This window comes from Dama dama, chromosome 1 (assembly GCF_033118175.1).
Source record: "Dama dama isolate Ldn47 chromosome 1, ASM3311817v1, whole genome shotgun sequence".
NCBI classification, from domain to species: domain Eukaryota; kingdom Metazoa; phylum Chordata; class Mammalia; order Artiodactyla; family Cervidae; genus Dama; species Dama dama.
Window position 1 is genome coordinate 84,668,596 of NC_083681.1, and position 71,562 is coordinate 84,740,157.

The 71,562-nt window shown below is 47.0% G+C and overlaps 1 protein-coding gene and 1 pseudogene across 1 annotated transcript; both read right to left on the reverse strand.

Moving 5' to 3' along the window:
• Window positions 1–21,927: 21,927 nt before the first annotated feature.
• Window positions 21,928–39,287, reverse strand: LOC133042195 (histone-lysine N-methyltransferase PRDM9-like). The gene is made up of 11 exons (XM_061122768.1): window positions 39,134–39,287; window positions 38,200–38,301; window positions 37,716–37,987; window positions 36,142–36,209; window positions 34,879–35,072; window positions 32,747–33,200; window positions 31,270–32,338; window positions 29,245–29,324; window positions 28,391–28,569; window positions 26,713–26,789; window positions 21,928–22,434 (listed from the first exon to the last, which is right to left on the reverse strand). The coding sequence occupies exons 1-11, from the start codon at window positions 39,285–39,287 to the stop codon at window positions 21,928–21,930; spliced, it is 3,156 nt and encodes a 1,051-aa protein (XP_060978751.1).
• Window positions 39,288–57,481: 18,194 nt separating this feature from the next.
• LOC133042305 (histone-lysine N-methyltransferase PRDM9-like) overlaps window positions 57,482–71,562 on the reverse strand; it is a 22,665-nt pseudogene continuing 8,584 nt past the window's right edge.

A 71,562-nucleotide genomic window follows, 5' to 3' on the forward strand; every position in this document is an offset into this window, starting at 1 on the left:
ATGGGTGGAGGTTCATGCCATTGTAGAGGAGACAGAAGTCAAGACCATCCCCAAAAATACAGAAAAGAAAAAGTGATACAAAAAATCAAAATGGCTGCCTGAGGAGGCCTTACAAATAGCTGTGAAAAGAGGGAAGTGAAAAGCAAAGGAGAAAATGAAAGATATACCAATTTAAATGCAGAGTTCCAAAGAAGAGCAAGGAGAGAGAAGAAAGCCTTCCTCAGTGATCAGTGCAAAGAAATGGAGGCAAATAATAGAATGGGAAGGACTCGAGATCTCTTCAAGAAAATCAGAGATACCAAGGGAACACTTTATGCAAAGGTAGGCTCAATAAAGGACAGAAATGGTAGGAACCTAACAGAAGCAGAAGATATTAAGAAGAGGTGGCAAGAATACCCAGAAGAACTGTAAAAAAAAGATCTTCATGGCCCAGATAATCATGATATTGTGATCACTCACCTAGAGCCAGATATCCTGGAATGTGAAATCAAGTGGGCCTTAGGAAGCATCACTGTGAACAAAGCTAGTGGAGTTATGGAATTCTAGTTGAGCTATTTCAAATCCTAAAAGATGATGCTGTGAAAGTGCTGCACTCAATATGCCAGCAAATTTGAAAAACTCAGCAGTGGCCACAGGATTGGGAAGGTCAGTTTTCGTTCCAATCCCAAAGAAAGACAATGCCAAAGAAAGCTCAAACTACCCCACGATTGCACACATGTCACACGGCTAGTAAAGTGATGCTTAAAATTCTCTAAGCCAGGCTCAGGAAGACGTGAACCGTGAACTTTCAGGTGTTCAAACTGGATTTAAAAAGGCAGAGGAAGCAGAGATCAAATTGCCAACATCTGCTGGATCATCAAAAAAGCAAGAGAGTTCCAGAAATAGATCTATTCCTGTTTTATTGAGTATGCCAAAGCCTTTGACTGTGTGGGTCATAAACTGTGGAAAATTCTGAAAGAGATGGGAATACCAGGCCACCTGATCTGTCTCTTGAGAAACCCATATGCAGGTCAGGAAGGAAGAGTTAGAACTGGACATAGAACAGCAGACTGGCTCCAAATAGAAAAAGGAGTATGTCAAGGCTGTATATTGTCACCCTGCTTATTTAACTTATATGCGGAGTACATCATAAGAAATGCTGGGTTGGAGGAAGCACATGCTGGAATCAAGTTTGCTGGGAGCAATATCAATAACCTCAGATATGCAGATGACACCACCCTTATGGCAGAATGAGAAGAAGAACTAAAGAGCCTCCTGATGAAAGTGAAAGAGGAGAGTGAAAATATTGGCTTAAAGCTTAACATTCAGAAAACTAAGATCATGGCATCTGGTCCCATCACTTCATGTTAAATAGATGGGGAAACAATGGTTGACTTTATTTTTCTAGGCTCCAAAATCACTGCAGATGCTGATTGCAGCCATGAAATTAAAGGACACTTGCTCCTTGGAAGGAACGTTATGAGCAATCTAGACAGCATATTAAAAAGCAGAGACATTACTTTGTCAACAAAGGTCTGTCTAGTCAAGTGTATCCTTTTCCCAGTGGTCAAGCATGGATGTGAGTGTTGGGCTATAAAGCAAACTGAGCACAGAAGAATTGATGCTTTTGAACTGTGGTGTTGGAGAAAACTCTTGAGAGTCCCTTGGACTGCAAGGAGATCCATCCAGTCCATCCTAAAGGAGATCAGTCCTGGGTGTTCATTGGAAGGACTGATGCTGAAGCTGAAACTCCAATACTTTGGCCACCTCATGCAAAGAGCTGACTCATTTGAAAAAACTGTGATGCTGGGAGGGATTGAGGGTAGGAGGATAACGGGACGACAGAAGATGAGATGGTTGGATGGCATTACCGACTTGATGGGCACGGGTTTGGGTGGACTCCGGGAGTTGGTGATGGACTGGGAGGTGTGGTGTGCTGCAGTTCACGGGATTGCAAAGAGTCAGACATGACTGAGTAACTGAACTGAACTGAATTAGTGTTAGAAAAATTGTTTGGTATAGGTGCCCTGGGATCGCATCTGATTTTTGTCCTCGAGAAGTCACAGCTCATGAGCGTAGCACATCTTCTGTGGAAATTAACATTCATTTAACTATCGCTATAAGTAAAACAACCCAATCATCTACTTCCAAATACCCTGGCTTTAACTCTGATATTGGAATTATATAGGAGTCAAATTCAAGTCTTCATAAACTGTATATTCATAGCTTCAATGTCTTTGGTGACTGATAGTTTATACCATAAGGTATGGAGTGTTAATTTTGTCCATTATGTATAAAATTTATAGGGATAGAAAGGCAATTAAGATGAAAATAATAGCTTGTAATATTGTTCGGATAGTCTACTTCTTGTGTGTCTATAGTGCTAGTGTGTGTGAGTTTTGTTGTCAGAATAAGTGAGATAATGTAAACTACTAGTGAGCTGATTAAGAAAACAATTACTAATGTGTTATCATGAAGTGTAAGAATTCTTCGATGATGGCTGGTGTTGCATCTTGAAAGTCTAGTTGTAGAGGATATGCCATTGATATATACAGATTTTTCACCTATAACTTAACTTCAACAAAGTGATATAATATTTCACTAACATCTCCTAAATAGAGAAAGAAATCATGGTTATGATTTTGGCTTGAAATCAGTAGTTGGGGGTTCGATTTCTTCATTCTTTATTTTAAAATGATGTGCATAGGTTCTTTGAGTGTGTGATATGGTTGGTCTACTGTTAAGACCTCGTCTTGATGCAAATGCTTCTCAGGTAATAAGAATTATTGGTATTACTGTGGTTAAAGAAATGAATGGGCCTATAGATGAAATAGTATTTCCTACTGTGTATGCATCTGGGTAGCCAGAATATTGTTGTGGTATTCCAAACAGGCCTAGAAAGTGTTTTTGAAAAAGGTTATGTTAACGTCTACAAATCCATTTATGAAGTGCATTTTTGTTCATGTAAATTTGAGTATAGCCTGAGAATAATGAGATTCAGTGCAGAAAGCCCCCTATAATAGCAAATCTCCCACTGAAAGTTCATAATGCAACTATGTAACTACATAGTATATATCATGAAGAAAATATCTGAAGGTGAATTAGCCAGGAAAATTCCTGTTAACACTCTGACTGTGAAAAGAAATACAAAACCTAGCACTCACATTATAGCTGGGGGTCATTTAATGTTACTGTCATGAGGCATTGCTAATCAACTGAATATTTTTACTCTTGTTGGCCTGGTAATTATTATAGTGGCTGATGTAAAATAGGCTTGTGTGTCAACATACATCCCTACTGTGAATATCTGATGTTCTCATACAATAAATCCTAAGAATCCAGTTGACACTATAGCTCAGACCATTCCCATGCACCTGAAAGTTTCTTTTCCCCTAAGTAATAGGTTACAATATGTGAAATCATCATAAATCCTGGCAAAATCAAAAGATATACTTCAGAGTGTCTGAAAAATCAGATCAATGTTGATACAGTATTGGGTCCTCTCCTCCTTCAGGATCAAAGAAAGCTGTATTTACATTTCAGTCTGTTAATAGCATAGTAAAAATACCAGCTCCCAATACAGGTAGTGATAGTAATATGGCTGTGATTAGGACTAATCACATGAATAACAGTGTTTGGTATTGGGATATGGCAGGGGTTTATATTAATAGTTGTAGTAATAAAATTGATAACACCTAAGATAGAAGAAACACCTGCTAGGTGTAGAGAACAAATAGTAAAGTCTACTTAAGCTCCAGCATGAGCTAGATTTCTGGCTAAAGGTGTAGACAGCTCAGCCTGTGCCAGTGCCTGCTTCAGCTATTGGTGATGCAAGCAGTAAGAGGAAAGAGGGAGGGAGAGGTCAGAAGCTTATTTATTCAGGGAAAACTATGTCATTAGCTCCAGCTATCAGGGAAACTAATCAGTTACCAAAGCCTCCAATCATAATAGGGAGTACTATAATGAAAACTATTACAAATGCATGAGCTGTTACAATTACATTATAAAGTTGGTCATCTCCAAGTCGAGTTCTAGGTTGGCCCAACCCAGCACAGATTAAGAACCTTGGGGCTGTGCCTACTGTTGCCAGCCAAAATCTTGGCCTCTTTGCCCACTGACGCTGAACGAAAAATATGGAGACCGGGCTTGGAGGAAATAGAAAGGTGGCTTTTATTCTTAGCTGGCAGAGAGGAGAAACGCAGTAGGCTTATGCCTCGAGAGCTGTGCCCTGCCCCCCGAGATGAATCTAGGGGCTTATGGAAGGCAAGAGCTCACAGTCAGGAATCAGTGATGAAGAGCAAAGGGAATAGGATCTTGATTTCTTCCTTTTGCATTGTTTCAAAGACAGTGGGAGACTGATGTCAATAACCCAGTGATTGAGTCTGGCATTCGGTGACCCTGTGGCCTTCTTTCTCATACGTAACTACAAGGGAAGAGTGTTCTGAGGGTAAACAGAAGAGAGGGGATATATTTAGCACAGAGTCAAAGGAACATAGGTGCCAAGTGTAGATTCTGCAGGGTTTAGGGACAGAAAAGCAAACAGTCACAGACATTCAGCGTGAGGAGCATTTACAGGAAAAAGAAAAGTTAGGAATGTTCAGGCCTGCTCACTCTTCTCTTTGTCTTCTTTGTTGTCAGAAGAGAAAGGAGAAAAACTCATTCCTCCTTTTCCCTTTCACTGCAACACTGCCTTCCCGGCTCAAGCACCAAATACTAAGTATATAGTACCGATATCTTTATGGTTAGTTGAAAATAATAGGCAGTTAATGAACATAGGCAGAATGGCTGAGTAAGCTTTAGACTGTAAATTTAATGACAGGGATTTAATCCACTTTTTCTTTTTAGTAATCCTGTGATGAATATTTCAAGTTGAATTGCAAATTCAAAGAAGCCAGTTCAATTTGCAGGGACTTATACCGTTTTTTTTTTTTTTTTTTTTTTTTCTTTCTATTTTCCTTTTGCAATAGAAGTAGGTTGAAGTCAGTTGACCAGGGTATTTAGCTGTTAACTAAAAGTTCATGGGGTTATAGCCCACCAGTCTAGAGAGGGTTCAGCTTGAAGTGCCTGGTCTGCATGTAATTGATATAAGATATAATCTTGCAAACCTTATGAACAGGAATTAAGTAAATTATACTTGCTCAGGGCTTTGAAGTATAAGGAACAGGTAGTACAAGTATAAGTACAGGTAGTAAAATTCCTGTAGTACAGGAATTTTCCTGTATTTCATACAATAACAAATCTGCTTGCAATGCAGGAGACCTGGGTTCCATCCGTGGGTTGGGAAGATCCTCTGGAGAAGGGAATGGCAATACACTCCAGGATTCTTGCCTGGAGAATCCCATGGACAGAGGAGACTGGTGGACTACAGTCTATGGGATCTCAAAGAGTCAGTCATGACTGAGCGACTAAGCCCACAGCACACAGGGCATTGAAGGCTCTTGGTCTAGTTAACCTAAATTCCTATTCCCGCACTGAGAGAATTGGTGTTATGGGTAGAATTGTTGTGGCTATTGCAGTTATTGTGGATAGGAGTGTTATTTGTTTCATAGTGTAGAATCATCATGTTTTCTCTGTTATGTGCAGAGAGGAATAAGGTTAGTGCCGTGGAGGGTGTGAGTCATATGTTGAAGTACAGTAGTGCCATGATTGCTATTACTGTTGGTAAAACGATGCTCTTTATGGTTGTTGTTATTTTTTCAATAATTATTCACTTGGGTCTGAATCCTAATAGTGGTGTAAGTCTTCCTATTGATAATAGAATGATGAGGATAAGGGTTGTTATGATTGGTATTTTGTTGCATGTGATAGTGATAATGTGGTGGTGGTGGAGTTGGTTATGAACATTCTGAATATGGTGGAAGTTAAGATAATATAACCAGGTTTGGTGGAGAAGGCAATGGCAACCCACTCCAGTCCTCTTGCCTGGAAAATCCCATGGACGGGGGAGCCTGGTAGGCTGTGGTCTATGGGGTCGCGGAGAATCAGACACGATGGAGTGACTTCACTTTCACTCTTCACTTTCATGCATTGGAGAAGGAAATGGCAAGCCACTCCAGTGTTCTTGCCTGGAGAATCCCAGAGACGGCAGAGCCTGGTGGGCTGCCGCCTATGGGACTGCAGAGTCGGACACGACTGAAGCAACTTAGCAGCAGCAGCAGCCAGGTTTAGTGCTGTCAGAGTGGGATTACACAATAGGATGGCGTTTATACATCCTATGTGCTCCGTTGATGACTAGGCTGTGATCTTTCATACTGCATCTGATTTCACCATCCTCAGCCTCCAATTATAATGGATAATGTAGATATAGCTTGTATCAACGTGGGCTTTCCTGGTGTCTCAGATGATAGAGAATCTGCCTGCAATGTGGAAGACCTGGGCTTGATCCCTGGCTTGGGAAGATCCCCTGGAGGAGAGCATGGCAACCAACTCCAATATTCCTGCCTGGAGAATGCCCATAGCAGAAGAGCCTGGTGGGATACAGTCCCTGGGGTCAAAAAGAGTCAGACACGGCTGAGCGACTCCACACAGCACACAGTACACTGTTAAATTAATTGATGGTGAAGTTTGGTATAGCACAGACATGGGGGCAAGTTTTTGTCATGGTCATAGGATGAAGTCAGATGTTAGTAAAATGTCTTGTATACCTTCTGGTATTGCAATGTGAAATGCAGATATTTCCAGTTTTATTCATAAGGCTATTGTTATTAATATGGATGCTGTTGGATTAAATAGTTTTGAGGCAGTCCATTGGCCTGAGAATAATAGATAATGACAGTTATCATGAGTAATATTGATGTGGTGGATTGTGTCAAGTATTGAGTTGATGCTTCTGTTGCTCCTGGGTTGAATTTATTTATTATGATGGGGATCATGCCTAATATATTTATTTAAGAGCCAAATCAGATAAGTAATCAATGGAGATAATTATAATGACAATAAATCCTGAGAAAATAGTTGATAGGATAATGACAAAGATGATGGGACTTATTGGTACAGAAAGGGTATAAATGAACATTTTTGAGGTACAGGCCCAATAGTTTAATTAGCTGACCTTACTTATAGAATGTGGTGTAATTTGGTAGCACAAAGAACTTTGGATTCTTAGGGGTCTGTTCAATTCCTATAATTCTAGATATAAGAAGATTTAAATCTCTATTATTTACTCTCTCAAAGTAAGTCTAGTCAGACACATTTCTTATGCCTGTGGAAGAGTACTTGATAAGAATGGATAAGGATATGTGTCATATGCATAGGGCTTAGTATCAGGGATAGAAAATATTGGAAACTAAATGTATTCATTTGTCATATTGGAATCAGGGGTCTAATGCTCAAATTGATAGGAAGGAGACTGTTAATAACAGTGACTTGGTTCAGTTCAGTTGCTCAGTCCCGTCCAACTCTTGTGACCCCATGGACTGCAACATTCCAGGCCTCCTGTCTATCACCAACTCCTGGAGTCGACCCACACCCATGCCCATTGAGTCGGTGATGCCATCTCACCATCTCATCCTCTGTCATCCCCTTCTCCTCCCGCCTTCAATCTGTCCCAGCATCAGGGTCTTTTCAAATAAGTCAGCTCTTCGAATCAGGTGGCCAAAGTATTGGAGTTTCAGCTTTAGCATCAGTCCTTCCAATGAACATCCAGGGCTGATCTCCTTTAGGATGGACTGGTTGGATCTCCTTGCAGTCCAAGGGACTCATCAAGAGTCTTCTCCAACACCACAGTTCAAAAGCATCCATTCTTCGGGGCTGAGCTTTCTTTATAGTCCAACTCTCACATCCATACATGACTACCGGAAAAACCATAGATTTGACTAAACGGACCTTTGTTGACAAAGTAATGTCACTGCTTTTTAATACGCTGTCTAGGTGTGTCATATTTTTTTTTTCCAAATAGTAAGCATCTTTTAATTTCATGGCTGCAGTCTCTATCTGTAGTGATTTTGGAGCCCCCCAAAATAGTCTGTCACTGTTTCCAATGTTTCCCCATCTATTTGCCATGAAGTGATGGGACCAGATGCCATGATCTTAGTTTTCTGAATGTTGAGTTTTAAGCTAACTTTTTCACTCTCCTCTTTCACTTTCATCAAGAGGCTCTTTAGTTCTACTTCACTTTCTGCCATAAGGGTGATGTCATCTGCATATCTGTGGTTATTGTTATTGCTCCTGGCAATCTCCATTCCAGCTTGTGCTTCCTCCAGCCCAGGGTTTCTCATGATGTACTCTGCATATAAGTTAAATAGGCAGGGTGATAATATACAGCCCTGATGTACTCCATTTCATGTTTGGAACCAGTCCACTGTTCTATGTCCAGTTCTAACTGTTGCTTCCTGACCTGCATACAGGTTTCTCAGGAGGCAGGTCAAGTGGTCTGGTATTCCCATGTCTTTCAGAATTTTCCATAGTTTATTGTGATCCACACAGTTAAAGGCTTTGGCATAGTCAATAAAACAGAAATAGATGTTTTTCTGGAACTCTCTTGCTTTTTTGATAATCCAGCAGATGTTGGCAATTTGATCTCTGGTTCCTCTGTCTTTTCTAAAACCAGCTTGAGCATCTCGAAGTTCACAGTTCACGTATTGCTGAAGCCTGGCAGACCCCCACCCCCACCCCACAAATAAATTCTGTCACTGTTTCCATTGTTTTCCCATCTACTTGCCATGAAGTGATGGGACTAGATGCTACGACCTTAGTTTTCTGATTGTTGAGTTTTAAGTAGACTTTTTTCCTAAGAGGGTGTTTGCTTTTACGAGTGCATTCACTTGGCAGAACTCTATTAGCCTGTGCCTTGCTTCATTCTGTACTCCAAGGCCAAATTTGCCTGGTACTCCAGGTGTTTCTTGACTTCCTTCTTTTGCATTCCAGTCTTGCAGGTCTCCATAGAACTGTTCAACTTCAGCTTCTTCAGCAATACTGGTCAGGGCATAGCCTTGGATTACTGTGATATAGAATGGTTTGCCTTGGAAATGAACAGAAATCCTTCTGTCGTTTTTGAGACTGCATCCAAGTACTGCATTTCAGACTCTCTTGTTGACTATGATGGCTATTACATTTCTTCTAAGAGATTATTGCCCACAATAGTAGATATAATGGTTTCAATAATACATGAACTGTGAACATCGAGATGTCCAAGCTTGTTTTAGAAGAGGCAGAGGAACCAGAGATCAGATTTGGAACATCCACTCGATCATTGAAAAAGCAAGAGAGTTCCAAAAAATATCTATTTCTGCTGTATTGATTATGCCAAAGCCTTTGACTGTGGATCACAATAAATTGTGGCAATTTCTGAAAGAGATGGGAATGCCAGACCACCTGACCTGCCTCTTGAGAAACCTGTATGCAGGTCAGGAAGCAACTGTTAGAACTGGACATGGAACAACAGACTGGTTCTAAATTTGAAAGGAGCATGTCAAGGCTGTATATTGTCAGACTGCTTATTTAACTTGTATGCAGAGTACATCATGAGAAATGCTGGGCTGGAGGAAGCACAAGCTGGAATCGAGATTGCTGGCTGCATTATCAATAGCCCCAGAAATGCTGATGACACCACCCTTGTGGCAGACAGTAAATAAGAACTAAAGAGCCTCTTGATGAAACTGAAAGAGTAGAGTGAAAAAGTTTGCTTAAAGCTCAATATTTAGAGGAGAAGGCAATGGCACCCCACTCAAGTACTCTTGCTTGGAAAATCCCATGGTTGGAGGAGCCTGGTAGGCTGCAGTCCATGGGGTTGCGAAGAGTCGGACACGACTGAGTGACTCCATTTCAGTTTTCACTTTCATTGATTGGAGAAGGAAATGGCAACCCACTCCACTGTTCCTGCCTGGAGAATCCCAGGGGTGTGGGAGCCTGCTGGGCTTCCATCTATGGGATTGCACAGAGTTGGACACGACTGAAGTGACTTAGCAGCAGCAGCAGCAACATTCAGAAAACTAAGATCATGGCATCTGGTCCCATCACTTCATGGCAAATAGATGGAGAAACAGTGGAAACAGTGGCTCACTTTATTTTCTTGTGCTCCAAAATCACTGCAGATGGTGATTGCAGCCATGAAATAAAATGACACTTACTGCTTTTAAGAAAAGTTATGACCAACCTAGACAGCATGTAAAAAGCAGAGACGTTACTTTGCCAACAAAGATGTGTCTGGTCAAGGGTATTGTTTTACCAGTAATCCTGCATGGATGTGAGAGTTGGACTATAAAGAAAGCTGAGTACTGAAGAATTGATGCTTTTGAACCATGGTGTTGGAGAAGACTCTTGAGAGTCCCTTGGACTGAAGGGAGATCCAACCAGTCCATCCTAAACATAGTCAGTCCTGAATATTCATTGGATGGAGTGATGTTGAAGCTGAAACTCCAAAACTCTGGCCACCTGATGTGAAGAACTGACTCACTGGAAAAGACCCTGATGCTGGCAGAGACTGAAGGCAGGAGCAGAAGGGGACGACAGAGGATGAGATGGTTGAATGGCATCACTGACTAAATGGACATGGATTTGAGTAAACTCCGGGAGTTGGTGATGGACAGGGAGGCCTGGTGTGCTGCAGTCCATGGGGTCGCAAAGAGTCAGACACGACTGAGCGACTGAACTGACTGACTGATGTTTCTATCATATGCTTGAGCAGGAATTGCATCACACTCGAGTGACTCTGAGGAGATACCCCACGTCCAGGGGCAAAGGAGAAGCCCCAGAAAGATGGTACGAGGGGCACAGTCACATTCAGAATCAAACCCCACACCTGCCAGAGACACTCAGAGGGCTCAAACGCACCCTGTGCACACCAGGACCTCAGCCACACAGAGATTGAGACAGAACTGTGTCTGGGTGTGTCCTGAGGAGATACGGGTCAGCAGTGGGCTGCCGCAGGAACAGGGACTCTGGGTGCAGTAGACCTGGGTATGGCATAAGCCCTCTGGGAGAAGTTCACTGTTAACCCACCACATAGCCGCCAGAACGTCCAGAGGACTGGGGAAACAGACTCTTGGAGGGCACAACAGAACCTAGTGCACACCAGGACCCAGGAGAAAGGAGCAGTGACCCACAGGAGACTGACCAAGATGTGCCCGTGAGTGTCCAGGAGTCTCTGCTGGAGGCGTGGGTTGGTGGCGGCCTGCTGCAGGGTTGGGGGCCTGACTGTAGCAGGGCCCGCATGGCATCTTTTGAAGGAGGTCGCCGTTATCTTCATCACCTCCACCATAGTTTGGCCTCAGGTCAAAAAACAGAGAGGGAACACAGCCTCACCCTTCAACAGAAACTTGGATTTCCATCAGAGGGCAGACAGACTGAAAACCACAATCACAGAAAACTAACCAATATGATCACAAGGACCACAGCCTTGTCCAACTCAATGAAATTATGAACCATGCTGTGTAGAGCCAGCCAAGACGAACGGGTCATGGTGGAGTTTTCTGACAAAACATGGGCCACTGGAGAAGGGAATGGCAAACCACTTCAGTATTCTTACTTTGAGAACCCCATGAGGAGTATGAAAGCAAAAAGAGAGGACAATGAAAGATAAGCTCCTCAACTCGATAGGTGCCCAATATGCTTCTAGAGATCAGTGGAGAAATAACTCCAGAAAGAATGAAGAGACAGAGCCAAAGCAAAAGCAACCCCCAGTTGTGGATGTGACTGGTGATGGAAGTAAAGTCCGATGCTGTAAAGAGCAATATAGCATAGGAACCTGGAATGTTAGGTCCATGAATCAAGGCAAATTAGAAGTGGTCAAACAGGAGATGGCAAGAGTGAACATTGATATTTCAGGAATCAGCGAAATAAAATGGACTAGGATGGGTGAATATAATTCAGATGACTATTATGTCTTTTGGGCAAGAATTCCTTAGAAGAAATGGAGTAGCCTTGATAGTCAACAAAAGAGTCTGATGGAGTACTTGGATGCAGTCTCAACAATGACAGAATGATCTCTGTTCATTTCCAAGGCGAATCATTCAATATTCACAGTAATCCAAGTCTATGCCCCGACCAATAAGGCTGAAGAAGCTGAAATTGAATGGTTCTATGAAGACCTACAAGACCTTCAAGAACTAGCACCCAAAAAAGGTGTCCCTTTCATTAAAGTGGACTGGAATGCAAAAGTAAGAAATCAAGAAATACCTGGAGTAACGGGCAAATTTGGTCTTGGAGTACAGATTGAAGCAGGGCAAACGCTAATAGAGTTTTGCCAAAAGAATGCATTCATCATAGCAATCACCCTCTTCCAACAACACAAGAGAAGACTCTACACATGGACATCACCAGATGGTCAATACTGAAATCAGGTTGATTATATTCTTTGGAGCCAAAGATGGAGAAACTCTATACAGTCAGCGAAAAGAAGACTGGGAGATGACTGTGGCTCAGACCATGAACTCCTTATTGCCAAATTCAAACTTAAATAGAAGAAAATCGGAAAAACCACTAGACCATTCAGGTATGACCTAAATCAAAACCCTTATGACTATATAGTAGAAGTGACAAATAGATTCAAGGGATTATATCTGCTAGACAGAGTGCCTGAATAACTATGGATGGAGCTTTGTGACATTGAACAGGAGGCAGTGATCAAGACCATCCCCAAGAAAAAGAAATACAAAAAGGCAAAGTAGTTGTCTGAGGAGGCCTTATAAATAGCTCTGAAAAGAAGAGAAGTGAAAGGCAAAGGAGAAAACGAAAGAGATACCCATTTGAATGCAGAGTTCCAAAGAAGAGCCAGGAGAGATAAGAAAGCCTTTCTCAGTGATCAGTGCAAAGAAATAGAGGAAAACAATAGAATGGGAAAGCCTAGAGGTCTCTTCAAGAAAATTAGAGATACCAAGGGAATATTTCATGTAAATATTGTCACAGTAAAGGACAGGAATGGTAGGGACCTACGAGAAGCAGAAGATATTAAGAAGAGATGGCAAGAATACACAGAGGAACTGTACAAAAAAGATCTTGCCGACCCAGATAATCACGATGGTGTGATCACTCATCTAGAGCCAGACATCCTGGAATGTGAAATCAAGTGGGCCTTAGGAAGCATCACTATGAACAAAGCTAGTGGAGGTGATGAAATTCCAGTTGAGCTATTTCAAGTCTTAAAAGATGATGCTGTGAAAGTGCTGCACTCAATATTCCAGCCAACTTATAAAACGTAGGAGTGGCCACAGGACTGGAAAGGTCAGTTTTCATTCCAATCCCAAAGAAAGACAATGCCAAAGAATGCTCAAACTACAGTACAACTGCACTCATCCACATGCTGGCAATGTAATGCCCCAAATTCTCCAAGTCAGGCTTCAACAGAGCATGAACCATGAACTTACAGATGTTCAAGCTGGATTTAGAGAAGGCAGAGGAACCAGAGATGAAATTGCCAACACCATTGGATCATCGAAAAAGCAAGAGAATTTCAGGAAAACATTTACTTCTGCTTTATTGACTGTGCCAAAACTTTTGACTGTGTGGATTACAACAAAGTGTGGCAAATTCTTCAAGAGATGGGAATGCCAGACCACCTGACCTGCCTCCTTATAAATCTGTATGCAGGTCAGAAAGCGACAGTTATAACTGGACATGGAATAACGGACTGGTTTCAAATAGGAAAAGGAGTATGTCAAGGCTGTATATTATCACCCTGCTTATTTAACTTATATGCAGAGTACATCATGAGAAATGCTGGACTGGATGAAGCACAAGCTGGAATCAAGATTGCTGGGAGAAATTTCAGTAACCTCAGATATGCAGATGACACCACACTTATGGCCAAAAGTGAAGAAGAACTAAAGAACCTCTTGATGAAAGTGAAAGAGGAGAGAGAAAAAGTTGGCTTTAAACTCAACATTCAGAAAACTAGCATCATGGCATCTGGTCCCATCACTTCATGGCAAGTAGATGGGGAAACAGTGGCTGACTTTACATTTTTGGGCTCCTAAATCACTGTAGATGGTGAATGCAGCCATGAAATTCAGAGACGCTTGCTCCTTGGAAGAAAAGAAAGTAAAGAAAAGAAAAAAGAATCCCTAGATGGCATATTAAAAAGCAGAGAAATTACTTTGCTAACAAAGGTCCGTCTAGTCAAAACTATGGTTTTTCATGTATGTATGGGTGTGCAAATTGGACTATAGAGTAGTCATGTATGGATGTAAGAATTGGACTGTAAAGAAAGCTGAGAGCTGAAGAATTGATGTTTTTGAACTGTGGTGTTAGAGAAGGCTCTTGAGAGTCCCTCGGACAGCAGAGAGATCCAACCAGTCCATCCTAAAGGAAATCAGTCCTGAATATTCATTGGAAGGATGGATGCTAAAGTTGAAACTCCAATACTTTGGCCACCTGATGTGAGGAAGTGACTCATTGGAAAAGACCCTGATGCTGGGAATGATTGAAGGCGGGAGGAGAAAGGGGCGACAGAGGATGAGAGGATTAGACAGCATCACTGACTCCATGGACATGAGTTTGAGCAAACTCCAGGAGTTGGTGGTGGACAGGGAGGCCTGGTGTGCTGCAGCCCATGGGGTCACAAAGAGTCAGACATGACTGAAGGACTTAACTGATGGTTTGGGTAGAGGAATTCATATGGTTAAAGCTAGGCTCAAGGCAAAGATAGGTTCAAGGATAAGTACAGAAACTGAGGATGTGGCTGGTCATAGGGCTTCTTTAATAAATAGTTTGAGTGCATCGCCAATAGTTTGGGTAGGCTGTATGACCCTACAACATTTGGGCCTTTTCAGAATTGTGTATAGCCTAGAACTTTTCATTCTACTAATGTTAAGAATGCTATAGCTAGGAGGATGGGCATAATAACTCTTAGAATATTATGAACAGTTTGTTAAGGATAGGATTTAAATCTCTGATCATACAGGTTCAAGTTTTATGCAGTTATCAGGTTCTGCCACCTTAAATAAGGCCTGTTTTTGGGTGGAAATATTCACTTATCAATTAAGATAAAATTATTCATTATTTTAAGGCATTTATTTGAAGTTGTCCTTATTTCTCTTGTCCTTTCCTACTGGGAAAATTGTATAATAGATGGAAACCGACCTGAATGACTCTGGTCTGAACTCAGATCATGTAGAACTTTAATTGTTGAACAAAACAAACCTTTCATACTGGTCACACCATTCAGGTGTCCTGATCCAACATCAAGGTTGTAAACACTGTTGTTAATTTGAACTCTAAAATAGGACTGTGCTATTATCCCTAGGATTCCTTGTTCCATTAATCAATTTCTTGGATCAATAAGTGATAATTTGATTTGACTGGGAGGTCTTGGTTTAACAGTCACTTGGAGGATCTTTTGCTCTCCAATGTCACCCCAATCAAAATCATTATTAGCTCATTAAAAGTTCTGTTATCCCTTAATGGTTTAATTTTATTTGAGGGGCTAATTAATTGAACTCCCATAGGCTATTCTCGTCTCATTGGTTTTCTCGCCTGACTTCATGGGAAGGTCAGTTCCACTGATGAGAAGTAAGAGTAAAAGCCTTGTGCGGCCATTTATACAAGTCCTTACTTAGAGAACCAATGATTAGGCTACATTTGCACGGTCAGGACACCACAGCTGTTTAACGATTGTCACTGGGCACACAGTGCCTCTAGTACTAGTGATGCTAGAGATGATGATTTTGGTAAACAGGCAGGGTTTATGTTTGCTGAGTTCTTTTTCCTCTTTTCATCTTTGCTTGAGTGAATGCCTCGTTGGGTTAACAGTGCAATTAATAATTAGATTATTTTTATTTACTGTTCACCATCAAGGAGTAATACTAGTTGCTGACACAAACTTGTGCAAGGAGTCTTAGGGAGTTTTATTGTTTTCTTTTTCAGGTTTACAAGACCAGAAGCATGGATATACTACAAAGACTTTGCTTCATTTTAGATTATTTTAGGTAATGCTAGTTACTGGCATTGATAGTAGGATAAGGAAAAACATATAATAGATACTAGTTGACCAGTGATGATAAAGGGATGTTCTACTGGTTGCCCTCCAATTCATGCGAGTGTTAAGAGGTTCACTACTAGAATTCAGAATAAGCACTGGCTGAATGGTCAGAATGTCATGCTTTGTTGTTTGGATGTATGAAGTAATGGCATTAATACTTAGATTAGGATAGAAAAGATTTGGGCTAAAATTCTGCCTAGTTTGCTAGGGCTTGATCGTAGGACTGCATATGTGAATAAAAGTATCATTCTGGCTTGATGTGTGGAGGTGTGTTGAGAGGTTTGCCGGGGTGTAGCTATCTGGGTCTCCTAGTAGGTCAGGTGAAAATAGGACTAGTATTTTTAACCCCAGAACTAGTAGCAAGGCACCCAAGATGTCTTTAAATGTATAATATAGATGAAATGGGATCTTGTCTATATCAGATGAAATTCCTACTGAGTTATTTGATACTGCTTCATGGAGAGATAGTAAGTGGACTATAGTAAGTGCTGCCATAAATGAGCTTGTAGAGAAGGGGAACCAACCATGTTACTAGTTGGTCATAATTAATTGTTATTAGAGAAATTACTTGTGCAAATTTAAATTATGCTGATGAGTAAGATGATAAGGAAAGAGGCGATACAGTGTGATTAGTCCCTTTAGATCTGATACTAATATAGACATTTTTATTTGAATAAGGGAGGTCCTTTTTGGCAAAATACCCCCTCATCAGATTCAGTCTAGAAGGGCGATGCTGACTTTTGGCTGGTTAAGTTTAAATAAGGGGTCAGGCAGTGTATGATAGTGGAAAAGTATCCTTGAATACATTTGAATAGTTGTACTTAAGGTTTTGTGTTACTGCTAGTTTTGAGTGCCAAGATGAAGCCTAGAAAATTCAGGGCCAGGGCAGTTATTTTGAGGTAGTAAGGTATGGTTATTTGTGGAACTGCTGTTGGGGGAATATTGTTGGAGATAATAAAGCCAGCAAGAATACTTCTAACTAGTAGGCATTTTATTGATTAGGAGGGGGGTGTTCTTGTTAATGATAATCAGAGTAGAAAATTGAGGACGTCCTAGTAGCATGAAGAAGAGAGTGAGGATGCTGGAGACGGCTGTGAGTGAGGTGGCAGTTTGTGGAGGGGACCAGGCATTGGTATAAGGCATATTCACAGTTTCAATATTTAGGTCTTTAGAGTAGAATCCAGTGAGGAAAGGCATTCCTGTCAATGCTAAGCTGCCAATGATAAGGGCGGTTGTAGTAAAAGGCATAGCTTTAAACAGACCTCCTATTTTTTTAATATAGTGTTCATCATTTAGGTTGTGAATCATCTGGATTATATAAATAGAATGGCCTTGAAAAAGCCAAGAGGATTTTTTGGAGAAAGAGGAATGCTGGTTAGAGTTGGTTGATGCCAATTGTTACTATCATGAGGCCTCATTGGCTGGACGTGGAGAAAGCAATGATTTTTTTTTTTTTTTTATATCGTTCTGGGTAATGGCACATATTGCTATAAATGTTGTGATAGCCCCTAGGCATAATGTAACTGATGGGGTACATTTATAGCTTTCTGTCAGAGGCTAGACGTGGATGGGTAGGAACATATCTGCTACTACTATTGTGCTTGAGTGGATTAGGGCCCTCTATTGCTGAGGGTAACTATGGGTGTAGCCCAAATTGGCAAATTTTCCCATTGCAGCTAATACTAAACCTAATATAGGTAAACCTGAATTCAGTTGAGCAAGAGGGTTCCAGAGAAACATCTATTTCTGCTTTATTGACTGTACCAAAGCCTTTGACTATGTGGATCACAATAAACTGTGAAAAATTCTGAAAGACATGGGAATACCAGACCACCTGACCTGCCTCTTGAGAAACCTGTATGCAGGTCAGGAAGCAACTGTTAGAACTGGATATGGAACAACAGACTGGTTCCAAGTAGGAAAAGAAGTATGTCAAGGCTGTATATTGTCACCCTGCTTATTTTTCTTATATGCAGAGTACATCATGAGAAATGCTGGGCTGGAGGAAGTACAAACTGGAATCAAGATTACTGGGAGAAATATCAATAACCTCAGATATGCAGATGACACCACCCTTATGGCAGGAAGTGAAGTAGAACTAAAGAGCCTCTTGATGAAAGTGAAAGAGGAGAGGGAAAAAGTTGGCTTAAAACTCAACATTCAGGAGACTAAGATCATGGCATCTGGTCCTATGACTTCATGGCAAATAGTTGGGGAAACAGTAGAAGCAGGGCTCCAAAATCACTGCAGATGGTGATTGCAGCCATGAAATTAAGAGATGCTTGCTCCTTGGAAGGAAAGTCATGTGCACCGAAGAGAGCATATTAAAAAGCAGAGACATGACTTTACCAACAAAGGTCCGTCTAGTCAAAGCTATGGTTTTTCCGGTAGTCATGTATGGATGTGAGAGTTGGACTATAAAGAAAGCTGAGCACCGAAGAATGGATGCTTTTGAACTGTGGTGTTGGAGAAGACCTTTAAGAGTCCCTTGGACTGCAAGGAGATCCAATCAGTCCGTCCTAAAGGAGATCAGCCCTGGGTATGCATTGGAAGGACTGATGTTGAAGCTGAAACTCCAATACTTTGGCCACCTGATGCAAAGAGCTGACTCATTGGAAAAGACCCTGTTGCTGGGAGGGATTGGGGGCAGGAGGAGAAGAGGACCGCAAAGGATGAGATGGTTGGATGGCATCACCAACTCAATGGACATGAGTTTGGGTAAACTCCGGGAGTTGGTGATGGACGAGGAGGCCTGGCTTGCTGAGGTTCATGGGGTCGCAAAAAGTTGGACACGACTGAGCAACTGAAATGAACTGAGGATAAAAACTTGTTGTAAGTGTCATGCATTGAAGTTAAGTAAGAATCATGCTGTTGTTTTAATAAAACCTGTATCAGCATAGGGTTTGGAGAAGGCAATGGCACCCACTCTACGACTCTTGACTTGAAAATCCCATGAATGGAGGAGCCTGGTAGGCTGTGGTCCATGGGGTCGCAAAGAATCAGACACGACGGAGTAACTTCACTTTCACTTTTCACTTTCATGCACTGGAGAAGGAAATAGCAACCCACTCGTGTGTTGTTGCCTGAGGAATCCCAGGGACGGAGGAGCCTGGTGGGCTTCCGTCTATGGGGTTGCACAGAGTCGGACACGACGGAAGCGACTTAGCAGCAGCAGCAGCAGAACAGGGTCATACAAAACAGGTCCACACCGCCCGGCCCCGCTTTCTCACATCCACGCCCCCGTGCCCTGCATCCCCACATCCATGCAGCGCAAGCCAGGAGTCTGCCTCCTCTTTCCAGTCAGTTTTTGGGCTTGCTGAGGTGATTTGGCCCTGGAGAAGGAAATGGCAACCCACTCCAGTGTTCTTGACTGGAACATCCCGTGGACTGAGGGGCCTGGTGGGCTACAGTCCATGGGGTCGCAAAGAGTCGGACACAGCTGAGCGACTGAGGTGTTATACAAAATTGCCTGTACTGCTGCCGTGTTTGCATCTGCCATCCACACAATCATCCAATGAGCAGGAAGGACATAATCCCGACTCCTTCTCAGCCAGTAAGTAATTGGAAGAGATTATTAGTGGTAACAAGAATTAGTATTGTAACAAGGAAAAGGAGTGTTTGAAGAATCAGTAAATGTTGGGGTCCGAGTGAATGGATCATATTGAGAAGTCTATAGTTGATCATATGACAAATAGGGCCACCAGCACAGATTATTGAGAAATAATCTATTTTAGAACTGAATGATAGCTTAAGGGTTTGTAGTGTGATTCAGTGCCAGCCTGAGATAATTATCTCTTGGCCTGTATACGTGAATATTATTGTTGGAACTAAGCTAATGGTGAAGGCATATGAGATAATCTTACATATAGAGGGTATGTGATGGTTTTATAAATGTTAGTGCTTGTTATTATGATCAATGATATAAATAGTGAGGCTAGAGTGAAAGAGGAAATTTAATTTATTACTTTTATTTGGAGTTGCACCAATTATTTGGTTCCTAACACCAATGGATAAAAGTTTGAAAAAGCCATGCTGTTAGTCATGGGAGTATAGAATCAGCAATTCTTATCTACTTCTGTGGTACATAAGAAGGTATTGTCTTCTCTTCCTAGATTCACAATGAAGTGTTTTTTTCTAAAGTCTATATACAGTATAAGGGGCCTAGAATGATTTTTGGGTTCAAGGATAAGAGTAGAAGAGGTAGGATGGGTAATGATATGAGAGCATTTTCTCCTGTAAAAGATGGAGAGATACTGTTTATGTGGTGTGTGTATTTGCCTCACTGTGTTGTAATGAGTATATATAAAGAGTATAGGGCAGCAATTACTATACGAATTCCTATTAAAATAATTGCAATGTTTGATCACGAGAAGGATATTACTACAAATAGTTCTCCAATCAAGTTAATAGTTGTTGGTAGAGCTAGGTTTGTTTAACTTGCTGGTAATCATCAGGTTGCTGTTAGTAGGAGGAACATTTGTAGGCTTTAGGCTAGGATTATTGTTTGGCAATGGACCTGGTAATTTGAATTTGCCAGGTAGAACAATACAGAGGATATAAGACTATGGGCAAGTATTAGGGCTGTGGCTCCTATAGAACTTCAAGGTGTTCGGTTAAGGATAGCAAAGTACTATGTGGCTGACAGAAGAGTATGCAGTGAGGGATTTTAGGTCTGTCTGGCATAAGCAAATTGAGCTCGTTATAATTATGCCTTGTAAGGACAATAGAATGCGTGTATACCCTATGAAGTCTGTTAGTAGGTTTCAAATTATTGTAATTTGTATTTCATAGTATACCATAGCATCCAAAGGTTAGTAGTGCTGGCAGCATAGCCAGAACTCTGAAGCCTGCAATAGGGGCCTCTTCATGTGCGTTAAGTAGTCAAAGGTGGAGGCAATAAAATGGTAGTTTTACTATAAAGGCAATTATGCATACTAACCATATGAACCCATTGGATCAAGAACTGGATACTGATTGGGCTCAGCATTAGAATATTGAAAGGTCCTACTGTATTTTGAATGTAGTCCAGTATTCCTAAGAGGGGGAGAGAACTTACTAGGGTATAAAACAAATAGAGACCTGCATTAAGGTGTTCTGTTTGATTTCCTCTTTGGGTAATGATAATGAGTGTTGAAACTAGTGTTGCTCCAAATAGAATATATAAAAGAATTAATTTTATGGCAGTAAATGTTATAATTAAAGTAATTATAGTATGACTAGCATTGATAATATTATTTTTCTGGTAGAGGTTCTTTTAATACGTGGTGTTGAAGGTTAGTATAAGGGGTCATAACCATGTAGTTAAAATCAGTAGTGGGGTCCATAGGGAGTGGGAGAAAACTAATGAGAAATTGAGGCTGTTATCATTGATTAAGGAGGAGTAGGCTTGTGAGTCTAATTAGTAGGCTATGCGTGGTGGTATTAATCCAGATTAACCTGATGATCAGGTTAGTGGTATTGTTGCTGACCACAATCTTGGCCTTCTCTGCCCACTGAAGCTGAATAAAAGAACATGGAGACTGAGTCTGGAGGAAATAGAAAGCTGGCTTCAATTCTCAGCTGGCAGAGAGGGGAACCCAGCAGGCTGATGCCTTAAGACCTGTGCCTGCCCCCCTTGAGGAGTCTAGGGGCTCATAGAAGGAAGCGTTCACATTCAGGAGGCAGTGTGATAAACAAAGGGGATAGGACTTTGATTTCTTCCTCTTGTTTTATTCACAGTCGCATCAGTTCAGTTCAGTTGCTCAGTCATGTCTGACTGACGATGGGAAAGACTGAAGGCGGGAGGAGAAGGGGATGACAGAGGATGAGATGGTTGGATGACATCACCGACTCAATGGACATGGGTTTGAGTAAACTCCGGGAGTTGGTGATGGACAGGGAGGCCTGGTGTGCTGCAATCCATGGGGTCGCGAAGAGTCAGACATGACTGAGCAACTGAACTGAACTGAAACCACTCCAGTAGATTCTTCCAAGTGTGTAGCCCAGAGCGTTCTGCCTGATGGAGTTGAGATCACACAGGTAAATCGTGTAATAACTCACAGGGTGTTCAGGACTGTGAAACTGGCAGCCCATCCTGGGCAGCCAGGACCCTGAGCAGTGATGAGAGCCTCGCCCTCTCGTGGTCCCAGGAAGAAGGAAGCTGATCGGCCTGCCGGCTGGTCCGAGCCACTGCTGGGAGGTTCCTGTCTACCCTGACCACTGGAGCGGCCCAGGGGGCCCACTCTCTCCGGCCCCACTGAGCCCTGCTCCACACCCATGTGGAGAGTCCTTCCCGGCTGCCGTGACGGCAATCTGTGGTGGGAACTCAGCTGAAAGCCATGAGGGCGGCCAGGACCTTCCTTCACCAAGGACGTGAGATCGCCAGGTACACTGAGGTCACGCAGGTGGCGGGGAGGCCGTTTCAGATGGTGGTCTGTGCTGAGAAGGACACAGGACTCGGGGAGGCAGGGGCTGACGGGCGGCGAGTCCAGAGACGCGCCTTCTTGGAGGAGGGGGATGCTCAGACAGAACTGCATCTGGGCTCGGAGCTCCAGCGGCCCGGCCTGTGGGTGAGGAGGGCAAGGCCGGGGCTCGGCCACATGAGCGGCGCATCTGGCCTCTGGTAGAGTTTCTGCTCCCCACGGACTGGGGTTATTGTCTGTCTCCTCATGGCTGTCCTGTGCCTGGAACACGACCTGGCCAGAGGCAGGTTCTAAGCAAATATCTGTGAATGAGTGGACGGTCCGAGTGTGTAGATGCGCAGGACAGGCGGCGTCAGGCTGCAGAGTGGGGGTTAAGTAGATTAAGAGGCCGAGCCGGGAGAGAGGCCTACAGCGTTTCTGAGTCCGGACTCCCAGCCCCTTTGGGCTCAGCTCCACCCATGCCCGTCTGTTCCCCAGACACTCTGTTTTCTATGGTACATTCCCTCTGGCCTTCACTCACCTGCGTGTCCTGCCCTGCATGACTTAAAAGCAGCTCCAAGTCTGTTCCTACCCCCTGTGCCTGAAGCCTCTTTATGCTTAAGCTGGGGGATCCCAAGGGCGCCCCCAGAGATGGGGCCCCTTCCCTGCCCGTGGACGGGTGCACCTTGTCTGTGCCATGGACTCTGCTCTCTGCAGTTGTCTGCCTGTTCGGGTCTCTGCCTGACCCAGGGCCGGGAGTGTTCATGGGTCGGTGTGTCCCCGCTGAGTCTAGCAATCCGCCAGGCTGAGTCCTGCTGGCCTGCATCATAACACTGCCATTTACTGGTGACACGGGGCCCACCCTGGAGCACCGCTGACCACGTGCCCGCTGGTCTCAGCTGGACCTCGCTGTTGGGCCGGGAGCCAGATGGTCAGAGCTGCTGGTGCCTGTGGGCATGGCTGCCATCACAAGCTTTCTCCTTGGGGCTCAGCGGCTGAGCCATCAGGGCGTGTGCAGAACGCGCTGCAGACCGGCCCAGAGGGCCAGCGCTGGGCCTCAGCCAGAGAGCGGAGGCACGGACGTGGGTCCTGCCCTCCATGAGGACACTTTCTGGCCTCCTGGGCTCTGTTTTGTCCGACCTTCGAGGAACGGGCGGAGCTGCTGCGCTCATCATGGCCCACCCGCTCCAGAGCTGCCCTCACAGACCTCCCCTGCACTGGGGTCTGACCAGTACATTCCTGGTCCCAGCACCAAGCGAGGGCGTCCCGGGGCCCCTCAGTCAAGGGGTCAGGGGAAGCAGAGCCGCTTTGTTTTGAGCTGGAGGGGGAGTCGTGTGGGTAGAGTTCTCATTTCCTCCAGCGACACTTGTGGCTTATGGCGCCCAGGGCTCCCAGCTAGCCTGTGGGCCCCCGTGGGACCCCGTCTCCTGTCGGCCCCTCTTCTGACTGGTTGGTCCATGTTCTGACTGCTCGGGACTTGGTGCTCCTGGGTTGAGTGTCTCTTGTAATTGGCTAGGGTCTGTTCTTTTTTTTTTTTTTTTTTTGAAGTATAGCTGGTTTACAATGTGTTAATTTCTGCTGCATAGCTCAGGGAAACACTTATACACACATATACATTCTTTTTGGAAATATTCTTTTATAGTTTATCATTGAACACTGAACATTGTTCTCTGCTATGCAGCAGGGCCTTCTTTATCCATTCTACTTACAAAAGGTACATCTGCTGACCCCAGCCTCCCACTCTGGCCCTCCACCGCCTCCTCCTCCTTGGAGAGCACCAGTCTGTTCCCTCTGTCCCTGAGTCCATTTCTGTTTCATGTGTGTGTGCTCAGGTGTTCAGTTGTGTCTGACTCTTTGCGACCCCATGGACTGTAGCCCACCAGGCTCTTCTGTCCATGGGATTCTCCAGGCAAGAATTCACCGCTGGGTGAGTGCAGGCTCGTGGTCACTCTGGTCTGTCACAGACCTCTCAGAGGCTGTCTACTGGGTGAGTGCAGGCTCGTGGTTGCTTTAGTCTGTCACGGACCTCTCAGAAGCCATCTGCTGGGTGAATGTGGGCTCCTGGTCACTCTGGTGCACAGTTTCCACAGGGCTGTTGAGAGGCACCGTGTGGCTGCCCCACCTGGGGTCCACTTATTGCACTCTTGCTGCCCCCAAGCTACGTCTGGAGAAGGCTAATCCCAAGGAGAAGCTACTTTCAGACTTCAGCTCACATCCCAGGAACTAGTCTTCCAGCCTAACCAGGTCACTTGGGGTTTCCTCTGTTAGTGTTCACAGCTCACATTTCTTAGAGGGTGTGCCGGATCTGGGGACACATGTCCTCTGCTGCTAAAAGTGACATTAGACTGTATTCCCACGGATGGACCACAAGGGGTGATGGGAGAAGGTCTGCCCTACCTGCTTGAAGGCACTGTGCCCCCAGCCCCTGCCTTCTCCCCACTCAGGTACGGAATGTGGGAGAGCAGGAGGGGAACCTGGGTCCCAGTGAGACCCTCTCAGCAGAGCTGGGCCTGGGTCAGGCTTGGAGGGTGTAACCGAGAGTTTGCTGGACAGGACGCCACATTTAGAGGGCCTCCTGAAGTGCAGGTTTCAGGGCTAAATAGCAGCTAAGTGCAGAGCATGTTGGCTGAGCTGACGGCTGTGGATCCTGCAGGCTGAACGCTGAGCCCTGAACGTTGGAAGGTTGCCTGGAGTCACAGGACGTGCTTGCTCTCTCTGCTGAGATGGTCTCAATTGGGACCCAGGTTCCCCCTCCTACTGTGTAGAAGGTATCAAACTGAAGCCACTTCTCATGGTGAACTCTGAGGAAACTCAGGAAAGGAAAGAATACCTGCTTTCCAGCAGCCATCAGACTGCAGCCACTCCCCACTGTGATCCCCGAGGAAACTCAGGAAGGAGAAGTCAGGATGCTGGTCCCAGGTGGTAAGGTGTGTATCAAAGGGGATGATTTCAGTGAGATGGCTGGTGCATCTTCCCACACACAGACAAGTGCTAAGTTCCTTAACTTTAGATGCTGCCCCCTGGTTTTGAAGTCCTAAAAGATTTGTACTGAATAAAACTCTCAACACCTGTATTATAATATTATTATGTCTTTCCATATGAAGTAGAGACTTTCCAAAGGACAACAAAGACAAATCTCAACAATCAGCACAATGGCACCAGTGGTGAGCACTCCCCAAAAGATGCAACTAGTGGAGCAATTAGAACACTCATCACCCCTTTTCCCATAAGTTTGTGGAATGGATGCTGACACTGGGAATTGTTACGGGGAAGAACAAAATCTGACTCCATGTTGAAGGTTTTCCTTTTACCTTTGCTTCCTGTTGGTCTGTTTGCTACAGGGATGCTGTCCATACATAATGGCCTGCCTCAGGAAACCCCGCCCCTCTCCCTCTGTCCAGGACCTGTCCACCTGTGGATGGCTACAGGAGGGAGAAAGTAACACATCTCCTCCCGAGACTGGCCATTCCAGGAGATGTTTGCCAGATAAATGGCCTTTTTACTTTATTTCCTCACCTCCCAACTCTGTATTCTATAAAAGACACTGGCATCCAGAAGCTGACAAGATGGTTGCTTCAAGATATTAGTCTGCTATCTTCTCAGTCTTCTGGCTTTCCAAGTAAAGTCATATTCCTTTCCTCAGCACCTCGCCTCTGATTTATCGCCCTGTTGTGAGGCGTGCAGAGCGAGCTTGGACTTGGTAACAAACCCACATACCTTGCAGTCAAAAAATCAAAACATAGAATGGAAGCAATATTGCAAGAGATTCAGTAAAGATTCTGAAAATGGACCATATAAAAAGATCTGAAACCAAAAACCAAAAGGAACTCAGTGGTTGTCTGAAATATTTAGAAAGGATTTAGTACCCCTCTTGCCCATATCCCCTGAAGCCACAGTAGACAGTTAGGCCCTGTCCATTCAGGACACCCTCTCCAGACCCCAGCTGGAGGTGCTCTGCCCCCAGTGCCCACCTGGGTCTCAGGAGTAGAAGAAACACAAACTAGGGGGTCTCCTCTCTGGTCCAGGGGAGCATCACACCAGCCACCCTGTCTCCCTGCCCATAATAAATAAGGAGGTTTGTCAGCACCGGGTGAGTGATGCTGTCGGCACCTGGAATGCCTTGTCCTTGTGAGATTTGGTATGAAGACAATACAGAAGGGGAAGCAGCAAAGAAGGTTCCAGGGAGCAGTGAACCCCTCTTCACAGGGACCCTGTGAGATCCAAGACTCACTCTGCCCACCCTGTTCTGACTTTTGGGAACTGGCCTTTGTCATTCTCTGGACAGGAGGTGGGAAGGACAACCTGGTCTCTCTTCCACCTCCTGAGACCCAGGTGAGCCCTGGGGGCACCAGCACCTCCACCCGGGGTCCAGAGAGGGTGCCCTGAACGCACAGGGCCTAAGCGCTCAGTGAGGCCGGCCCTCGTCCACAGTGCACTGACCTGCTGCAGGGTCTCGGGTTCCCAGGCATCCAGCTCCCCCATCGCCAACCCCAGCTTGGTGTCTTGGGAGCCCCTCACTTGCGGGCACCCAGCAGGTGAAAGCTGCATGCCCAGCGAGAAGGAAGAGAAGCTGGTGGGGCAGGGGTCCAACTTGGAGTGCCCAAGGCCCCTCTGCTCCCCCAGGAACACCCAGCCCGCCTGCCGTGGGCTTTCTCCTCTTCAGTATGTGTCTTTGTGGCTGATGTTGCCAAACACCTTCCTCTGGAAGAGAAGGCTCCATGACCGTGGAAGCGGTGAAGATGAGGAGGTGCTGTATCCCTAAACCCAGAGAGCTTCAGAACTAACTTCCCTGAGCCCTGAATGTACTGCCTGTTACATCTGTACCAACCGAGGCCAAGATCCAGGCAGATTCTCTGTGGAAACACTTTTCTGTCCAACAAGAGAGGACTTGTTAACGCACAGCTGAACCCGGAGACGTGGGACGTGCTATAACTGTGGAGACGCAGGGAAGGTGTTTGAGAGGCTTCTTCCCGGGCAGCTCCCCGAGGCCGCTGGAGTTACTGGACCCAGAGGCAGGGCACTCACGCTTCTTTCCTCACTGCAGGCTTAACGGTGCCCCCAACCACACAGCCCTGCTCCTCCACCTCCCTGAGTTCAACAGAAACCCCCCGGTCACGAGTCCAAAGTGCAGTCTTCTTGGTGAGCAGAGCACAGGCCGGTGGGAAGGGGGGTGGACGCTGAAAACATCTTTGTAGAATAAAACACGGACGTGTTTTCCCGTGTGTGGTGGCTGGATGCTGCAGTAATTGATGTTCCCCACACATTTATGGGTGGATTTTAGTTTCTGTATTTTCTAAATTTCTTTTTTTTTTTAACAACTGCATATTATGAGAAAATTTTTGCAATCAACTATGAGCACTTGCAAAATAAGCTCTTATTTTTTTTTTCCTTTTCCTAAAATGTCGCAGTTTTTATGGTGACAGATGAACAGCCTCCTACTTTTAAGTATTCATTTAATTGGCTGCGCTGGGTCTTAGCTGTGGCATGCAGGGCCTTCAGTTGCAGCATGTGGGAAATAGTGCCCTGACCAGGGATTGAACATGGCCCCCTGTGTTGGGAGGTCAGAGTCCTAGGCTCTGGATCAGCAGAGAATGCTGCGATCTCCTACTTAAAGCAAGGTTATTTATTTATTTTCGGCTTGCTGGGTCTTCGCTGCTGTGCGGGCTTGTCTCTGGCTGTCGGGCGTGGGGGCTGCTCTCTCGTTTCTGCACTGAACTTCTCCCTGTGGTGGCTGCTCTGTTTGGGAAGCAGAGAATCTAGGCTCTTGGGCTGCAGTCGTTGTGAACGGACTTAGTTCCTCCACGGCACGTGGGATCTTCCCAGATCAGGGACTGAACCCGTGTCTCCTGCATTGGCAGGTGGATTCTTAACCACAGCACCACCGAGGGAGTCATTCCCCTCCCCGCTTCCTGCCAACATCCCCCTTTAAAAAAAGACTAAACATAATCAGCTTATTAAGTTTTCAGGAGTCTGAGCTCTGAGGTCAGCGTCTGTGGAGTCATTGTCCCAAAGGCATCTTGGCTTCAGATACTGGCTGGGCTCATGAGTCCAGTAAGCAGGGCAGGTCTGGTGGCTGAAGACAGGCTTGGACTCTGGAGCTCTGCCCTCACCGACTCACCCAGGGTCCCCGAGCCCCGGCAGCCAAGCAGAGCCGCCCACAGGCGGGGCTGGTACAGCCCTGGGGCCGCTGTGGTCAGGGTGGAGCGTGGGGCGGAGGCAGCTGGCTGTCCGTCCCGTGACTGCTGGTGTCCTGTGTGACGGTGCAGGGCAGTCACGGTGTCAGGTGGGGCCTGGCCGCTGTATTGGGGACAGGATGGGACCTCAGAGAGCTCGCATCCCCACTCCCCATCTCCCAGCTCTGCTTCAGATCATGACATGTGGCTGCTGGCAGCTCCCTGGGCTGGGAGGCTGTGTAAAGCACAAGCCTCCTTGCTCAAGGTCAGCTGAAACCCCCAGCTGTAGGGTCATACATCATCTGTGCCACCATCCAGGTCATCCCACTTCTGTGAGGGAGGGCCTGTGTGGGGCTGTGGGTGATGGGGGATTTGGGGGTGTTGTGGGCTGGCCCCAGGAGTCAGCTTTTTGAGTGGATGGGAGCGGAGGGGAGGGAGAAGGTTTGACCTGCTCAGCCTTCCAGGGGATTCCAGGCCCAGCTCTGGTGGGAGGTGCAGGTGAGAAGCCCCTGCAGGTTTCTGGATCCCCACCGTTTTTCAGTTGAAGCCCCTCTGCCTACACCACCCCTAACTCTCCCTCCCGTGGCCCCGGCCTGAAGCCACAGAAGATGGGGAGTTTACTTCGCTTCCCTTCCTGTAGGGAAGCCAAGCCACAGACAAACACGTTCCTTTAAGAAAGCATAGAAACCGGAAAATAATAGTGGTTGGTTATTACTGACACGGTTCATGTAGAGACTCTTCACAAGCCTGGCACATGGAGGGAACTGAGGGCCGTTGCCCCGAGTCCTGGACTTCGCACCCTCCGCCCCCCTCCACATGGCCCACTCTCCCCTTGGTGTCTTCTGCTGGCCGGGCGGACATCAGCCTCTTGAGCCCCTTCTGGAAGGATCAGGCCAGGGCAGAGGTCATTCACAGAGGGGAGGGTGTGGTCGACCTTAAGAACCCCATGGCCCCACTCTGTGTCGGAGCTCAGTTCCGGGTCTGAGCAATCGTGGCTTCCTGGTGCTGTCCCCACACTCACTCACCCAGGATGGGGGGCTTTGTGTCCACCTTGTCCCCTCGTGCAGCCTGGCCACCCCAGGACCCGTGCTGTGTGTGCATCTGCCCTGCTCACAGCGCACCCTGGGGCCCATCAGACTTCACTCATGAAAGGGAAGTGTAAGGATGAACTTTTCCATGGTTAAGAATTTCAAGGTCGCGACAGCGTTGCCCAGAGCGCACGGGCACAGGTGTGAGGCCCATGTTAGAGAACCTGTGGTGTGGGCTTCAAGGACCCTCCGTGTGGGGGTGGGATAGGGGCAGACAGGGATTTCCTGCAAACCTGGCTCCAGGCTGCGTTCTCTGCAGGGTGACGACTGTGGGCACTGCCTGTCTGTGGAGGGGCCCTGGGGCTGCCCAGCTCAGCAGGAACGGTAGGGGTGGGAAGGGAGGTCGGCCTCCCTTCGCACCCCTGACCTCACACCCCCTCATCAGGGCAGCCCAGTGCCTAAACGGCCCCTTCCTCGTCTAGCTCTGAAGACCTGGAAGGTGTGGGGGCTGGAGGACATGCAGGAAACAAAATTCTGTAAAGCAATTATCCGTCTATTAAAAAATAAAAAAGATTGAAGAAAAAAACACGAAAGACAGCAAAGGTGGGGTTTGCGTTCTCAGCCAGCCTCTGCCAGATTCCACCTGTGCTTTCGCATCAGACCAAAATGCTGTTGCTCCCACCCTGTTTCACAGATGAGAATAGAGACACAGAGGGGTTGAGCATCTTGCCTCAGCTCACGCAGCTGCTGGGGGCAGGGCTGAGAACTGGACCCCTGTGGTCGAATCTGGAGTCCAATTGCTGTGATGACCCTGAGGGGGCGGCAGAGACCAGACGGCCCATGCTGAGTCAGGCACGCGCGCTCACAAACACACGTGCATGTGGCCTTCACCTTTGCGGCTACAGAAGTCAGAGGGAACCAGAGGGCCACCAGGAGAGGCCAAAGGAGAGTCGGGGTCTAAAAGGAGGAAAGGCCGCACTTCCCAGGAGGCCAGGGAATTCCCTTCCCTGGTGAGTCTGACTCCACTCTGCATTCCTCTCCCTGGACCCAGGATTGACTTTCCAGTGACCTAAGTGACTTGGCTCCAGAATTATGCCTTCCCAGGGGTTCAGCTACGACTGGACCCCACTGCTGCCAGTGATAAGGTGGGAATGAGTACATAGTCTGGGCTTCAGATTTGTTTGGAGACAAAATTTATTAGAAGAGGAGACATAAAAAACCACGAAGGCAATTGGCATGAACATCTCTAGAACACTTAAGAAACCCTCTGCTGTTTATCTACCTCCTCTCCTGTCATGAAGGTGGAAGGTCTATTTAACAAGTAATTCTGTGCTTATCACACTCTTTCTTTACAATATTTATCATATATTTATTTATTCAGCTGTGCTGTGTCTTAGTTGCAGCCTGTGGGAGCTAGTTCCCCAATCAGGTATTGAACGTGGGTCTCTGCATTGGAGTCTTGGCCACTGGACCACTTGGGAAGTCTCTCGTGATACTCCTGGGGACATTAACGGGTCACAGACCTCCTCTGAGGCCCCCTTAGAGCTGAGGCACGGGGTGGCTGCAGTAATCCTCCTGTGGCTAAGGTGTGGTTTGTTGGTCATGACTCACTCACACTCCCTGCAAACATAGGGCTTCTCCCCTGTGTGTGTCCTCTGGTGTCTGATGAGGATGGACTTCCGACTGAAGCTTCGCCCACACTCCCCGCAAACATAGGGCTTCTCCCCTGTGTGTGTCCTCTGGTGTGAGATGAGATTTTACCCGTGATGGAAGCTTCGCCCACACTCCCCACAAACATAGGGCTTCTCCCCTGTGTGTGTCCTCTGGTGGGTGATGAGGACGGACTTCTGACTGAAGCTTCGCCCACACTCCCCACAAACATAGGGCTTCTCCCCTGTATGTGTCCTCTGGTGTCTGATGAGATGGGACTTCTGACTGAAGCTTCGCCCACACTCCCCACAAACATAGGGCTTCTCCCCTGTATGTGTCCTCTGGTGTCTGATGAGATGGGCCTTCTGACTGAAGCTTCGCCCACACTCCCCACAAACATAGGGCTTCTCCCCTGTGTGTGTCCTCTGGTGGGTGATGAGGACGGACTTCTGACTGAAGCTTCGCCCACACTCCCCACAAACATAGGGCTTCTCCCCTGTGTGTGTCCTCTGGTGTCTGATGAGATGGGGCTTCTGACTGAAGCTTCGCCCACACTCCCCGCAAACATAGGGCTTCTCCACTGTGTGTGTCCTCTGGTGTCTGATGAAATCTGACTTCTGACTGAAGCTTCGCCCACACTCCCCACAAACATAGGGCTTCTCCCCTGTGTGTGTCCTCTGGTGGGTGATGAGGACGGACTTCTGACTGAAGCTTCGCCCACACTCCCCACAAACATAGGGCTTCTCCCCTGTATGTGTCCTCTGGTGTCTGATGAGATGGGACTTCTGACTGAAGCTTCGCCCACACTCCCCACAAACATAGGGCTTCTCCCCTGTATGTGTCCTCTGGTGTCTGATGAGATGGGCCTTCTGACTGAAGCTTCGCCCACACTCCCCACAAACATAGGGCTTCTCCCCTGTGTGTGTCCTCTGGTGGGTGATGAGGACGGACTTCTGACTGAAGCTTCGCCCACACTCCCCACAAACATAGGGCTTCTCCCCTGTGTGTGTCCTCTGGTGGGTGATGAGGACGGACTTCTGACTGAAGCTTCGCCCACACTCCCCACAAACATAGGGCTTCTCCCCTGTATGTGTCCTCTGGTGTCTGATGAGATGGGACTTCTGACTGAAGCTTCGCCCACACTCCCCACAAACATAGGGCTTCTCCCCTGTATGTGTCCTCTGGTGTCTGATGAGATGGGCCTTCTGACTGAAGCTTCGCCCACACTCCCCACAAACATAGGGCTTCTCCCCTGTGTGTGTCCTCTGGTGGGTGATGAGGACGGACTTCTGACTGAAGCTTCGCCCACACTCCCCACAAACATAGGGCTTCTCCCCTGTGTGTGTCCTCTGGTGTCTGATGAGATGGGGCTTCTGACTGAAGCTTCGCCCACACTCCCCGCAAACATAGGGCTTCTCCACTGTGTGTGTCCTCTGGTGTCTGATGAAATCTGACTTCTGACTGAAGCTTCGCCCACACTCCCCACAAACATAGGGCTTCTCCCCTGTGTGTGTCCTCTGGTGTATGATGAGGACGGACTTCTGACTGAAGCTTCGCCCACACTCCCCGCAAATATAGGGCTTCTCCCCTGTGTGTGTCCTCTCCTGTGTGCTGAGACTTGACCTGTCCTTGGAGCCTTGCCCACACTCTCCGTACGTGACTCTCATAATCCCTGAGACCCCTGCCCCTGTGAGCAATGTGCCTGTGTCATCTGGATTCAGTTTCCTGCTTGTGCTGGGCTCTTCTGTCATTCTCTCATGCACCCCAGAATCCCCCATTTGTCTTCCGGATGAGTAGGAAGGGGCCCTTGAAATCCTCTTCAGCCTTACGCTTTTCAGCAATTGTTGGGGTCTCTCCTTGACCTCCTGACCCTCAGGTTTGTCGCTTGGGCTGTGTGGATCTGAATATCGCTGATTTTGATTGCCTGGGCAGGGATCCTCTGGTTGGAGGAGGTCTCTTTCAGATGGTCTCAGGAGGGTCTGAGAGGGGTGACTGCGTTGGGTGTGTTGGCTGAGGAATTTCTGACTGGAGAAGGCCAGAGAGCAGGAGGCACATGGATGGATCTTGGGCTTCGGCTCTGCTGAAAGAGGAAGCTTTTGGTCAGGTAGCTGGTTTGCCGTGGTCAGGCTTGCCTCACTAATTATATAAGTGTTGACAGTGCACGATTTGTCTCCCATCGAGTGTGTCTTTATAGTCCACTTTTCCACTCCTTTCTTATTCTCTACATCTACAGAAATCCAAGAAGTTGGTGTCAGGGGTCTTTTCTACATATCACCCAGATAGGGACCTTCCAGCAGCATCAGAGGCAGTGTCTCTCCTCATAGAGTTGGATCTGTAGGGACTTTCCCTGGGTGTAAGTGTCTAAAATGTCATGTCACAGTTGCCACAGGTATTTACCCTACTGAGAGATAAGACTTAATGACTTAGGTGGAATCTCCTGAGAGGTTCCCTGTGAGGAGAAAGGGTCTATTAAGTTAGGGGCGCCTGGCCTGGAGCTCTCTGCATATGGGAGGCAGCACAGGGGGTGGTTACAGCAGGTGTGGGTAAATCTGACTTTGTGGCTCCTTGTTCAAAGAGCAGCCTTTGTGCCGATCTCTGCAGGAAGTGGGTTTGAGACTGGACGAGACCGAGCAGCCCAGGTCCCACTGACTACAGGTCTCTGGCCCCTGCTGCCCAAACAGTTTCACAAATTACTCCTCTCTCAGTTTCCCATAGATCATAAAATAAAGGCATATCCTTTCTCAAGCCTCACCAGTACTCATACCCCATTTATTACATTCAGGCTTAGTCCATTCAACGTGCACTAGGAAGCCCTATTTAAAAATACATCTCCAGCCAGACTCTTCACATCCTCACTCGAAAGCATCTTCAGCCAGCCCACTCTCCCCTCATGTCTGGCAATGAACTGACCTCTGAGGGGACTCCCCGCTGATGTCTCGTCCCCAAAATGAACCAAAGCATCGTCTTGGCACAGAGAACATGCTGCTTGCAGCAGAAAGCCGCGCAGTTGATCTGTGTCACCCAGGAGGACCCCTGGGGCCTGCATGTGGACACAGGCCCTGAGGCTTCCGTGTCACATCCAGCCTCCTTCTCGTCCTCTGTGCTTCCTCCCATGACCCCTGTTATGGTCTCTCTTCCCGGCCCTGGGTCTGAGGCACTGGCTGCTCCCCTGTCTGGAATCCTTACCCACGGGTGTTATCTGTGCACAGACCCTGCCCCACCTTCCTGCACCACACCCCACCCTCTGCTCACGCTGACCCGAGGCACGTTCCCTGCGCTGGTTTTCCTCAGAGCACCAGCCCCTGTCTGGTGTGAAGCCCCTGATGCCCCAGGGCAGTGGTTCTGTCTGTTTCGGTGCGTGGAGCCCCGTCTGGCACAGAGTGTGAACTCACATGACAACAGACTGGAACAGTAACTGAATGCACATCACTGTACATGTGTCGCTTAGAAATGGGAGGAAATGAGGAAGAAACAGGTAAAGGGCAGAGAGCTCGTAGGTGCTAGAAATGTTGCTTTTTGCTTCTCAGCCTTTCTGCAGAAGGTGATGTTACACATTTTTTTGCATGAAATATTAAAAATTAGAACTAGCATTTTTAATATAAAAATTTTTCCTAACAATCATATGAGAAGAATCAAATTCTGAGGCATTTTAATTGCAACTCTACTGACTTTGGACTAGAAGGTACTCTGCTTCGAAATTAGACCACGGAGGCTCCCAGGATGGGGTGGGGTGCTGGAAGAGGGCTGACACTCACCTATCCCGGCCGCGAGCTCACTCTTCCCCCTGCTGTTCCGCTTGATGCCAAGGTCCTGACCATACTCGTCCCCGTACCAGACCAGCAGCTCACAGCCCGGCCTGACCACCTGGCAGGTTCGGTAGAAGATCTGCCCGTGATACTGGAAGGCCACCAGGTTCTGCTCCTCATCGTCCCGGGCACAGTTCACATACCTGGGGTCGAGGCCGGGAAGGGGAAAGAAACCTCAGGTGATGAGTGTCCTCCACTCTCCGACCATGCCCAGCTCCTTGCCTTCCGCCTCTGAGGCCACCCCTCATGTGTCCCTTCTGTTCACACCTTCGACCAGGCCCTGTGAATTCCCATGCTTTTCTCTCCTTCCCTAATTAGCCATTTTCTGGAGCCTAGTTCCAGACTCATCCCCACCTGGAGTGTCCTTGAGGCTGGTGACCTCCAGCTCCTCTAAACTCTGAATTAAGTTCTCTTTCATCCACAGGACTTGGTGCTCCTTGGGTAACACGCAGCCCTCAGGACTCACCCCAGCCTGCCTTCTCTCCAGAGGCTTTCTCCCATCTCCCCACGTGTATCCAGAATCCTATTCGCTTCCCCACCCCCTCCCACAGAAACTTGGAGAGAGCTCTGATATAGCTTGAGACACGGAACAGTAATACTTTGTTCACTGTCCGCCTGCCCTGATGAAAGGGAGGCCCTCAGAGAATGGCCCCACTCAGGGCCATCCTGCCTCCCATTCCTTCTGAGGCCTCAGGGCCCACTCCTCACTGGAACCAAGCCTGAAGAGGTTGTTGCCCACATAGAGTCAAGGTCTCCTGTATTAGGTTTTCCTGGCGCTGTGTAGTTACTCAAAGATAGAAAAAATAAGGTTACTGTTCCTAAAATCAATTGGCTAATGTCTGTTTGCAGTGTCTTCTCCAAAAGGACATGGGTTGTGTGATCTGCTTCAATAACGAAGTTCATTGTCTAAACTGACACATAAAGTGCGTGGTAAGTGTCCATTAAGTGAGTTAAAGTGTCCCTGGTGAATCTAGACTCCTCAAGTTGTTTTCAAGTCCACCAGTTTTGTTCAGCATATAGACTTGTATCTTGATGGCACATGCCATATTTTTATTTCCTTCTTTCTAGTGTCTTTTGAAATGAAAGAGCATGATATGGAGGGAAAAGAGGAAGGAAGATGTGAAAGCTGTGGAGGGAGCCGGGTTGAGAAGGAAAGGGGCGTGGGATGGAGGGAGTCTCAATGTCTACACAATGGAGACTCACTGCACTCACCTCATCCAGTTGGCCCAAGACGTGTCCTTTCCATCCACATACTCGTAGCAGTTCCTCCCTTTGGTGATCTGAGTGTCAGAGAAAGAGTTACAAGCTTTCCTCTTTCTTTTATTTGTTTTTTGGTAGGAAGATATAGAAGAGCTATTTCCTTCTGTAGTCATTGGTGCTTTACAGCCTGCATGGATTCACCTGGCAGTCGGACCCCAAGGTAAGCCCCTTACTCATCATTCCAAGTCTGAGTCTCTTGGCTCATTGAATGCAAGGGCTCCACAAGGGAGGAGTCACTTCTGTGTGTCTGTATACTGTGTTCCCACCTCTCCTCTGACCTTTAGATAGAAGTCCTGTGAGTGTGTACCACGGTGTTCCCACCTCTCCTCTGACATTTAGATAGAGGTCCTGAGTGTCTGTCCACTGTGGTCCCACCTCTCCTCTGACCTTTAGATAGAGGTCCTGAGTGTCTGTACACTGTGGTCCCACCTCTCCTCTGACCTTTACATAGAGGACCTGAGTGTGTGTACACTGTGGTCCCACCTCTCCTCTGACCTTTAGATAGAGGTCCTGAGTTTCTGTATTGTGGTCCCACCTCTCCTCTGACACTTAGATGGAGGTCCTGAGTGTCTGTACACTGTGCTCCCACCTCTCCTCTGATCTTTAGATAGAGGTCCTGAGTGTCTGTACACTGTGGTCCCACGTCTCTTCTGATCTTTAGATAGAGGTCCTGTGTGTTTCTACACTGTGGTCCCATCTCTCCTCTGATCTTTAGATAGAGGTCCTGAGTGTCTGTACACTGTGGTCCCACCTCTCCTCTGATCTATAGATAGAGGTCCTGAGTGTCTGTACACTGTGGTCCCACCTCTCCCCTGATCTTTAGATAGAGGTCCTCTATCTCTGTACCCTGTGGTCCCACCTCTCCTCTGACCTTTAGATAGAGGTCCTGAGTGTCTGTAAACTGTGGTCCCACCTCTCCTCTGATCTTTAGATAGAGGTCCTGAGAGTCTCTACACTGTGGTCCAACCTCTTCTCTGACCTTTAGATAGAGGCCCTGAGTGTCTCTGCACTGTGGCCCCACCTCTCCTCTGACCTTTAGATAGAGGTCCTGAGTGTCTGTACACTGTGTTCCCACCTCTCCTCTGACCTTTAGACAGAGGTCCTGAGTGTCTCTACACTGTGGTCTCACCTCTCCACTTATCTTTAGATAGAGGACCTATGAGTCTGTACCAAGGTGTTCCCACCTCTCCTCTGACCTTTAGATAGAGGTCCTGAATGTCTCTACACTGTGGTCCCACCTCTCCTCTGATCTTTAGATAGAGGTCCTGTGAGTCTGTACCAAGGTGTTACCACCTCTCCTCTGACCTTTATATAGAGGTCCTGAATTTCTGTACACTGGTCCCACCTCTCCTCTGACCTTTAGATGGAGGTCCTGTGTTCACGCCCAGGGCACACAGTACACAGGGCTGACTGTATCATTGCCGACCGTGTTATCACCCTCTGCATCCTCGCATGTAGACATGAAGTAGCCCCGACCACATACAAGTGATTAGAAGCCAGAGGATAGGGAAACAGGTGCTTCTCACCAGCCAGGCGTATCCACTGTTGGTGGCCTCTTCATCGTCTGTGATCTTGCCCTCATAGGGGCCAAAGTGCAGGCCCAGCGGCAGATCGGACGCCTCGTTCCACACTCCAAGCCCAGCGTCAGGGATGCCCGACAGTCTGATGCTTAACCCAGGGGGCAGAGTGAGGGCTGAGCGGTTGGCATGCCCCTTTTCCACTGCACAGTCCTTTACAAAGGTTGGGGGCCCATGGGCAGCACAGCTGTCGATGAAGAAATTCTGACACTCCTCACAATCTGGAGGTGAAAACAGGGATGAGAGGAGGTATAGTGATGTTGCTGGTTGTAACGACCTTCAGAAAGAACTGGGACATTCATGGCATTTGGCCTTGATCCTGCACCCCAAGTCATAGAGGAAGGGGATGGCCAGGGGACCAAATGGTGGGGTGAGGTTAGTGGACCAAGGACTCCTAGCCGCTTCTCCATGAGTGGGCCAGCGGGTCACTCACAGAGGTAGTCGTCATCCTGGGGCTCGCTGACCTCTTGGTACACGTGGCCCTTTCTTTCCCGTAGACTGTACCTCCTCACTCCAGTCTCCTTTCCTCTGAGTTCTAAGATGGAGAACAGAAGCTGTGCAAGGCTGGTGGGGTCTGGGGAGTTAGTCCCTGTTTTATCAGATAGTGAGAGGTCTCCTACCTGTCCATCTATACACTTTGTTAAAACTTTCTTACATGTATTTTTCAAACTTTTACTTTTGTAATTTTATTTTTTAATGATACATTATTTATTTCTTCTCCACGCTGCATGGCTTGTGGGATCTTAGTTTCCCGAACAGGAATGGAACCCACACCTCCTGCAGTGGAAGTGTGGAGCCTTAAACACTTCACCACCAGGAAGTCCCTCCTCTATACTTTTATTCTTCTCCTTTTAACTACTGGTTCAGGATACTGAGGCTCCACTGACCACCGATGCCCAGTTCAGTGATAGTGTCCTGCACTTCCCGTTAGTAGGTTTAACTTCCCAACCTTCTTACTTAGGAAATATTTCACTGACACATCTACTCAGAAAATATATGTTAAAGGCACATGACATGTAAGGGCATATGAGCAGAGGTCTGGGCATAAACACTAACAAAGCACGGTTCCCATCATCACAGCTGGATTTATTGAACTACTTGTAGGTGTCAGACTTTTGCATTTAATGTAAGGCTTTCAAGCATCGTATGAGTTATGTATCCTTATCTTCACTTTACAGACAACAATCAGGACATCAGAAAATGTATAAGATTTTCCCAAGGCCCCAGTGCTAACTTCATGTCTCAGATCAGTCCAGCTTAAACCCCCGCCTATCCAAAGTCCATGCCACACACCTAGGCCATGCTTATTAGTTTTTCTACAGGGATTAGAGGAACTAATTAGAGGAACTCCCCCAAATTTCTCTTACCGACTTTTTGTCTGGGGTGCTGTTCAGGGGTCCTTGCTTTTCTGTGATGGGGCACTGGTTTCTGAGCCTGCTTGGAGCCACTTGTCTTCAGCGATTTTGCTGCTCCCGGCAATTCCTTCAAACTAGATTCCTTACTTAATGGTGCCCTGGACATTCTCTTCCATGTGAGTAAGAGACAACATGCAGTTCTTTAGTTCTTTAGGACTTTGTGAAGTGTTTTCACATGCACGATTTTAGTTAATACTTTGACAATTCTTAGAAATACCTGATTTGGAGGGGGGTGGGTCTGAACACTGGAGTGTAACAAAAGGACCTAGGTGGATAGTGAATCAAAGCTAGAATTCATATCTTAAGGTTCTTCCCCTTCAACTTTCTGCATAAAAGTGAGAGCAAGGGAGGAAAAATAGCTGGAGGTCAGGGAAAGAAGAGGGTAAGGGCTCAAAGAGAGATCCGGGGGGGTTCTATTAATTAGTGGCCCTTTGATGGATGAGGAAGTATGGAAAATTACAGAGGGGACAAAACACATCTGGAAAATAAGGTGACAAAGCAGTGAGATTAAGAGGAGAAAAGACGATCGGCAGAAACACATTTAGACAATAAAGAAAATGAGATGAAAGTTGCAGGTTGCCATGTCCTAGAGACAATGTTTGGAATTAAAGTAGCTGGTCTCATCAGTTCTCCTTGAACAAGGCTGTATGACTAGCTGGTTCTGCTCATTTTCCTGATCCATTCATTGGTATACAGGCTAATTCTTAATATTATAGTGGACATGAAATTTAATAACCTTCAACAAATTGTTGTGTGAGCTATCTAATACAGTAAGAACGTGAGCGTACATCCCTGGTATCAATTTATTCCCTAAACTGCATCTATATTTGAAGTCTAGCTCACAGACACTATCTTCAGCAATCTTTGACCTTTCTACTCCTAGATGAATGCTCAAATGTGGAGTCACTCATTCACAAAACATTCAGGGTCCCTCAGGGGCTTTGAGCTGGGCCTGGACTTCTGAGAATGAATGGGTGTGGGCTAGGCTCCCAAAGCTCACAACACAGGGGCAGGCTAAACACATGATTCCAAACAGGAGAGTCACCTGTTAGAGCTCAGAGGGGGAGCTGTTACTCCTCCTGCAAGAAGGAGCATTTGAAATGATGCCCAGATGATGAGTTTCTACTCAAAAGTGGGTAATCTATGTGAAGTCCTTCTGTTATTTTCTTATTTGTTGCTTTTCAGTCATAAACCTGAGGCTTCTCAGGGGTGCGAGTTGCTTCCTCTTATTGGAGTGGGAGGCTCTGAGGTAGGGATCCTGTCTCCTTCTTCATCTTGGACTGTCCACTCTACAAACTGCCCAGCATGACCTTAAGCTTCCCTTAGTCAGATGTCTTAGCATATCCCTCCCTAGCACAGCACAGAAGAGCTGAGGTTGAAAACATCTCTCAGATGAATGATATAAAGATGTATGAATAAGCTTCATAGAACCATGGAAGTTTTAGCCAGTTTGTAAGGGGTTTAGAGAACGTGCATTGGTTTAGATTGCACTACCAGTGATACTGTGATCTCAGGCATACAATCAAATGTTTTTTACCTCATTTTCTGGATCTATAATGGTGATAGCTATATACCTACTTATAGGTACTGTAGGATTGATTTAAGGTTTAAGTAAGTTTATTCACATAAAATGCTTAAAGTCTGAAATATTATGAAAATAATGTAACAACAGAACCACCTACTACTGCTGTTGTTCTTACTAACTGTAAAGGTGGTGATGAAGATTTAAACACAACGCGTGGAATAAGGATGTTAGAAAAAACTTGGAGAATTTTTAACCTGAAAGTGGAAGTGGCACTGATGAGCCATCTGTATATGTAATGTAGGTATGTAAAGCCTTCAGAAATGAGGTATAAGTAAAATCTCAAAGCCCTGCAAGTGTTTTCTGTAAGCCGAGGCATAGATCTGGAGGACTGTGGATCCACTGAGCTGAGTTTGCCTGACACCTACTGGCTTCACAAGATAAAATAGGGACACTGTTTCTGGCCCTTAGGTAGCTTTCCTCACAGAAAAATAATGTGATTTCCATGTATTGGAAGCAAAGCGACTGACTGTAGAATTAGTATGAAGTGGTGGTTGGGAGTCTGTATGGAGAAATGTTACCAGAAAAGTGAGTTTACCTCTTGGTGGGTGTAGACCCAGAAGGTGCAACACAGCCAAAGCTCATGGGAAGGAAAAGTGTATTACTTGCAGAACCATGGAGAACACCATGGAGCTTTCCAGAGCAGGGTCTTTGTAAACCACAAAGTTGGGTAAGCTTTAATCTTTGAGTACAGGCATGTTCCGGCTTCTGTGTTGACTCAGATGGTAAACAATCTCTGCATAGCAGAAGACCCAGGTTCAACCCCTAAGTGAGGAAGATCCCAAGAGGGGGGCAGGGCAGTCCACTCCAGTATTCTTGCCTGGAGAATCCCATGGACAGAGGAGGCTGGTGGTCCATGGGGGTTGCAAAGAGTCAGACATGAGTGAGTGACGAACACTTTAACTTTCCAGGCATGTTCATTAAGGGTCTTGGGCTGTGGAAGACTCTAAGCTTCAGTTGATTGAAGTCTTGAGAGTCAGAACCAGTCACCATCAGCATCCCTTACATTCCAGCTTGTCTGGTATACATATAGATATCTATTCTTGATATAGATATAGATATCTATTCTTCTTCATATTCTTTCCCCTTATCGGTTCAATTCAGTCACTCAGTCGTGTCTGACTCTGCAGCCCTATAGACTCTAGCACGCCAGGCCTCCCTGTCTATCAGTAACTCCCGGAGTTTACCCAAACTCGTGTCCATTGAGTTGGTGATGCCATCCAACCATCTCATCCTCTGTCGTCCCCTGCTCCTCCTGCCCTCAATCTTTCTCAGCATCAGGGTCCTTTGAAATGAGTCAGCTCTTCACATAAGGTGGCCAAAGCTTTGGAGATTCAGCTTCAACATCAGTCTTTTCAATGAACACTCAGGTCTGATCTCATTTAGAATGGACTGGTTGGATCCCCTTGCAGTCCAAGGGACTCTCGAGTCTTCTCCAACACCACAGTTCAAAAGCATCCATTCTTCAGCACTCAGCTTTCTTGACAGTCCAACTCTCCCATCCATACATGACCACTGGAAAAACCATAGCCTTGACTAGACAGACCTTTGTCAGCAAAGTAACATCTCTGCTTTTTAATATACTGTCTAGGTTGGTAATAACTTTTCTTCCAAGGAGTAAATGTTTTTAATTTCATGGCTGCAGTCACCATCTGCAGTGATTTTGGAGCCCCCTGAAATAATGTCAGCCACTGTTTCCCCATCTATTTGCCATGAAGTGATGGGACCAGATGCCATGATCTTAGTTTTCTGAATGTTGAGCTTTAAGCCAACATTTTCACTCTCGTCTTTCACTTTCATCAGGAGGCTCTTTAGTTCTTCTTCACTTTCTGCCATAAGGGTTGTGCTATCTGCATTGCTGATATTTCTCCCAGCAATCTTGAATCTAGATTGTGCTTCATCCAGCGCGGTATTTCTCATGATGTACTCTGCATAGAAGTTAAATAAGCAGGGTGACAATATATAGCCTTGATATGCTCCTTTCCCGATTTGGAACCAGTCTGTTGTTCCATGTCTGGTTCTGATTGTTGCTTCTTGACCTGCATACAGATTTCTCAAGAGGGAGGTCAGGTGGTCTGGTATTCCCATCGTTTGGGAATTTTCCACAGTTTATTGTGACCCACACAGTCAAAGGCGTTGGCATAGTCAATAAAGCAGAAATAGATATTTTTTCTGGAACTCTCTTGCTTTTTCGATGATTCAGTGGATGTTGGCAATTTGATCTCTGGTTTCTCTGCCTTTTCTAAAGCCAGCTTGAAGATCTGGAAGTTCACAGTTCACGTATTGTTCAAGCCTGGCTTGGAGAATTTTGAGCATTATTTTGCTAGTGTATGAGATGAGTGCAATTGTGCAGTAGTTGGAGCATTCTTTGGCATTGCCTTTCTTTGGGATTGGAATGACAACTGACCTTTTCCAGTCCTGTGGCCACTGCTGAGTTTTCCAAATTTGCTGGCATATTGAGTGCAACACTTTCAGAGCATCATCTTTTAGGATCTGAAGTAGATCAACTGGAATTACATCACCACTACTAGCTTTGTTTGTAGTGATGTCTCCTAAGGCCCACTTGACTTCACATTCCAGGATGTCTGGCTCTAGATGAGTGATCACACCATCGTGATTATCTGGTTCATGAAGATCTTTTTTGTACAGTTCTTCTGTGTTTTCTTGCCACCCCTTCTTAATATCTTCTGCTTCTGTTAGGTCCATACCATTTCTGTCCTTTACTGAGCCCATCTTTGCGTGAAATGTTCTCATAAGCATAAGTTTTTTTTTTTTCCCCATTTATTTTTATTAGTTGGAGGTTAATTACTTTACAATATTGTAGTGGGTTTCTCCAAAGAAGAAATACAGATGGCTAACAAACACATGAAAAGATGCTCAGCATCACTCATTATCAGAGAAATGCAAATCTTAAGCATAAGTTTTAAGGGTGCTATTGCTGGAAGTGGCCACAAGGCGTCAGGACTTTTTCATTCCCAGTTGTGATTGCCTTGAAAGTGAAAACTTTCAAGTTTTAACCCAAGAGTGTAATTCAATATGGAATGTACCTGAAGAAACACCCAAAACCTTGTGTGTTCTTTCTGAGCATCCTTATTTATTTATTTTCAATTTTTAAAAATTTACTGGCAGGTCCTGTGGCATGTGGGATTTTTAGTTCCCTGACCAAGTGTCGAACCCTCACCGCCTGGATTTGAAGCACAGAATCTTAACCACTGGACTGCAGGGAAGTCCCCCTAAGCGTTATTTTTTTAAAGTAACCTTTATTTCATATTGTAGTAACATTGATATACCATGTGTTGTTGGTGGCAGGTGAACCGAGTGTATTTTCTATTTTGTTTTTGCTCAGTTGCCAAGTCAGGTCTTTTTGTAGGAGCGCTCCCTTTGCTACAGGCCCTATTATACTGGTAAGACATCTATTTGTACATGCATAAGTGTACATAAATGTAAATATCTAGGTACATCGATATGTAAATATCCAGGTAGAGATATAAATGTCTAGGTACGTAGATATACAAATGTCTACATGCATAGAAATACACATTGTAGGTACATAGATGTATAAATACTTAGGTTCATAGAGACATAAATATCTATATACATAGACATATAAATGTATATGCACATATAGACATAACTATCTATGTATATACAGATATAAATATCTATTATAGATGCATATAGACATAGATATCTATATACATAGACATGTAAATATCTGTATACACGGAGGATGTTTACACAGTGGACAATGAAGGAGACCACCTTATAGACAAAATAAGTGATACAGATAGTGGCATTTATAAGAGCATACTAGGAGAGAGAAACAAACAATTTCAAACAAAGAGAACACAGCTAAGCAAGATGCATGTGACTAGTTTTAATCTGAGGGCACTAAACCAACAAGTCCACAGGGGGTCAGTAAATGATGGCAAAGTCTGGAAGGGTGAGATAGTGAAAACAAGTTAAATGTTTCACCTTTGTTTACAAAGCGTACCTTATAAATTTTTGGATTCATACTTGTTACCTCCTTAAGTATGTATCACTTATATACCCTCATATGCCCACATCCAAACTGTTTCAACTCAAATCAAGCATAACTCCAACTTGTTGCAACTCTAGTAAGTCAACTGTTGGAGTTTCATGAAAAAGACACATTGTGATTCTTTTGTATAGACCAGTAATGTTTAGGGTTTCTGTCTAATTTTTTTTTTTTTTTTTTTGGGGGGGGGGTCTTTAAAGATCGTGTAAAATTTCAACACTTCTCCCTGCTTCAGCTTGTTCTGATTCAATTGACATTGGAAAAGTTATGGAAGGAGTGTTTAATATAATCTGAACTCACCAGGTATCTATTGTTTGGTGTACATAAAGATCTGAGAAATAGGCTTCGATGGATGTAAAAATAAATATTGTGGATATAGAACATAATTAGAAATTGCGAGAGTCATTTGACCAGAGAGCAATCACAATGGATCCACTTCATCTCCCAAACCCATGAGGACAAGTTTATCTTGGTAATAATATCAGCAACTGAAGAGTTAAAATGTTTAAAAGTTGTTGCTGAAGGATAAGACACCAGGATTCTTGGCCTCCGGAGGAGACGAATTCAATCCAGGGCCAGAGACGAGGGTGGATCGCTCAGAGCTTTTGTGTAATAAAGTTTTATTAAAATATAAAGGAGATAGAGAAAGTTTCTGACATAGGCATCAGAAGGGGGCAAAAGAGTACCCCCCTCCTTCTCTTTAGCTGTATGTTATATAGTCACTCACAGTCTCTTAATGAAAAGAAAGGGGTGTCATAAAATTTAGAGTGGCACCAGATAATTCATCCCTGCCCATAAAACGATTGAGTTGAATCTTGTAGAAGGGCAGAATACCAACAAATAGTTTCATTTACATAGATTAGAGGAAGAATACCTGAGTAAGTAGGTTGGGCCATTTGGTGGAACCAACTTGAAGATAGAGTCTGGGCTTCATTAACATAGCTTAAGACAATATTTCCATAAGAAAAAGAAATGTATTGGTTAACTCAAGGTTTGAGAGTAGTTAGCTTCAGGTGAAATCACCTGTCATGGCAACACAGCATTTTAAGAGAAACCTCCTTTTAAATTTGTATAGAGAAGAAAAATATCGCTGGTTTTTTTCCTCCTGCTGCTTAAGAGAGATAAAAATGTCTGGCACTTGCAGCCTCTTTCCTCCATTTGGAGACCCCTGGCTTTCCTGCCTGTTACCCTCTCAGTGTTATCACTGTGAAAAATGATTATGAAAAGAAATCTATGGAATGTTTTCATAGATAGGATGCAACTTTCCAAGAGGCTTTAAATTTCAGGTGAATGTTTCATTATTTGAAATCTTGAGTGGATTACAGACTATGTAAGTTTCATAGACTGTTCAAAGTTACATTCTCTTCCATCCGGGACTGAATCCATTACCTTTTGGTTCATGCACTTGTGACACACTTCATCAGCTTAGAAACAATCTGTGTTGGAGAGTGTCCTAAACCAATGTGTGCGTACTAGCTGCAGGTCTGACAAGAAACATTCACTCTCATGTTGTTGTAGTTGCTGCTCAGTGGCTAAGTTGTGTCTGACTCTTTGTGACCCCATGGACTGCAGCACGCCAGGAATCCCTGCCCATCACCAACTCCCGAAGCTTGCTCAAATTCATGACAGTTGAGTCAGTGATGCCATCCAACCATCTCTTCCTCTGTCATCCCCTTCTCCATTTGCCTTCAACCTTTCCCAGCATCAGGGTCTTTTCCAGTGGGTCGGCTCTTCACATGAGGGGGCCAAAGGATGGGAGCTTTGGTTTCAACGACAGTCCTTCCTATGAATGTTCAGGACTGATTTCCTTTAGGATTGACTGGTTTGATCTCCTCGCAGACCCAGGGACTCTCAAGAGTCTTCTCTAGCACCACAGGTCAAAAGCGTTAGTTCTTCAGTGCTCTGCCTTCTTTGTGGTCCTACCCTCACATCCGTACATGACTACTGCAAAAACCAGTAGCTTTTACTCTGACATATGGGATATCAAATTTGTTTTTACATATTGCCTGCTATATTTAGGCTCTGGGTTCATACTTCATGTACCCATGTAGTGTTGTATTTAAATCCAGTTTGAAACAGAGCTTTATTTGAAGAATGTTTTGCCCACCAGCAGCGTTCTATTCTCACCAGCACCTCTTACCTTGCTGTGACATCTCAAAACTCAGAAACTCTTACATGTTGATATGAATATCAATTTCATTTTAGCAGAGTTTAAACACAGAAGTGACAAAATCAGGGTGCCTATTTTATCAGGTTTCTCCAGGGAGAAAATTGAAGCTTAATGTTGTTCAGTTGCTCAGTCGTGTCCAACTCTTTGCAACCGCATAGACTGCAGCATGCAGGGCTTCCCTGTCCTTCACCATCTACCAGAGTTTGCTCAAACTCCTGTTCATTATGTTGGTGATACTATCCAAACATCTCATCCTCTGTCATCCCCTTCTCCTCCTGCACTCAGTCTTTGAAGTTGAAATTGTTAGAAGGCAGAGTTCATACAGCTTATGAGCTCCTTGACTCAATTTTTTTTGCAAGAATTTTCTTATGTATTTTTTCAAGTGTGACCTTTCATTCATATAATAGCAAATAACAGAATTAGAAGAAACCAGTTTGAAACAATGGATTGTTTCTCTCCTGACAATCTGAACACAAAGGAACCAGTGGGAACCGCAAAGATCTGGGGGCCAAGCTTTTAAGAATATTTTAGGTTGGCAAATACTAACTAGTATGCTTTCCAGTTCAACAGTTTTTATTCTGGTACAGAATATCCTTTTCTAGAAGGCTTCCAGTGTCGCTGCCTCCTGCTGGAAGCATGGGAGAAGGAATCAGGGCACTTTCTGTCTGTCCTTACAAGACACTGGACTCAACTCTAAGAAATCCCAGATCTTCCCTGGATCCTGACCACCACAGCCAGAGATACTGGTAACAGTTTTGTTTTGCCTGTTAAAGTGTTTAATGACAAAGGTTCTTTCAGTTTCCTGATGTGGGTGACATGTGGGGCCCAGTGATGATTTTTTCTTTAAGAAACTTACTTGCTAGTTCCCACCTGAGGGTGAGGCCCCTGTCCAATGATGAGAGACCTGTGCCTCCAGGGAGAGCAACTTTACGCTAGTTTAAACCTGACCAAGTTCTGTCTGCATGGTAGATTTAGACCTCTCTGTCTTGTCTGGGATTTTCCCTGGTGGCTTAGATGGTGAAGAATCTGCATGCAGTGCAGGAGACCTGGGTTCATTTCTGGATTGGGAAGATCCCACGGAGAAGGGAATGGTAACCTAGTCCAGTATTCTTGGCTGCAGAATCCCATGGACAGAGGAGGCTGGAGGTCTACAATCCATGTGGTCAGAAACAGTCAGACATGTCTGAAGGATGAACACTTTGACTTTTCAATCCTGTCTGCACTGATTATGTTTAGACAGGACATCTTGCTTTCTGCAATGAGAATATTGACACCTGACCATGTTCTGTATGCACGAGGACGTGGAGACCTGGGTGCGGACTGGGCCTGGCCTCCGTCCTGGAAAACTCCGTGCCTGTGTCTGAATGTCAGTGCTCAGAGGTCTGGGGTCTGGAGCTGAGGTGGGCCTCTCTGGGTAATGTGCCCTGCTCTGAGTGGGGTTCCATGGCCCTCCCAGGGTCAGTGCTGCAGTAGGGCTCTTAGTCTATCCTCCAGCCAGGGTCACCTGCCCTGAGGCTCATGGAGACTCCTCAGGTGGGCTACTTGGTAATTATTCCAGTTTTTCAGCGCATTCAGTTTGAGTAGGGAGGCAGGTTCACCTGGCTCATTGATTCCAGGGTACAAGGATCAGGCAAAAAACCAACGGGCAGCAGGTGAGGTTGCTATGTGATCTCCTTCCCGTCGGCTGTCCCTGCTCAGCAGACACCAGACCTGCCCCTCGTCTTCTAACCCCGCACCTGGTGTGTTTTCTCAACACCTCAGTGTGAAAAAAAAGAATGGAGCCCACTGGAACCAAGGCAGTGTCTTCAACATTATCGTGACAACTGTAAAAACAGTTAGTATCAGACAGAACCAAAGGGCAGGAGAGGAGGACTTCTGTGGGACTAGAGAAGCTTCCAGGAACCCAGTCGTTTCCGCCTTTGGGGCTCAGCCATCAGGGACCTAGTGTCCTAACCAAGAGTCGTGCGGCCCCAGATGCTGGGTTTGGGGACCGTGTGGGTCTCACCCTATCCACACGGGTCCGGGTCCTGTGCCCAGAGACCCCGTGTCTGCTCTTCACCTCTGTGTGTCTTGCCCCTTGGAGATCCCCAACATCTGAATGGAGGGTGTTGCCCTGATTCATCAGTGGTCTTTCTTTTCTTAATCTTGTGACATTCACATGAGGTCAGGCACCATTGAATGGGTTGCTGCTCTGTGTTCTGCTGGGTGAAAACCTTTGGCGGTGTCATATTAATATCATGGTGTATCACAGACCTAATCTGCAGGGTTGACACTGTCTGGGGTCCCCTAGATGGATCTTCTGTAATTTAATTTTTATTTTCTATTGGAGTCAGGTTGATTTCCATTGTTTTATTAGTTTTAGCTGTACAGGAACTTAATTTGATTTTACATTGTAGTGAATCTATTCTTTTTCCATTTTTTTCCTCATATAGATTATTACAGTCTCTTTAGTAGAGTTCCCTGTTCTTTTCACCAGGTCCTATTTGCTTATCAATTTGTTAGATGTTAGTGTGTATATAAATCCTAAACTCTTAATTATCATTTCTTTATAACTTTGTTTTGATACTCATAATTTGATTTTCGCAGGCTGTGAAGTTCGTTTTGTACATTAGGTCATTGCTATGAATTTATAGATTCTGCCCGTAAGTGATATCTCATGATATTTGTCTTTCTGGGAAGGTCAGTTTCACTGATGAGAAGTAAGAGTAAAAGCCTTGTGTGGCCATTTATACACGTCCTTACTTAGAGAACCAATGATTAGGCTACATTTGCACGGTCAGGACACCACAGCTGTTTAACGATTGTCACTGGGCACGCAGTGCCTCTAGTACTAGTGATGCTAGAGAGGATGATTTTGGTAAACAGGCAGGGTTTATGTTTGCCGAGTTCTTTTTCCTCCTTTCATCTTTGCTTGAGTGAATGCCTCTGTTGGGTTAACAGTGCAATTAATAACCTAACATTAGATTATTTTTATTTACTGTTCACCATCAAGGAGTAATACTGGTTGCTGACACGAACTTGTGCAAGGAGTCTTAGGGAGTTTTATGGTTTTCCTTTTCAGGTTTACAAGACCAGAAGCATGGGTATACTACGAAGACTTCTCTTCATTTTAGATTATTTTAGGTAATGCTAGTTACTGGCATTGATAGTAGGATAAGGAAAAACATATAATAGATACTAGTTGACCAGTGATGATAAAGGGATGTTCTACTGGTTGTCCTCCAATTCATGCGAGTGTTAAGAGGTTCACTACTAGAATTCAGAATAGGCACTGGCTGAATGGTCAGAATGTCATGCTTTGTTGTTTGCATGTGTGAAGTAATGGCATTAATACTAAGATTAGGATAGAAAAGATTCGGGCTGAAATTCTGCCTAGTTTGTTAGGGCTTGATTGTAGGAACTGCATATGTGAATAAGAAGTCTCATTCTGGCTTGATGTGTGAAGGTGTGTTGAGAGGTTTGCCGGGGTGTAGCTATCTGGGTCTCCTAGTAGGTCAGGTGAAAATAGGACTAGTATTTTTAATCCCAGAACTAGTAACAAGGCACCCAAGATGTCTTTCAATGTATAATATAGATGAAATGGGATCTTGTCTATATCAGAGGAAATTCCTACTGAGTTATTTGATCCTGTTTCATGGAGAGATAGTAAGTGGACTATGGTAAGTGCTGCAATAAATGAGCTTGTAGAGAAGGGGAACCAACCATGTTACTAGTTGGTCATAATTAATTGTTATTACAGAAATTACTTGTGGAAATTTAAATTATGCTGGTGAGTAAGGTGATAAGGAAAGAGGAAATACAGTGTGATTAGCCCCTTTAGATCTGATACTAATATAGACATTTTTATTTGAATAAGGGAGGTCCTTTTTGGCAAAATACCCCCACATCAGATTCAGTCTAGAAGGGGGATGCTGACTTTTGGCTGGTTAAGTTTAAATAAGGGGTCAGGCAGTGTATGATAGTGGAAAAGTATCCTTGAATACATTTGAATAGTTGAAATTGAGGTTTTGTGTTACTGCTAGTTTTGAGTGCCAAGATGAAGCCTAGAAAATTCAGGGCCAGGGCAGTTATTTTGAGGTAGTAAGGTATGGTTATTTGTGGAACTGCTGTTGGGGGAATATTGTTGGAGATAATAAAGGCAGCAAAAATACTTCCAACTAGTAGGCGTTTAATTGATGAGGAGGGGGTTGTTCTTGTTAATGATAATCAGAGTAGAAAATTGAGGTTGTCCTAGTAGCATGAAGAAGAGAGAGGATGCTGGAGATGGCTGTGAGTGAGGTGGCAGTTTGTGGAGGGGATCAGACATTGGTATAAGGCATATTCACAGTTTCAATATTTAGGTCTTTAGAGTAGAATCCAGTGAGGGAAGGCATTCCTGTCAATGCTAAGCTGCCAATGATAAGGGCGGTTGTAGTAAAAGGCATAGCTTTAAACAGACCTCCTATTTTTCGAATATCTTGTTCATCATTTAGGTTGTGAATAATCTGGGTTACATAAATAGAATGGCTTTGAAAAAGGCAAGAGCATTTTTTTGGAGAAAGAGGAATGCTGGGTAGAGTTGGTTGATGCGAATTGTTAGTATCATGAGTCCTAATTGACTGGAGGTGGAGAAGGGAATGAATTTTTTTTTTTTTTTTTTTTATCGTTCTGGGTAATGGCACATATTGCTATAAATGTTGTGATAGCCCCTAGGAATAATGTAACTGATGGGGTACATTTATAGCTTTCTGTCAGAGGCTAGAAGTGGATGGGTAGGAACATATCTGCTACTACTATTGTGCTTGAGTGGAGTAGGGCTGAGACTGATGTGGGCCCTCTATTGCTGAGGGTAATTATGGTTGTAGCCCAAATTGGCAAATTTTCCCGTTGTAGCTAATATTAAAGCTGATATAGGTAAATTTGAATTAAGTTGAGCAAGAGAGTTCCAGAAAAACATCTATTCCTGCTTTATTGACTATACCAAAGCCTTTGGCTCTGTGGATCACAATAAACTAGGAAAAATACTGAAAGACATGGGAATACCAGACCACCTGACCTGCCTCTTAAGAAACCTGTATGCAGGTCAGGAAGCAACTGTTAGAACTGGATATGGAACAACAGACTGGTTCCAAATAGGAAAAGAAGTATGTCAAGGCTCTATATTGTCACCCTGCTTGTTTAACTTATATGCAGAGTACATCATGAGAAATGCTTCGCTGGAGGAAGTACAAAGTGGAATCAAGAATACCAGGAGAAATATCAATAACGTCAGATATGCAGATGACACCACCCTTGTGGCAGGAAGTGAGGAGAACGAAAGATCCTCTTGATGAAAGTGAAAGAGGAGAGTGAAAAAGTTGGCTTAAATCTCAACATTCAGGAGACTAAGATCATGGCATCTGGTCCTATCACTTCATGGCAAATATTTGGGGAAAAAGGGGAAACAGGGCTCCAAAATCACTGCAGATGGTTATTGCAGCCATGAAATTAAAAGACACTTGCCCCTTGGAAGGAAAGTTATGCGCAACAAAGACAGCATATTGAAAAGCAGAGACATCACTTTGCCAACAAAGGTCCGTCTAGTGAAAAGCTATGGTTTTCTCAGTAGTCATGTATGGATGTGAGAGTTGGACTATAAAGTAAGCTGAGTGCCCGAAGAATTGATGCTTTTGAACAGTGGTGTTGAAGAAGACTATTGAAGAGTCTCTTGGACTGCAAGGAGATCCAACCAGTCCGTCCTAAAGGAGATCAGTCCTGGATGATCATTGGAAGACTGATGCTGAAGCTGAAATTCTAATCCTTTGGCCACCTGATGCAAAAAGCTGACTCATTGGTAAAGACCCTGATTCTGGGAGGGACTGCGGACAGGAGGAGAAGGGGATGGCAAAGGATGAGATGGTTGGATGGCATCACCAACACAATGGATGTGAGTTTGGGTAAAGTCCGGGAGTTGGTGATGGACAAGGAGGCCTGGCGTGCTGAGGTTCATGGGGTCACAAAAAGTTGGAGACGACTGAGCAACTGAGCTGAACCGAGGATAAAAATTTGTTGTAAGTGTCATGCATTGAAGTTAAGTAAGAATCATGCTGTTGTTTTAATAAAACCTGTATCAGCCTAGGGTTTGGAAAAGGCAATGTCACCCCACTCTAGTACTCTTGTCTGGAAAATCCCATGAATGGAGGAGCCTGGTAGGCTGTGGTCCATGGCGTCGCGAAGAATCAGACACGACGGAGTGACTTCACTTTCACTTTTCACTTTCATGCATTGGAGAAGGAAATGGCAACCCACTCCAGTGTTGTTGCCCGAGGAAGCCCAGGGACAGAGGAGCCTGGTGGGCTGCCGTCTATGGGGTTGCACAGAGTCGGACACGACTGAAGCGACTTAGCAGCAGCAGCAGCAGAACAGGGTTATACGAAACAGGTCCACGCCCCCCTGGCCCCGCTTTCTCACATCCACGCCCCGGTACCCTGCATCCCCACATCCACGCAGCACAAGCCAGCAGTCTGCCTCCTCTTTCCAGTCAGTCTTTGGGCTTCGCTGAGGTGATTTGGCCCTGGGGAAGGAAATGGCAACCCACTCCAGGATTCTTGCCTGGAACATCCCATGGACTGAGGGGCTTGGTGGGCTACAGTCCATGGGGTCGCAAAGAGTCGGACACAGCTGAGCGACTGAGGAGTTATTCAAAATTGCCTGTAGTGCTGCCGTGTTTGCATCTGCCGTCCACACCATCATCCAATGAGCAGGAAGGATAAAATCCCGGCTCCTTCTCAGCCAGTAAGTGATTGGAAGAGATTATTAGTGGTAACAAGAATTAGTATTGTAACAAGGAAAAGGAGTGTTTGAAGAATCAGTTAATGTTGGGGTCCGAGTGAATGGATCATATTGAGAAGTCTATAATTGATCATATGACAAATAGGGCCACCAGCACACATCATTGAGAAATAATCTATTTTAGAACTGAATGATAGCTTAAGGGTTTGTAGTGTGATTCAGTGCCAGTTTGAGATAATTATCTCTTGGCCTGTATACGTGAATATTATTGTTGGAACTAAGCTAATGGTGAAGGCATATGAGATAATCTTACTTATAGAGGGTATGTGGTGGTTTTATAAATGTTAGTGCTTGTTGTTATGATCGATGATATAAATAGTGAGGCTAGAGTAAAAGAGGAAATTTAATGTATTACTTTTATTTGGAGTTGCACCAATTATTTGGTTCCTAACACCAATGGATAAAAGTTTGAAAAAGCCATGCTGTTATTCATGGGAGCATGGAATCAGCAAATCTTATCTACTTCTCTGGTAAATAAGAAGGTATTGTCTTCTCTTACTAGATACACAATCAAGTGTTTTTCTCTAAACTATATATACAGTATAGGGGGCCTAGAATGATTTTTGGGTTTAAGGATAGGACTAGAAGAGGTAGGATGGGTAATGATATAAGAGCATTTTCTCATGTAAAAGATGGAGAGATACTGTTTATGTGGTGTGTGTATTTGCTTCACTGTGTTGTAATGAGTATATATAAAGAGTATAGGGCAGCAATTACTATATGAATTCCTATTAAAATAATTGCAATGTTTGATCACAAGAAGGATATTACTACAAATAGCTCTCCAATCAAGTTAATAGTTGGGGGTAGAGCTAGGTTTGTTTAACTTGCTGGTAATCATCAGGTTGCTATTAGTAGGAGGAACATTTGTAGGCTTTAGGCTAGGATTATTGTTTGGAGATGGACCTGGTAATTAGAATTAGCCAGGCAGAACAATACAGAGGGTGTAAGACTATGAGCAATTATTAGGGATGTGGCTCCTATACAACTTCAAGGTGTTCGGGTAAGGATAGCAAAGTGCTATGTGGCTGACAGAAGAGTATGCAGTGAGTGATTTTAGGTCTGTCTGGCATAAGCAAATGGAGCTGGTTATAATTATGCCTCATAAGGACAATACAATGAGTGGATACCCTATGAAGTCTGTTAGTGGATTTCAAATTATTGTAATTCATAATTCATAGTATACCAAGCATCCAAAGTTTAGTAGTGCGGGCAGCATAGCCAGAACTATGAAGCCTGCAATAGGGGCCTCTTCATGTGCTTTAGGTAGTCAACAGTGGAGGCCATAAAATGGTATTTTTACTATAAAGGCAACTATGCATAGTAAGCATATGAAACCGTTGGATCAAGAGTTGGATACTGATTGGGCTCAGCATTAGGATATTTAAAGGTCCTACTGTATTTTGAATGTAGACAAGTATTCCTAAGCGGGGGAGAGAACTTACTAGGGTATAAAATAAATAGAGACCTGCATTAAGATGTTCTGCTTGATTTCCTCTTTGGGTAATGATAATGAGTGTTGAAACTAGTGTTGCTCCAAATAGAATATATAAAAGAATTAATTTTATGGCAGTAAATGTTATCATTAAAGTAATTATAGTATGACTACTAGTGATAATATTTTTTTTCTGGTAGAGATTCTTTTAATACGTGGTGTTGACGGTTAGTATAAGGGCTCATAACCATGTAGTTAAAATCAGTGGTGGCGTCCATAGGGAGTGGCAGAAAACTAATGAGAAATTGAGGCTGTTATCATTGACTAAGCAGGAGTAGACTTGTGAGTCTAATTAGTAGGCTATGCGTGGTGGTGTTAATTCGGGTTAACCCGGTGATTAGGTCAGTGGTATTGTTGCTGACCACAATCTTGGCCTTCTCTGTCCGCTGAGCTGAATAAAAGAACATGGAGACTGAGTCTGGAGGAAATAGAAAGCTGGCTTCAATTCTCAGCCGGCAGAGGGGGGAACCCAGCAGGCTCATGCCGCAAGACGTGTGCCTGTCCCCCTTGAGGAGTCTAGGGGCTCATAGAAGGAAGGGCTCACAGTCAGGAGGCAGTATGATAAACAAAGGGGATAGGACTTTGATTTCTTCCTCTTGTTTTATTCACAGTCGCATCAGTTCAGTTCAGTTGCTCAGTCATGTCTGACTGATGTTGGGAAAGACTGAAGGCGGGAGGAGAAGGGGACGACAGAGGATGAGATGGTTGGATGGCCTCACCAACTCAATGGACACGGGTTTGAGTAAACTCCGGGAGTTGGTGATGGACAGGGAGGCCTGGTGTGCTGCAGTTCTTGGGGTCGCGAAGAGTCGGACACGACTGAGCAACTGAACTGAACTGAAACCACTGCAGTAGATTCTTCCAAGTGTGTAGCCCAGAGCATTCTGCCTGAGGGAGCTGAGATCACACAGGTAAATCGTGTAATAACTCACAGGGTGCTCAGGACTGTGGAACTGACAGCCCTTCCTGGGCAGCCACGACCCTGAGCAGCGATGAGAGCCTCGCCCCCTCGTGGTCCCTGGGAGAAGAAAGCTGGTCGGCCTGCTGGCTGGTCCAAGCCACTGCTCGGAGGTGCCTGTCCACCCTGACCACTGGAGCGGCCCAGGGGGCCCACTCTCTCCGGCCCCACTGAGCCCCTGCCCCACACCCATGTGGAGAGTCCTTCCCGGCTGCCGTGACGGCAATCTGTGGTGGGAACTCAGCAGAAAGCCATGAGGGCGGCCAGGACCTTCCTTCACCAAGGACGTGAGATCGCCAGGTACACTGAGGTCACGCAGGTGGCGGGGAGGCCGTTTCAGATGGTGGTCTGTGCTGAGAAGGACACAGGACTCGGGGAGGCAGGGGCTGACGGGCGGCGAGTCCAGAGACGCGCCTTCTTGGAGGAGGGGGGATGCTTAGACAGAACTGCATCTGGGCCCGGAGCTCCAGCGGGCCGGCCGGTGGCAGAGGAGGGCAAGGCCGGGGCTCGGCCACGGGAGTGGTGCATCTGGCCTCTGGTAGAGTTTCTGCTCCCCACGGACTGGGGTTATTGTCTGTCTCCTCACGGCTGTCCCGTGCCTGGAACACGACCTGGCCAGAGGCAGGTGCTAAGCAAATATCTGTGAATGAGTGGACGGTCCGAGTGTGGAGATGCGCAGGACAGGCAGCGTCAGGCTGCAGAGTGGGGGTTAAGTAGATTAGGGGGCTGAGAAGGGAGCGAGACATACAGGGTTTCTGAGTCTGGACTCCCAGCCCCCTTGGCCTCAGCTCCACCCAAGCCCATCTGTTCCCCAGACACTCTGTTTTCTATGGTACATTCCCTCTGGCCTTCACTCACCTGCATGTCTTGCCCTGCATGATTAAAAGCAGCTCCGTCTGTTCCTACCCCCTGTGCCTGAAGCCTCTTTATGCTTAAGCTGGGGGATCCCAAGGGCGCCCCCTGAGATGGGGCCCCTTCTCTGCCTGGGGACGGTTGCTCCTTGTCTGTGCCGTGGACCCTCCTCTCTGCAGTTGTCTGCCTGTTCGGGTCTCTGCCTGACCCAGGGCTGGGAGTGTTCATGGGTCGGTGTGTCCCCGCTGATTCTAGCAATCCGCCAGGCTGAGTCCTGCTGGCCTGCATCGTGACACTGCCATTTACTGGTGACACGGGGCCCACCCTGGAGCACCACTGACCACGTGTCCACTGGTCTCAGCTGGACCTCGCTGTTGGGCCAGGAGCCAGATGGTCAGTGCTGCTGGTGCCTGTGGGCATGGCTGCCATCACAAGCCTTCTCCTTGGGGCTCAGCGGCTGAGCCGTCAGGGCGTGTGCAGAACGCGCTGCAGACCGGAAGAGGGGGTCAGCGCTGGGCCTCAGCCGGAGAGCGGAAGCTCCGACGTGGGGCCTGCCCTCCATGAGGACACTTTCCGGCCTCCTGGGCTCTGTTTTGGCCGACCTTCGATGAAAGGTCGGAACTGCTGCGCTCATTCTGGCCCACCCGCTCCAGAGCTGCCCTCACAGACCTCCCCTGCATTGGGGTCTGACCAGTACATTTCTGGTCCCAGCACCAAGCCAGGGCGTCCCGGGCCCCCTTCAGTTAAGGGGTCAGGGGAAACAGAGCCACTTTGTTTTGAACTGGAGGGGGAGTCGTGTGGGTAGAGTTCTCATTTCCTCCAGGGACACTTGAGGCTTACGGCGCCCAGGGCTCCCAGCCAGCCTGTGGGCCGCCGTGGGACCCCGTCTCCTGTTGGCCCCACTTCTGACTGTTTGGTCCATGTTCTGACTGCTCGGGACTTGGTGCTCCTGGGTTGAGTGTCTATTGTAATTGGCTAGGCTCTGTTCTTTTTTTTTTTTTTTTTTAATCAGTATTTTTTTTTTTTTTTTTGAAGTATAGCTGGTTTACAATGTGTTAATTTCTGCTCATAGCTCAGAGATACACTTATACACACATATACATTATTTTTTAAAATATTCTTTTATAGTTCATCATTGGATACTGAATATGTTTCTCTGCTATGCAGCAGGGCCTTGTTTATCCATTCTACTTACAAAAGCTACATCTGCTGACCCTAGCCTCCCACTCTGGCCCTCCACCGCCCCCTCCACCTCGGAGAGCGCCAGTCTGTTCCCTCTGTCCCTGAGTCCATTTCTGTTTCATGTGTGTGTGTGCTTAGGTGTTCAGTTGTGTCTGATTCTTTGTGACCCCATGGACTGTAGCCCACCAGACTCTTCTGTCCATGGAATTCTCCAGGCAAGAATTCACCGCTGGGTGAGTGCAGGCTTGTGGTCACTCCGACCTGTCACAGACCTCTCAGAGGCTGTCCCCCCTGTGAGTGCAGGCTTGTAGTCACTATGGCCTGTCACAGACCTCTCAAAAGCCATCTGCTGGGTGAGTGCGGGCTGTTGGTCACCCTGGTCTGTCACAGACCTCTCAGAGCCCATCCGCTGGGTGAATGCATGCTTCTGGAAACTCTGGCCTGTCACAGACCTCTCAGAGGCCATCATCTGGGTGAATACATGCTTGTGGTCACTCTGGTCTGTCACAGACCTATGAGACTGTCCGCTGGGTGAATACACGCTTGTGGTCACTCTTGTCTGTCACAGACCTATCAGAGGCCATCCGCTGGATGAATGCACGATTGTGGTCACTCAGGTCTGTCACAGACCTGTTAGAGTCTGTCTGCTGTGAGTACAGGCTCATGGTTGCTTTAGTCTGTCACTGACCTCTCAGAAGCCATCTGCTGGGTGAATGTGGGCTCCTGGTCACTCTGGTGCACAGTTTCCACAGGGCTGTCGAGAGGCACTGTGTGGCTGCCCCAGCTGGGGGCCACTTATTGCACACTTGCTGCCCCCAAGCTATGTCTGGAGAAGGCTAATCCCAATGAGAAGCTACTTTCTGACTTCAGCTCACATCCCAGTAACTAGCCTTCCAGCCTAAGCAGGTCACTTGGCGTTTCCTGTGTTAGGGTTCACAGCTCACATTTCCTAGAGGGTGGGCCGGATCTGGGGACACATGTCCTCTGCTGCTAAAAGTGACATTAGACTGTGTTCCCAGGGATGGACCACAAGGCATAATGGGAGAACGTCTGCCCTACCTGCTTGGAGGCACTGTGCCCCCAGCCCCTGCCTTCTCCCCACTCAGGTATGGAATGTGGGAGAGCAGGAGGGGTAACCTGGGTCCCCAGTGAGACCCTCTCAGCAGAGCTGGTCCTGGGTCAGGCTTGGAGGGTGTAACCGAGAGTTTGCTGGACAGGACGCCACATTAAAGGGCCTCCTGAAGTGTAGGTTTCAGGGCTAGATAGCAACTAAGTGCAGAGCATGGTGGCTGAGGATCCTGCAGGTCGAATGCTGAACGCTGAACGTTGGAAGGTTGTCTGGAGTCAAAGGACCTGCTTGCTCTCTCTGCTGAGATGATCTCAATGGGGACCCAGGTTCCCCCTCCTACTCTCTAGAAGCTATCAAACTGAAGCCACTCCTCCTGGTGAACCTTGAGGAAACTCAGGAAATAAAAGAATACCTGCTTTCCAGCAGCCATCAGACTGCAGCCACTCCCCACTGTGATCCCCGAGGAAACTCAGGAAGGAGAAGTCAGGATGCTGGACCCAGGTGGTAAGGTGTGTATCAAAGGGGATGATTTCAGTGAGATGGCTGGTGCATCTTCCCACACACAGGAAAGTGCTAAGTTCCTTAACTTTAGATGCTTCCCCCTGGTTTTGAAGTCCTAAAATATTTGTACTGTATAAAACAACTCTCAACACCTGTATTATAATATTATTATGTCTATTCATATGAAGTAGAGACTTTCCAAAGGACAGCAAAGACAAATCTCAACATTCAGCACACTGGCACTAGTGGTGGGCACTCTCCAAAAGATGCAACTAGTGGAGCAATTAGAACACTCAACACCCCTTTTCCGGTAAGATTGTGGAATGGACGCTGTCACTGGGGAATTTTTACGGGGAAGAACAAAATCTGATGCCATGTTGAATGTTTTACTCTAACCTTTGCTTCCTGTTGGCCTGTTTGCTACAGGGATGCTGTCCATACATAATGGCCTTCCTCAGGAAACCCCGCCCCTCTGCCTCTGTCCAGGACCTGTCCACCTGTGGATGGCTACAGGAGGGAGAAAGTAACACATCTCCTCCCGAGGCTGGCCATTCCAGGAGATATTTGCCAGATTAATGGCCTTTTTACTGTATTTCCTCACCTCCAAGCTCTGTGTTCTATAAAAGACACTGGCATCCAGACCCTGACAAGATGGTTTCTTGGAGATATTAGTCTGCTATCTTCTCAGTCTGCCAGCTTTCCAAGAAAAGTCATATTCCTTGCCTCAGCACCTCGCCTCTGATTTATCACCCTGTTGTGAGGCATGCAGAGGGAGCTTGGACTTGGTAACAATCCCACATGCCTTGCAGTCAAAAAATCAAAACAAAAAATGAAGCACTATTGTAACAAATTCAATAAAGACACTGAAAATGGACCATATAAAAAGATCTGAAACCAAAAACCAGAAGGAACTCAGTGGTTGTCTGAAATATTTAGAAAGCAGTTAGAACCCCTCTTGCCCATACCCCATGAAGCCACACCGGACAGTTAGGCCCTGTTCATTCAGTACACCCTCTCCAGACGCCAGCTGGAGGTGCTCTGCCCCCAATGCCCTCGTGGGTCTCAGGAGATGAAGAAACACAACCTATGGGGTCTACTCTGTGGTCCAGGGGAGCGTCACATCAGCCACCCTGTCTCCCTGCCCATAATAAATAAGGAGGGTTGTCAGCACCTAGGCAAGTGATGCTGTGGGCACCTGGACTGCCTCGTCCTTGTGAGATTTGGTGTGAAGACAACACAGAAGGAGAACCAGCCAAGAGGGATCCAGGGAGCAGTGAACCCCTCTTCACAGGGACCCTGTGAGACCCAAGACTCACTCTGCCCACCCTGCTCTGACTTTTGGGAACTGGCCTTTGTCATTCTCTGGACAGGAGGTGGGAAGGACAACCTGGTCTCTCTTCCACCTCCTGAGACCCAGGTGAGCCCTGGGGGCACCAGCACCTCCACCCGGGGTCCAGAGAGGGTGTCCTGAACGCACAGGGCCTAACCGGTCAGTGAGGCCAGCCCTCGTCCACAGTGCACTGCCCTGCTGCAGGGTCTCGGGTTCCCTGGCATCCAGCTCCCCCATCGCCAACCCCAGCTTGGTGCCTTGGGAGCCCCTCACAGGCGGGCACCCAGCAGGTGAAAGCTGCATGCCCAGCAAGAAGGAGGAGAAGCTGGTGGGGCAGGGGTCCAGTATGCAGTGTCCAAGGCCCCTCTGCTCCCCCAGGAACACCCCGCCCCACCTGCCGTGGGCTTTCTCCTCTTCAGTATGTGTCTTTGTGGCTGATGTTGCCAAACACCTTCCTCTGGAAGAGAAGGCTCCATGACCATGGAAGGGGTGGAGGTGAGGACGTGCTGTAATCCTAAACCCAGAGAGCTTCAGAACTAACTTCCCTGAGCCCTGAACGTACTGCCTGTTACATCTGTACCAACCGAGGCCAAGATCCAGGCAGATTCTCTGTGGAAACACTTTTCTGTCCAACAAGCGAGGACTTGTTAACCCACAGCTGAACTCCGAGACGTGGGATGTGCTGTAACTGTGGAGACTGCAGGGAAGGTGTTTGAGAGGCTTCTTCCCGGGCGGCTCCCCGAGGCCCCTGGAGTTACTGGGCCCAGAAGGGGAGCACTCGTGCTTCTATCCTCACTGCAGGCCAGACGGTGCCCCCAACCACACAGCCCTGCTCCTCCACGTCCCTGAGTTCAACAGAAACCCCCCGGTCACGAGTCCAAAGCGCAGTCTTCTTGGTGAGCAGAGCAGAAGCCGGTGGGAAGGGGGGTGGAGGTTGAAAGCTTCTTTGTAGAAGAAAAACACGGACATGTGTTCCCGTGTGTGGTGGCCGCATGCTGCAGTAACTGATGTTCCCCACACATTTATGGGTGGGTTTTAGTTTCTGTATTTTCTAAATTTCTTTCTTTTTTTTTTTTTAAACAGCTGCATATTATGAGAAAATTTTTGCAGTCAACGATGAGCACTTGCAAAATAAGATCTTATTTTTTTTCCTTTTCCTAAAATGTCATAGTTTTCTATGGTGACAGATGAACCGCCTCCTACGTTTAAGTATTCATTTAATTGGCTGCGCTGGGTCTTAGCTGTGGCATGCAGGGCCTTCAGTTGCAGCATGTGGGAAAGAGTGCCCTGACCAGGGATTGAACATGGCCCCCTGTGTTGGGAGGTCAGAGTCCTAGGCTCTGGATCAGCAGAGAATGCTGCGATCTCCTACTTAAAGCAAGGTTGTTTATTGATTTTCGGCTTGCTGGGTCTTCGCTGCTCTGCGGGCTTTTCTCTGGCTGTCAGGCGTGGGGGGTGCTCTCTCGTTTCTGCGCTGAACTTCTCCCTGTGGCGGCTGCTCTGGTTGGGAAGCAGAGAATCTAGGCTCTTGGGCTGCAGTAGTTGTGAACGGACTTAGTTGCTCCACGGCACGTGGGGTCTTCCCAGATCAGGGAGTGAACCCCTGTCTCCTGCATTGGCAGGTGGATTCTTGACCACAGCACCACCGATGCAATCATTCCCCTCCCTGCTTCCTGCCAACATCCCATTTTAAAAAAAGGCTATAAATAATCTGTTTAGTAAGTTTTCAGGAGTCTGAGCTCTGAGGTCAGCGTCTGGGTGTCATTGTCCCAAAGGCATCTTGGCTTCAGATACTGGCTGGGCTCATGAGTCCAGTAAGCAGGACAGGTCTGGTGGCTGAAGACAGGCTTGGCCTCTGGAGCTCTGCCCTCACGAACTCACCCAGGGTCCCTGAGCCCTGGCAGCGAAGCAGAGCCTCGTGCAGGCGGGGCTGGTACAGCCCTGGGGCCGCCGTGGTCAGGGTGGAGCCTGTGGCGGAGGCAGCTGGCTGTCTGTCCCGTGACTGCTGGTGTCCTGTGTGACCGTGCAGGGCAGTCACGGTGTCAGGTGGGGCCTGGCCACTGTCCTGGGGACAGGATGGGACCTCAGAGAGCTCGCATCCCCACTCCCCATCCCCCAGCTCCGCTTCAGATCCTCGCTTGTGGCTGCTGGCCGCTCCCTGGGCTGGGAGGCTGTGTAACGCACCAGGCTCCTTGCTCGAGGTCAGCTGAGACCCCCAGCTCTGGGGTCACACACCATCTGTGCCACCATCCAGGTCATCCCACTTCTGTGAGGGAGGGCCTGTGTGGGGATGTGGGTGATGGGGGATTTGGGGGTGTTGTGGGCTGGCCCCAGGAGTCAGCTTTTTGAGGGGAGGGGGGAGCAGAGGGGAGGGGAGGGAGAAGCTTTGACCTGCTCAGCCTTCCAGGGGATTCCAGGCCCAGCTCTTTTGGGAGGTGCAGGTGAGAAGCCCCTACAGGTTTCTGGATCCCCACCGTTTTTCCCCTGAAGCCCCTTTGACTACACCACCCCTAACTCTCCCTCCCGTGGCCCCGGCCTGAAAGCAAAGAAGATGTGGAGTTTACTTGGCTTCCCTTCCTGTAGGGAAGCCAAGCCACAGACAAACACGTTCCTTTAAGAAAGCATAGAAACCGGAAAATAATAGTGGGTGGTTATCACTGACGCGGTTCAAGTAGAGACGCTTCACAAGCCTGGCACATGGAAGAAACTGAGGGCCGTTGGCCGAGTCCTGAACTTCGCACCCTCTGCCCCCTGCCCTCTGGTCCACTCTCCCCTTGGTGTCTTCTGGTGGCCGGGCGGACTTCAGCCTCCTGAGCCCCTTCTGGAAGGACCAGGCCAGGGCAGAGGTCATTCACAGAGGGGAGGGTGTGGTCGACCTTAAGAACCCCATTGCCCCCACTCTGTGTCGGAGCTTAGTTCCAGGTCTGAGCAAGCGTGGCTTCCTGGTGCTGTCCCCACCCTCACTCACCCAGGATGGGGGGCTTTGTGTCCACCTTGTCCCCTTGTGCAGCCTGGCCACCCCGGGGCCCGTGCTGTGTGTGCATCTGCTCGGCTCACAGCGCACCCCGGGGCCCATCAGACTTCACTCATGACAGGGAAGTGTAAGGATGAACTTTTCCATGGTTAAGAATTTCAAGGTTGCGACAGCGTTGACCACAGCACACGGGCACAGGTACGTCGCCCATGCAGAGAGAAACCACCGTGTGGGCTTCAAGGACCCTCCGTGTGGGGGTGGGATGGGGGCGGACAGGGATTTCCTGCAAACGCCGCTCCAGGCTCTGTTCTCTGCAGGGTGATGACTGTGGGCACTGCCTGTCTGTGGAGGGGCCCTGGGGCTGCCCAGCTCAGCAGGAACGGTAGGGGTGGGAAGGGAGGTCGGCCTCCCTTCGCACCCCTGACCTCACACCCCCTCATCAGGGCAGCCCAGTGCCTAAACAGCCCCTTCCTCGTCTAGCTCTGAAGACCTGGAAGGTGTGGGGGCTGGAGGACATGCAGGAAACAAATTATGTAAAGCAATTATCCTTCTATTAAAAAATAAAAAACGATTGAATAAAAAAACAAAAAGGAAAGCAAAGGTGTGGCTTGCATTCTCAGCCAGCCTCTGCCAGATTCCACCTGTGCTTACGCATCAGACCAAAATGCTGGTGCTCCCACTTCATATCACAGATGAAAATAGAGACACAGAGAGGTTGAGCATCTTGTCCCAGCTCACACAGCTGCTGGGGGCAGGGCTGAGAACTGGACCCCTGTGGTCGCATCTGGAGTCCAGATGCTGTGATGACCGTGAGGGGGCGGCAGAGACCAGATGGCCCATGCTGAGACAGGCGCGCGCACACACACACACGTGCACATGGCCTTCACCTTTGCGGCTACAGAAGTCAGAGGGAACCAGAGGGCCACTAGGAGAGGCCAAAGGAGAGTCAGTGTCTATAAGGAGGAGAGGCCCCACTTCCCAGGAAGCCAGGGGATTCCCTTCCCTGGTGACTCTGACTCCACTCTGCATTCCTCTCCCTGGACCCAGGAACTGACTGTCCAGTGACTTAACTGACTTGGCTCCAGAATTATGCCTTCCCAGGGGTTCAGCTATGACTGGACTCCACTACTGTCAGTAATAATGGGGGAATGAATACATAGTCTGGGCTTCAGATTTGTTTGGAGACAAAATTTATTAGAAGAGGAGTACTAAAAAACCACGAAGGCATTTGGCATGAACATCTCCAGAACACTTAAGAAACCCTCTGCTGTTTATCTGCCTCCTCTCCTGTCACGAAAGTGGAAGGTCTATTTAACAAGTAATTCTGTGCTTATCACACTCTTTCTTTACAATATTTATCATATATTTATTTATTCAGCTGTGCTGTGTCTTAGTTACAGCCTGTGGGAGCTAGTTCCCCAATCAGGTATTGAACGTGGGTCTCTGCATTGGAGTCTAGGCAACTGGACCACCTGGGAAGTCTCTCCTCATACTCTTGTGGACAGTAACGGGTCACAGACCTCCTCTGAGGCCCCCTTAGAGCTGAGGCATGGGGTGGCTGCAGTAATCCTCCTGTGGCTAAGGTGTGGTTTGTTGGTCATGACACACTCACACTCCCTACAAACATAGGGCTACTCCCCTGTGTGTGTCCTCTGGTGTCTGATGAGCGTTGACTTCCGATGGAAGCTTCGCCCACACTCCCTGCAAACATAGGGCTTCTCCCCTGTGTGTGTCCTCTGGTGTCTGATGAGGGCGGACTTGTGACTGAAGCTTCTCCCACACTCCCCGCAAACATAGGGTTTCTCCCCTTTGTGTGTCGTCTGGTGTGTGATGAGGTTGAAGTTCTTACTGAAGCTTCGCCCACACTCCCCACAAACATAGGGCTTCTCCCCTGTGTGTGTCCTCTGGTGTGTGATGAGATTTGACTTATTGCTGAAGCTTCGCCCACACTCCCCGCAAACATAGGGTTTCTCCCCTGTGTGTGTCCTCTGGTGTCTGATGAGGAGGCAATTCCGACTGAAGCTTCGCCCACACTCCCCGCAAACATAAGGCTTCTCCCCTGTGTGTGTCCTCTGGTGTCTGATGAGGAGGGAATTCCGACTGAAGCTTCGCCCACACTCCCCGCAAACATAAGGCTTTTCCCCTGTGTGTGTCCTCTGGTGTGTGATGAGATGGGACTTCCGATGGAAGCTTCGCCCACACTCCCCGCAAACATAAGGCTTCTCCCCTGTGTGTGTCCTCTCGTGTGTGGTGAGACTTGACCTGTCCTTGGAGCCTTGCTCACACTCATCGTACGTGACTCTCATAATCCCCGAGACCCCTGTGCCCATGAGCAATGTGCCTGCGTCCTGTGGATTCAGTTTCTGGCTTGTGCTGGGTTTGTCTTTCATTCTCTCTTGCACCCCAGAAGCCCCCATTTGTCCTCCGGGTGAGTAGGAAGAGGCCCTTGAAATCCTCTTCAGCCTTATGCTTTTCAGCAATTGTTGGGGCCTGTCCTTGGCCTCCTGACCCTCAGGTTTGTCGCTCGGGCTGTGTGGATCTGAATATCCCTGATTTTGATTGCCTGGGCAGGGATCTTCTGGTTGGAGCAGGTCTCTTTCAGATGGTCTCAGGAGAGTCTGAGAGGGGTGACTGCGTTGGGTGTGTTGGCTGAGGAATTTCTGACTGGAGAAGGCCAGAGAGCAGGAGGCACATGGGTGTATCTTGGGCTTCGGTTCTGCTGAAAGAGGAAGCTTTTGGTCAGGTAGCTAGTTTGCCATGGTCAGGCCCTCCCCACTAGTCATCTAAGTGTTGACAGTGCACGATTTGTCTCCCATCAAGTGTCTTTGCAGTCCACTTTTCCATTCCACTCTTATTCTCTACATCTACAGAAATCCAGGAAGCTGGTGTCAAGGGCCTTTTCTACATATCACCCAGATAGGGACCTTCCAGCAGCATCAAAGACAGCATCTCTCCTAAGAGGTGGATCTGCTGGGACTTTCCCTGCGTGTAAGTATCGGAAAAGTCACGTCAAAGTAGCCCGAGGCATTTATCCTACTGAGAGATAAGACTTGATGACTTAGGTGGAATCTCCTGAGACGAGACCAAGCTGCCCAGGTCCCACTGACTACAGGTCTCTGGCGCCTGCTGCCCAAACAGTTTCACAAATGGCTCCTCTCTCAGTTTCCCTTAAATCATAAATTAAGGCATATCCTTTCTCAAGCCTCACCAGTACTCATACCTCATCTATTACATTAAGGCTTAGTCCATTTAACGTGCACTATGAAGCCCTATTTAAAAATACATCTCCAGTCAGACTCTTCACATCCTCACTCGAAAGCATCTTCAGCCAGCCCACTCTCCCGTCATGTCTGGCAATGAACTGACCTCTGAGGGGACTCCCCACTGCTGTCTCTTCCCAAAAGTGAACCAAAGCATCGTCTTAGCACAGAGAACATGCTGCTTGCAGCTGAAAGCCTCGTGGTTGTTCTGTATCACCCAGGAGGACCCCTGGTGCCTGCACGTGGACACATGCCCTGAGGGATCCCTGTCCCATCCAGCCTCCTTCCTCTTCCTCTGTGCTTCTTCCCATGACCCCTGTCATGGCCTCTCTTCCCGGCCCTGGGTCTGAGGCACTGGCTGCTCCCCTGCCTGGAATCCTTCCCCACGGGTGTTACCTCTGCACAGACCCTGCCCCACCATCCTGCACCACACCCCACCCTCTGCTCACGCTGACCCGAGGCACGTTCCCTGCGCTGGTTTTCCTCAGAGCACCAGCCCCTGTCTGGTGTGAAGTCCCTGCTGCCCCAGGGCAGTGGTTCTGTCTGTTTCGGTGCGTGGAGCCCCGTCTGGCACAGAGTGTGAACTCACATGACAATAAACTGGAACAGTAACTGAATGCACATCACTGTACATGTGTTGCTTAGAAATGGGAGGAAATGAGGAAGAAACAGGTAAAGGGCAGAGTGCTGGTAGGTGCTAGAAATGTTGCTTTTTGCTTCTCAGCCTTTCAGCAGAAGAGGATGTTACACATTTTTTTGCATGAAATATTAAAAATTAGAACTAGCATTTTTAATATAAAACTTTCTCCTAATGATCATATGAAAAGAATCAAATTCTGAGGCATTTTAATTGCAACTCTACTGACTTTGGACTGGATTGTCCTCTGCTTCGAAATCGGACCACGGAGGCTCCCAGGATGGGGTGGGGTGCTGGAAGAGGGCTGACACTCACCTCTCCCAGTCGCGAGCTCACTCTTCCCCCTGCTGTTCCGCTTGATGCCAAGGTCCTGACCATACTCGTCCCCGTACCAGACCAGCAACTCACAGCCCGGCCTGACCACCTGGCAGGTTCGGTAGAAGATCTGCCTGTGATACTGGAAGGCCACCAGGTTCTGCTCCTCATCGTCCCGGGCACAGTTCACATACCTGGGGGCGAGGCCGGGAAAGGGAAAGAAACCTCAGGTGATGAGTGTCCTCCACTCTCCGACCATGCCCAGCTCCTTGCCTTCCGCCTCTGAGGCCGCCCCTCATGTGGACCTTCTGTTCACACCTTCGACCAGGCCCTGTGAATTCCCATGCTTTTCTCTCCTTACCTAATGAGCCATTTTTCCAGAGCCCAGTTCCAAACTCGTCTCCACCTGGACTGTCCGTGAGGCTGGTGACCTCCAGCTCCTCTAAACTCTGAATTAAGTTCTCTTTCATCCACAGGACTTGGTGCTCCTTGCGTAGCATGCAGCCCTCAGCACTCACCCCAGCCTGCCTTCTTTCCCGAGGCTTTCTCCCATCTCCCCACGTGTATCCAGGGTCCTATTCGCTTGCCCATCCCCTACCACGGAAACTTGGAGAGAGCTTTGATATAGCTTGAGACAGGGAACAGTAATAGTTTGTTCACTGTCTGCCTGTTCTGATGAAAGGGAGGCCCTCAGAGAATGGCCCCGCCTAGGGCCATCCTGCCCTCCATTCCTTCTGAGGCCTCAGGGACCACTTCTCACTGGAACGAGGCCTGAAGAGGTTGTTGCCCACATAGAGTCAAGGTCTCCTGTGTTAGTTTATCCTGGCGCTGTGCAGTTACTCAAAGAGAAAAAAATAAGGTTACTGTTCCTAAAATCAATTTGCTAATGTCTGTTTGCACTATGTTCTCCAAAAGGACATGGGTTGTGTGATCTGCTTCAGTAACGAAGTTCACTGTCTATCTGAACCATAAAATGCGTGGTAAGTGTCCATTAAGTGAGTTAAAGTGTCCCTGGTGAATCTAGACTCCTCAAGTTGTTTTCAAGTCCACCAGTTTTGTTCAGCATATAGACTTGTATCTTGATGGCACATACCATATTTTTATTTCCTTCTTTCTAGTGTCTTTTGAAATGAAAGAGCATGAAATGGAGGGAAAAGAAGAAAGAAGATGTGAAAGCTGTGGAGGGAGCCGGGTTGAGAAGGAAAGCGGCGTGGGATGGAGGGAGTCTCAATGTCTACACACTGCAGACTCACTGCACTCACCTCATCCAGTTGGCCCAAGACGTGTCCTTTCCATCCACATACTCGTAGCAGTTCCTCCCTTTGGTGATCTGAGTGTCAGAGAAAGAGTTACAAGCTTTCCTCTTTCTTTTATTTTTTCTTGGTAGGAAGATATAGAAGAGCTATTTCCCTGTGTAGTCATTGGTGCTTTTCAGCCTGCATGGATTCACCTGCCAGTCAGACCACACGGTAAGCTCCTTACTCATCATTCCAAGTCTGAGTCTCTTGGTTCATTGAAGGCAAGGGCTCCACAATGGAGGAGTCACTTCTGTGTGTCTGTATACTGTGTTCCCACCTCTGCTCTGACCTTTAGATAGAAGTCCTGTGAGTGTGAACCAAGGTGTTCCCACCTCTCCTCTGACCTTTAGATAGAAGTCCGCTGCGTCTCTACACTATGGTCCCACCTCTCCTCTGACCTTTAGATAGAAGTCCTGAGTGTCTGTATACTGTGGTCCCACCTCTCCTCTGACCTTTGGATAGAAGTCCTGAGTGTCTGTACGCTGTGGTCCCACCTCTCCTCTGACTTTTAGATAGAGGTCCTGAGTGTCTGTACACTGTGTTCCCACCTCTCCTCTGACCTTTAGATAGAGGTCCTGAGTATCTGTACACTGTAGTCCCACGTCTCCTCTGACCTTTAGATAGAAGTCCTCTGCGGCTCTACACTGTGGTCCCACCTCCCCTCTGACCTTTAGATAGAGGTCCTGAGTGTCTCTACACTGTGGTCCCACCTCTCCCCTGTTCTTTAGATAGAGGTCCTGAGTGTCTCTATTTTGTGGTTCCACCTCTCCTCTGATCTTTAGATAAAGGTCCTGAGTGTCTGTACACTGTGGTCCCACCTCTCCTCTGACCTTTAGATAGAGGTCCTGAGTGTGTGTACACTGTGGTCCCACCTCTCCTCTGACCTTTAGATAGAGGTCCTGAGTGTCTGTACACTGTGTTCCCACCTCTCCTCTGACCTTAAGATGGAGGTCCTGAGTGTCTGTACACTGTGGTCCCACCTCTCCTCTGACCTTTAGATAGAAGTCCTGAGTGTCTGTACACTGTGTTCCCACCTCTCCTCTGACCTTTAAATGGAGGTCCTGAGTGTCTGTACACTGTGGTCCCACCTCTCCTCTGACCTTTGGATAGAAGTCCTGTGTGTCTGTAGACTGTGTTCTCACCTCTCACCTGATCTTTAGATAGAGGTCCTGAGTGTCTGTACACTGTGGTCCCACCTCTCCTCTGACCTTTAGATAGAGGTTCTGAGTGTCTGTACACTGTGGTCCCACCTCTCCTCTGACCTTTAGATAGAGGTCCTGAGTGTCTGTACACTGTGGTCCCACCTCTCCTCTGACCTTTAGAGGGAAGTCCTGTGTTCGCGCCCAGGGCACACAGTACCGCGGGCTGACTGTGTCATTGCTGGCTGTCTTATCACCATCTGCGTCCTTGCATGTAGACATGAAGTACCCCCCACCACACACTAGCGATTAGCGCCCAGAGGACACGGAAACGGGTGCTTCTCACCAGCCAGGCGTATCCACTGTTGGCGGCCTCTTCATCGTCTGTAATCTGGCCCTCGTAGGGGCCAAAGTGCAGGCCCAGTGGCAGATCGGACATCTCGTTCCACACTCCAAGCCCAGCGTTAGGGATGCCCGACAGTCTGATGCTCAATCCAGGGGGCAGAGTGAGGGCTGAGCGGTTGGCATGCCCCTTTTCCACTGCACAGTCCTTTACAAAGGTTGGGGGCCCATGGGCAGCACAGCTGTCAATGAAGAAGTTCTGACACTCCTCACAATCTGGAAGTGAGAATAGGGATGAGAGGAGGTATCGTGATGTTGCTGGTAGTAACGACCTCCTCGAAAGACCTGGGGCACTCATGGTGTTAGGGGAAGCACACTGGTTGAGACCGCCCACCCTGGTCAGGCACCATAGTAAGCATTTGCATGAG

What these genes read in the sequence shown, in the direction of transcription:
- LOC133042195 (XM_061122768.1), bottom strand. Translation starts at nt 39,287, where the DNA reads ATGTCCAGGGCACCATTAAGTAAGGAATCTAGTTTGAAGGAATTGCCG. An exon ending in CCAGGATGACGACTACCTCT is followed by an intron (nt 37,988 to 38,199) that starts GTGAGTGACCCG and finishes TTTCACCTCCAG; the next exon opens with ATTGTGAGGAGTGTCAGAAT. An exon ending in CATGTGGAGGGGGGCGGAGG is followed by an intron (nt 28,570 to 29,244) that starts GTGCGAAGTCCA and finishes TCCCCAATACAG; the next exon opens with CGGCCAGGCCCCACCTGACA.